Below are 72,089 nucleotides of genomic sequence, written 5' to 3'. Positions count from 1 at the left end.
TAGCATAGCTTGTTGAAACATGGAAGGAGCCACCTTGAGACCAAAGGGGAGAACTGTCCACTGGAAGTGTCCACCGGGAATGCAGAATCCGGTTTTGGACCTGTCATCTGGGTGAATTCCGAGCTGCCAAAATCCTGCTTTGAGATCAAACTTGCTGAATATCTTCGCCTTGGAAAGTTGGAGTAGAAGGGCAGGCCTTGTAGGTAATGGAAATTTGTCATCAGCCAGAAATGCATTGAGGGGCTGATAGTTAATTACAAGTCTGAGTTTGCCACGCTTCTGTTCAGCTCTTTTGTTCACATAGAAGGCTTCACAAGCCCAAGGGGAAGATGTCTTCTCGATGAGGCCTTGAGATTCTAGGAGGGCAACTTCGTGTCGGGCACTGGTGAGATGTTCAGGCTTCATACCAGAGTGGCTGGCTTTGGTAGGATTTGCATCCTCATTCTTTTTAAAAGGGAGTCGGATGAAGAACTTCCGATTCTGCCAGAGGGGATGATCACACTTGGTGAGGAAGTCGGCATGATTCTCAGCACCTCAACGAAGGAACAATTGTGCTTTAACATCTGCAATAGGAGTGATTAGTAGCAAATTAGGAACAGTTGTCCAAGGGATGAAATGTTTCTTGTAGCTAAGACCATGTATGCTCCATCGGAGGTGGGGTAGCTGACAAAGGATGTCAAAACCAATAAGGGCATCACGACCTGGAAGTGAAGATCCTAGAACTGTATGACACAAGGTAAGAGAGGGGAATATTTGGAAACAGATAGGGTGTTTGGAGATGAGGTTGACCGAAAAAGTTTGACCATCGGCTGCAGTGAAGAACTGCTTGTGTGGTTTCCAACAGTCAGAAGGAAGGACATGGGGAGCCAATATGGTTGTGGAACAACCTGTGTCAAAGTAGCCTATGATTCTGATAGGGCGGTCCCATGTGGTAGGAGATATGGAGAGACTAGCTTGAGGAAGTGGGGTCTTGGTGATAGCAAAAGCTGGTGACTTAGGAGGGTTAGGAGAGGACAAAGGAGAGCCCATTGGGTAGATGGGGGCAAATCCATCGGACTCAGATTCGGGTGAGGAGGTATCCAAGTCTTCGTCTTCCCAATTTTCAAGGACAAACAGTAAATCCGGGGAGAAATCATCATCGACAGAGTAAAGGGATTCAACATCCGCATCTGGATCATCAGTGATGGAAAAGGGGGACAAAGCCCTAGCTGGGTCGGGTCAGGCTGGGTTGACCCGGTTCGGGTCAACTCAGTTTGTCCCACTTTTATTTATTTTTATTTTTTTATATATTCTTTTTAGAGATTCCATTTTAAAGGTCCATATTCAACCATCAATATCTTTTGATCCGAATGGCCGATTTTGATGCGCCACATATCCCCGCAAAGGTCTCAACATGTACTTTCCATCCGTGTGGTAGATATGGTCAGATCTTGCCTAAAAATGGCATGGATATCGAGGGAAGCACGTAAATGGTGTTTCACACTGATCAATGTCCAAATGATACCGGAATTACATGAAATTTTATGTGTAAGCACAATATGACCAAATAAAGTTATCCAAATGGTTTCAGGTCACATCGGGTGGCTTGGGTACCAAGAACCATGCTAGGGGCAAAATGGTCATTTTCATAAAAGTTATCCGATTTGGCCGAAACTTTTCATGAAAGCTTAATATGACCAAATAAGGTCATCCAAAGTATTTTGGGCCAAATCGGGCAGTCCAGATACCGAGAACCAGGCCAGGGGTAAGACAGTCATTTTGACAAAAAGGCGTCAGATTGGAGTGAAATTTCACATGTGGGCTTAAAATGGTTAAACAAGGCTATCCTAGAGATTTGAGCTCTACTTGGGACAGTTTGGTTACAAAAAATGGGATAAGGGTAAATTGATAATTTTCTACCATTTGGTCACCACGCAAGCCAGTCGAGCTTTAATCATCATCACCGAGTCACACTTCCAAGGTGCCAAAATTCAGCGTCTACACCTATGCATCAGCACGGGGGTCCATGAGAGTACACACAAAGGCATTAGTTTGGATAAGATTTTTTTTATTTCAGTGGGGATTGGACGGTCTTCTCGCATGCTCCTGTGTCTACGCGTAGGAACCACGTGACCCATTACCGTTCTTTTTCCCTATTTATTATTAATGCATACAGGTGAAGTAGGACGATGGTGTCGTTGCCGGCTCTGATTCAGGATGACCTCGTATTGGATGTGTAGGGTAGACCGAGATTCAAATTGGTTTATCCCTGATTTCATTGTTTCTTTTGTTTGTTGGTAATCTGTTTTCCCTGCCGATGGCGCCAAAGGTGGGAAAAACATTTTGCGCTTTCTAGGGCATGGTTTAGGCCCTTTGATTTGTAGTTTGTAATTTTTTTCCCATAATATACATGATCTTTTAGCAAAAAAATATATATATTGCACACAAGATACGTATTTAGGGCAAGAGAATGCTAACCGGTCATGTAGCCTATGCATCAACACGGGGGCCATGAGAGTACACACAAAGGCAATAGTTTGGATAGGATTTTTTATTTCAATGGGGGTTGGACGGTCTTCTCGCATGCTTCTGTGTCTACGCGTAGGAACCACACGACCTGTCACCGTTCTTTTTCCCTATTTATAATTAATGCATGCAGGTGAAATAGGAGCTTTGCACAAGTTTCTTTCTTATACTGAATGCGTTTCTGCCGGTGGGGGCCCAAATTTGGTTGAAATCCATACAATGTATGAGAAAGTTTATTGACTTGTTCGTACGGTAAAAACCTTGTGGATAGGAAGAGATGCAAAACTAGCCAAACTGAAATCCATCCATAAAGCCCAAGCCTAAGATAAATTGAAGTTCCTAATTACCAAACATCCTAGATGCCCAAGCCCAAGCCCAAGCCCAAGCCCTAGAGAAATTGGGGTCTGGAATCGCATATTCCCATTCCAATCGCGTTATAAAAGGAAAACAGCTAAGGTCCCATAATTCTCAAATCAGTCCCGAATCTCGTTCGAAGCATGTTATAAAGGTGAAAAGCCGAAGTTCCTACATTAATCAACATCTGCTCTAGAGCTGTGGTGTGTTTCATGACCAAATTTTTCAAGAGGTCTCGAGTTTGAATCTCCTGTTGGAACCTTTACCCCTCCCTGGTTCGATCCCTTCTCTATAGAAAAAATATATTTAAAAATTCCCAATTCCAGAAAAAAAAAATTGAAATTCCCAAATTGCCCAAATTAGATCGGTATCGAACAAGGCCAGTCCCGAATCACCCTCCCGAATATTAACAGATCTGACCAGTCCCAAATCCTGTTCTAAGCGTGTTATAAAAGTAAAAGCCGAAGGTCCCAAACTCCTCGAACCAGTTCCGAATCCGGTTTCAACTTCCAAGCGTGTTGTAAAAGTAAAAAAATGGAATGTCCCAAACTGCTCAAACCAGTCTTGAATCTCCTTCCATTCGTATTATAAAAGTAAAAGCCAAAGGTCCCAAACTGCTTAAACCAGTCCGGAATCCCGTTCCAAGCTAGTACTTATAAAAAGAAGTATAAAATCGAAGGCCCCAAACTGCTCAAACCGTCCAATTCCTAGACGCCCAAAATCCAACTTTTAACCTCTGTTCTTCTTCTTCTCTTCTGATATCTCTCCAAGGGCGCGCTGTCCTTCGCATTGCCTACGTCTGCTTTCTCTCTGTGTTTGAATGGCTCGTTTCTTCAAGGTAATTCTTCTAAACTTATGTCAGGTCTTCATGGAATGAGGCTTTATTTGGGTTATAAATTTGTCTGAACCATCATCGCTTAGTCAATTAAATTTGTCTGAGCTTCACTTGCTCTCGTGTGTGCGTGTGTATGTGCGTATCCCCATGCGATTGGTGCATGTCGTTAGGATACTGAAAACTGACGACATGTCCAATCCTAGCTCTCCTTAACTAGTAACTCGGTTGTTTTATTTGAATTTTTTTTGTCCTGTTCCCTGCCTGGTCCGGTGGTCAGGATCCACTCATAAGGAGGCGGAATTGCAAAACGACGTTTTAATCTCCCTTGGACAGGGGGTTAGATTGTCATTTCCAGCCCCTATGAGTGGAACTGGACCACTGTACTGAACAGGGAACAAGAGACGATAATGATCTAGTGGAACCCAAATGGGAGTCATTCCTCCAACATGTTACTTGTATTGCATGGTAAAATTTAACAATTAAGTGGATATATAAGATTAAAAAATAAAATCATTGACTAATCAGGAAAAAAAACAGATGGTGGGGGAAAGGGGTAAGAATATGTACTTATAAAATGAAATCAGCATACTTATCTTTTTTCATCTTTCATGTGACTTGGGTCCGTGGTTTGAGATATAGGTCAAGTGTTCCTATCAGTTTAAACAGTTTCTATTCTGTTAAAAAAAATCGAAAATCTGTTTTCTCAATAAAACTTTAGGGATTTTCCCGGGTCTCAAATAATATTCGGGTTAATAAAAAATAGTTTCTATTCTGATCATTCCATTAATCATTTTCCATATATATTTATTTTTGTGTGTACGTGTGTGTGTGTGTTTTTGTTATTGAAATATTATGGAATTTTAAGTCAATTTGTAACCATGCATACATATTAATATATATCTCCTTGATAGATCCAATGTTCAAGCATTGTTTTGTGATTGGTTGTTTGTGTTTACTTTTGAATAGGAAATGAGTTGGTCGTTGAGTGACAATTTTTTTGTGAGCTCAAAATTAGAGGTTTTCTTTGTAGACCTCTTTTCCGAACCATTAGGATTGACAAAGAGCAAAGATGTTGTCTACGACGGGCCAAAGGGTGATGATTTCAAGAGGTTCTTGCGTTCTAAGAACCTTAGAGTAAACCGTCAGGGAAAGGCTATTGTACGTGTCCAAAAGCGCGACAATGATGGTGAATTCATTGAATGTCAATATGATACCTTTTTTCTAGAAACGGTGGTACCATTGTGCCCTTTTGGTTTCCAGAACATACCATTACCGAAGCCGCAAGTGGTGAATGAATTGCAAAGTCTCCTAGACAATACCAAGGCTGAATTGGCAAAAAATAATGATGAGCTTAATGAATTGCGAAGCCTCCTAAACAATACCAAGTCTGAATTAGCGAAGAAGAATAATGCGGTTAATGAATTAATGAAGTTTAAGATTGATCAGGACTGGAATCATGAACAGTTCCAATTGACTATGATTGCAATCACAAACTCAATGAAGAGAGTGTTTGTTGGCTTTGGTCTCGAACCACTGACAAGTGGAGATCCAGAAGCTGTGATGAGGTTTCTCAAGATGTTACATGTTTTGATTCTTCACCCAGAATTCGATGCCACTTTCTTAGAAAAGGCCAAATTTAACTCTCCTCGGGTCTTAAGTGTCAAGACCGATTTCTTAGGGTTTTTACGTCGGATGAATCGAACATTCGTCAACATGGACGGAAAATATCTCAAGTTTGACTTTACTGGTATCGAAGCAGTTTGAATCCTCAATCCAATATTGTTTACTATTGCGATAAGAATTGTTGGATAGCCAGTCCTTTTAAGTTGGTGCAATTTAATGATAATATATGTGCACCAGTGATCGTAAGTCGAAAATTTTGTGAACCTGGAGCTGTCAATTTTCGAAAACGTGGAAATGCTGGCACTTGGATTGTGAATGAAGCTCTGGATAAAGTGGATAACCGTCTCTGTGGTTTTACCTTCAACCACTTTTCTTTTATCGGACAAATAACGAAAACCTCCGGTACTTTCCGCAACAATGCTTTGGTCACCGTCTTCTTCGAACAATCTCAACATGAAAAGAATTGTTATGTTGATGCGCTAGCAACAACTTTCTTTGTTTTAGAAACAGAGAAACTCAAAACGTGGGATGCCAAACCTTTGGGGGTTCCTCCAAGACTTCTCGAATAGGCCGGGCCTATAGTTCAATTTGTATTTTATTTGATTTTAGTTTGTTTGGGATCCCGGAAGTGCACCCAATTAAACGAGTTCTCACTTGGTCAACTTGGTTTTCTGTTTCAGTTATTTTCTTTTCCTTGTAATGAATCTCAGCTTCAAGTTTGTATTCCTCGATGGATTTGATGGCGGATACCAGAAGCACTGATTGTTGTAATGAAATAAAAACATATCCTCTTAATTACTTGTTTTGATTTGCCTAATTAATAGTATCATATAAAACCAAACTTCTTCCTAATTTCTTTTGTCAAATGATGAAAAATTATGGAAAAAGTTTTCATACACGGTCGTATAAACCGTGTATTGCGTATGAGAGAGGGTGGGAGTTTCAAGGTATTAATTAATGGGTGAGGATTTATGACTTTTCCAACTCTTTGTGATAGACTTAAGTTGTGTATGAAAACTTTCCCCAAAAATTATATAGTGACGTCTAGGGGTGTAAATGAATAGACAAAATCTGTTTCTATATTTGTGTCCATATCTGTTTAGCACTATCCAAATTCGTTCGAAAGCTAAACGGATGCGGATACGGATAGGCTATAGCTATCCGATAAGTTATATTTACATGTAAATGGATAAAATATCCGTTCCATATCCATGTCCGTATCCGTTTAGCACTATTTGAATCCGTCCGATGGCTAATCGGATGCGAATGTGGATATAGCAATATCCAAGCCGAATCCGATCCGTTTACAGCCTTGGTAACTTCTTTTTTTTTGTTATAAAATTTAGGGCAAATTTCACGGATGCTCCCTATAACTATTCGAAAAGGCAAGTACATACTAAATTTTGCAAAAATGTCAACCTTCCCCTTGACGTTAAGCAAAGTTACCCCAAAAATTAAAATGTCAATTTTACCCTCTTAGTAATTTAAATCCTTCCTCCTCTTACTCCCCTGCTGCTGTTTCTTCCCCGCCACCACCACCACCACCACCTCCAGTCCTCCTCCTCTTGCTCCCCTGCTGCTGTTTCTTCCGCCGCCGCCGTCACCACCACCACCACCCCCTCCAGCCCTCGGCTTGTCGTCTCCTACATTCAGCGAGACTACCGAGAACCAGATTGGTGGCAGAACTCTAGCAGAAGTGAAATCCCACCGTAGCAAGTTCGATTGATCCAAAATTGCAGGCGAAGGGTTGCAGCTCAAAGCCCTAACGACTCCAACCCATGATAACCCCAACAAGTCAATACAAATCTGCAGTCTATGCGATGTAACCAGATCCCGCGACAAGAGAGAAGGCCGGACTGAGTGCCAGTCGCAACTCCTTAGACCTGCAAGTCTTCGAACTAAAATTTTGCAGCAAAAGGTCGCCCAAAGGTGAGGATTCAAGCTTTCAGATTTGAAACTGGTAGGAAGCGTATCAAGGGACATCACAACCACCACCTCCTCTGCTTCTCCCAATTTCCAACACCTCCTCTGCTTCTCCCAGATGAGTAAAAGATTGAAAATTTTAAGTTAATTATTTTTGGCTTACAAGTCGTACTATAAATGGAGCTGTTACAGCTATTGAAGGAATTGAAACAGTGAATAGTTTTGGGTAATGTGATGTACGACTCCATCATCCGCTGCAATCTCAATGCTTTTGGTTACCAACGAAGAAACTAATGTAATTGTTGCTAAGTAATTTAGATGTGCTCTGTAAAAACCTGAGTTTTCATTTTGTTATTGAGATGAAGTGTATGAATTTTCAGAGGAAAAATCCAAAAATTATTATGACAAGGAGATGATTCCCATAAAAAGCCACTATCAGAATCATCTCCATCGCTCCCAACTCCCTACCATCTCTGCATCTCCCTCTCCGCCCCGCTGGATTTCCCTCAATGTCCTCTCTCCTCCCACCCCCACCCTAACCCTAGCGCCCAACTCTGCATCTCCCTCCACCCCAGTCCAGGCCCCCACCTTCCTCGAAAATCGATCAATAATGGCATCTATTGCAGGTGGAGGAATTCTCTGTTCTTGCTTCTTCCACCTTCAACCAAGCAAAAACGATGAAGAAAATCTGGATTGTATTTGGGATATTGGGGATTTAACCTCAAGGGTATAATAGGAAGTTCACCCTATGATAAGGGTAATTTCGCCATTATAAAAGAGTTAACAGCCGCTTAATTGCACAGACCTAACGGAGTGGATTAAGTTGAAATAAAAATATAAAATAAGGGTAATCTGTGATATTTCTGTAAAATTTAAGGTGTATTTGCCTTTTCGAATAGTTATAAGAGGTGTCCGTGAAATTTGCCCTAAAATTTAAGTTTACCATTCATCTACTTTCAAACAATTATGTCTACTATCCCTAAAATTTCATCTATTTCATTAACCTCTCTTGTATTTTAAAATATTCTTACAAATATATCCCTATGGTAGATGAAAATAGTTAAGTGATGATGTCATCATTCAAATATAATCTAAATACCCATAATACCCTTAATGCAGATTCTTATCCATATTTACCCCCCCATCTGTTTGAAACACCATCATCACCGTCACAACCTCCACCACTTCTGTTTTGAGATTTCGAAGCTTAAGACAGTTGAGTGGATGTTATGGGTTTCATTTACAGATCCAAACAGTGAATCTTTCTCCTCTCTTTTTTTTCTCATTATCTTCAATATTCCACTAAGGAAAATTTGGTTTTGGAGCTCCAAATCTTTCAAAGCCTTTTATACGCTTGGATGGGCGAACCCCAACATATGAACATGAGAAGGGCTGCCATGGCTAATATCAGAATTTGCAGAAACTGAAGAAAAAAAAACCATCTCTCTACCTCTCCCTTTTTATGTTTCCTTTCTATGAATAGCTTCAGAGTTGATTGATTCTAAGGAGGAGAGCAAAAGGGTATTTATAGATGGACATTAGGGGTTCAAGAATGTGGGTTTGCATTTGGCGATTCTGACTTCTAATCACTCAATCCTAAATTATGGTTTGATCTTATGCAAACGAGAAACGGAGCAGCAGCCAGAGGAGGTTCCTTCGGTCTGAAGCAATGAGAGCCCTATACATTTCATGTTGTTTTTAACTTCTTATCAAATGGAAGAAAATTACTTGAGAAAATTTAAACACTTTAGGTCAGTTACCGTGGCTTATAAAAGGGGTACAACAAAACCCATTTAGAAAGTGTAGAGCACTTTCTCTCTCTCTCTTTTTCGGATTCCATCTTTCTTTGATCTGGTCCTCCTGCAAGAATCATGGATGCTAGTTCCTTCAACAAATCCATGGTTCTGTCCCTTCTTTTATGGTCAGCCACCCTTGCCTTGTGTTTAGTTTCTTGTTGGCCAAGCTTCATCGGATGGATCATCCAATGAACTCCGACTCACTTCGGATTTTAGTTGAAAAGAAGAAATAGAAAACGAAAATAGGAAGAAAGGGGGGAGTTTGGAGGGAGAGATTGGGAGCTGCTGTCCAAACGGAAGAAGGGAGCAGGGTAGGGGCGGAGTTGCAGGAGGAGGAAGAAGAAGAAGAGCAAAATTGTCATTTTCTCCAAAGCTAAATATGTTAGTACCTAAGGGTACATAAATAATTTTGAATTTCCAAGGGTATAGATGTAATTGTCCGAAAGCCTAAGGGTGATAAACATAAAATTTCCATTTTTTTTAAAGAAATATACGCGATTGACCATAATACCATCTAACAAATGCAAAATTGTTAGTTACAAGGGCTTTTCCCCACATAGTGAGAAAGTAATTATTGAATAAGCAAATGATAGTGTTTTTTTTCTTTTTTTGTGGTAGAAAAAGAAAAGGGAAGCAGTTTTCAGTCCAAGAGTGTGGCCTACGCCAACACTCCCATGTGTCTATCTCTCTTCTCCTTAAAATCTACGCCAACACTCTCATGTGTCTATCTCTCTCCTCCTTAAAATAAGGGATCAAAGCTGTCTTTTCATATGGAGATGAGAAAGATAGATTCATGAGAGTGCTAGTGTAGGCCACACTCCCAGACAGAGTCATTTTTCCCAAAAAAAATATGCGAAAAATTTTTCCACGACATTTGTATACTATCAACCTCTCACATGAATTTTTATTATTTTCTCTCCTACCCTAACCATGTCAACCCCATGTGGTTCATAAAATTTTCCATGTAAACACCTGGCAGATATGAGTTGCATGGTGCGACATTGAATAAAAGTTTCTTGCCATTAGAGAGATAGATTCATGGGAGCAGAGCTGTCTTTTCATATGGAGAGGAGAGAGATAAATTCATGGGAGTGCTGGTGTAGGCCACACTCTCGAACATAGTTCTTTTTCCCAAAAAAAATATGCTAAAATTTTTTCCACGACATTTGTATACTATCAACCTCTCACATGAATTTTTATTATTTTCTCTCCTACCCTAACCATGTCAACCCCATGTGGTTCATAAAATTTTCCATGTAAACACCTGGCAGATATGAGTTGCATGGTGCGACATTGAATAAAAGTTTCTTGCCATTAGAGAGATAGATTCATGGGAGCAGAGCTGTCTTTTCATATGGGGAGGAGAGAGATAAATTCATGGGAGTGCTGGTGTAGGCCACACTCCCGGACATTGTTCTTTTTCCCAAAAAAAATATGCGAAAATTTTTTCCACGACATTTGTATACTATCAACCTCTCACATGAATTTTTATTATTTTCTCTCCTACCCTAACCATGTCAACCCCATGTGGTTCATAAAATTTTCCATGTAAAACACCTGGTAGATTAGAGTTGCATGGTGCGACATTGAATAAAAGTTTCTTGCCATTAGAGAGATAGATTCATGGGAGCAGAGCTGTCTTTTCATATGGAGAGGAGAGAGATAGATTCATGGGAGTGTTGGTGTAGGCCACACTCCCGGACAAAGTTCTTTTTCCCAAAAAAAATATGCGAAAAAATTTTCCACGACATTTGTATACTATCAACCTCTCACATGAATTTTTATTATTTTCTCTCCTACCCTAACCATGTCAACCCCATGTGGTTCATAAAATTGAACTGGAGAGGGATGTTTACTGATGCAGGGGTCTTACTTGAACTGGCTTTGGATCTTTCCACTCCCCTATGGTTACAATTTCTAAATTTCATATTCCAAATGGCAAGAGGTTGTTTAGATTTGAGGCAAGGTGGAGAGACCTCCCTGGGTGCTTAGATACAGTTAACCGAAGCTGGCAAGCTCAAGTTAGAGGTTTGGTTGTATCTATTGCAATTGGCAAGGACCACGCCTCACAACTAAGATGTGACTTCAACTCTCTCGGGAATGTTTGGACGTTAAACACTTGTATTTTCTTCTTCTTCTTCTTTTTATATTTTTTAAATATAAATCTTACTGACCTTTAGAAAAAAACTAAGAACCACACCTCACAAATAATAGATCGTGAGTTTAACTTTGCTTAGGGCGGCCTATCTATCAAATATATATGTAGCTCAATTGGCAAGGAACACGCCTTACAACCAAGTGTTGGTGAGTTCAATTAACTCTCATCGGGGTTTACCTATCAAATATATATATGTAGCTCAGCAAACAACTCTCCTCGGCCATTGTTTTGGTGTGGAGTTTTAGCTATCATTTTTTTAATTTTATCTTCTTCTTTTTAATTTATTATTCTTTCCTTAATTTTTTTCTTTTTTTGGGGAGAGGGGGAGGGGGAATTTCTGAGCTTTATTGAATACATTAATCATTCACCTCCAAAAAAAAAAAAAAAAAAAAAAAATGATGCAACAGTCGTAAGTAGTTGCCGTAACTCCCTTCTATATTTCCGTTAAATGTATTATAATTGATGCAACAGTCATAAGTACTTGCCTCTGCCACAAATACAGCAATTTATACAAGATTTAGTTTCTCTAGTATTTTTAGTGACATATATATTAACCAAAGGTGCTACCCATGGCCTAGTGATAATGTTTCGTGTAGTTTAAAGTCATGCCTTTCTTGGGATTATGGGTTAGGGCATGGATTTAATAATCGATATTGGATCAGTCGAATCGGCTGATCCATGTAGATATCGATTCTTGGTCGATCCTGTATTAACGTATCAGTGTGGAAGGTATAAAAAAAAAGAGAAGTGAAAATCACTTAAAAAAAAAAAACACTGAGGGAAATCTGGATCGGGATCAGATATAATTTCAGCCAAAACCGATACCATATCTAACCATGAGTTAGGGAGGGAGTTAGTACAGAAAATTAGTAGAAGTAGAGATATTGTACAACATGATCAAGTGGGTGGTTATTAATATCGTACAAATATATATCTTGCATTATAAAGATGTAAAGTAGACTTTAAAATCTTAAATTATTCTTGAGTTTATCTTGAGATCTGCTACCTCCCAACAAATTAGACATCCGACTTTGTCCATAAAGCCAAATCTCTATTCTCTCTTTTCTTCTCTATTATTTTTCTATTTTTTTTTTCCATCAAAATCTGCGCACGTAACATAAACGTGGAATTAAGTGGTAAAAAAAAAATTATAAATGAAGGTCATGTACATACCGTCATTAAATACCAGCCCCCATGGCGGTTTTACATAACCAGCCCATGGTTTTTTGTGTAATGGGTGGTTTTGTTCCAATTTTGGCTATAAAAATGAGGATTGAGGTGGAAGCCTTCATCCATTATCAAGTTTGTAAGAGCTCTTATGTGTTATATTCCATCAGTACATAATTAAGAAATATGAGTAAATATTGGTCGAAGGATGATAATTTATTTGTAGATGGAAAGTTAGAGGTCCTCCGGTTCAACCTCGAAATAGCATTTTCTCCTGCCGAACCATTACCAATGGAACGGAGATCAGGCGACGTCTACGACGGGCCCACAGGTTCTGATTTCAAAAGTTTCTTGTCTACAAGGAGCTTTTGTGTTAATCGAAAGGAAGGTTATTATTGCCGTCCACACGATGATGAAGCTTTTCATCATTTCCTTCTCGACAAGGTGGTACCATTGGATCCTTTTGGTTTCCAAACGAACCTTCTGAATCGACATACAATCTAGAAGAGGTCAAATTCAAACCTTCTCGGATGTTATGTTAGGTGACTCGACCAACTTCTCTGAGTTTCTCCTCAGGATGAATCAAACTTACGTGAACGCGGTGGGTAAATATGTCAATTTTGAGTTTTCTGTTGCCAAATTTTCAAATCCGTATGGTTGGTCTGATCATGTTTACTACGTTGAAAAGGAAAATATATTTTTGAATCCTTTTAAGATGATGCAATATGATACGAATACAAATGAAGAAGGTATTGTACAACAAAAAGTTATAATACCTTATGCCAGTGGAGATTCGCCAAAAAAATTTGTTGGCACAGACTGGATTGTAAATGAAGGTCTGGGTAACGATTGTGCATTCACATTCAAAGATATTTGTTGTATTGGGAAAATAAGGGAAGTCTCTTCTGCTAATTTTCACAAGAATGCTTTGGTCAGTGTCTTCTTCGAACAAAGCCAACACGGGGAGAATTGTTATGTTGATGCTCTAGCAACAACTTTTTTTGTTTTAAATACAGATGATGAGGAAGTAATACAATGGAACCCTCAAGATAACGAGGCTCCACACTTTATTCCAGAGAGCTATTTAGGATAAAATGGTCTTTCTACTTAGAATCTCACATGCAATAGCAATCTCCACCGAGTATGATAACTCAGCTGGAGAATCCCTCTACATTTCCACACGCGATATGAAATCTCATTGAACATGGTAAGTTGATTGTATTTTTGTATTTCATGTATGTATCTTCTTTAATCACCTTCCTTGTTTGAGTCAATTAAGGATTCAATTTCATGTAATCTTATATATACTCTTCTATGAAGAGTGAAGAATCAATGAACATAATATTCAACTCCAATAAGGGCCTATAGTTTATTTCATGTTTTGTTTTTATTTATTTATTTTAGTTTGTTTAATTTTGTTATATAAGTAACGCAAACTTTGGGGTTAGTCGGAATTGACTGACCGTGTGACCGTGTGCCCTCTTTTTAGCTGAAAAAGAAACTTGCAAATGATAGTAACTTCTTTCCTTTTTTGCGTTTTTGCAAAAAAAACTAGTTGCAAGGGCATTTCATTCCCCACTTAGATGTGAAGACCTGCTTAATTTTCTCACAAAAAGTAAAGACTGCTTAATTTCCCAAATGGGAATTTAGAGAAAGATGTATACATGTAACAGTCTGATTTCAAGATAGCAGAGACTAAGCATGTGGTGTGTAAACTCAAGAAATCTTTTTATGGTTTGAAATAGACTTTCAGACAGTGGCATTTGAAGTTCAATCAAGTTGTAACTTCTCCTGACTTCTCTTGACACATTTGGATAAAATTGATTAAACTCATTATTTCTTAGGCGGCAAGCTCACCTAGAAAAACGTTTGACTTGCGAAGATAACTTTTCCGAATTGATTAACAAATTAATATCTCCATGATGAATTTTAGAATTCAGTTCTATTCCATGAGATTAACCATAATCATTTAATATCTATCAAAAAAATATCCATAAGCTTTTAGTTAAAATAATCAGTTTTAATTATACAAAAAAATAATTAATTTACGAACTAATTAAGTGACAAATTATTTACCAATATATATTATTGGGTTTGAATAATTTATCAAAACTAACTTTTTATCGTTAAGAGGATTCATTAATGTGAAGAAAAGAAAAATTAAAAACATAGAAACAAGGGCAAATTTTCCAGACACCTCCCGTTAGTATTTAATATGTCATGCATTTCTCAAACTTGGTCAAAATGGCAACCTTCCCCCTGACGTTAAGCAAGGTTACCACCCAAAGTTAAAATGTCCATTGTAACCCCATTAATTATTTAAAAAAACAAGATGAAATATCCATTTTAACCCCAAAGTTGAAGTGTCCATTTTAACCCTAAAATATCAACCTTCCCCCTTCTTCCCTCTTCTTCCCTATTCCAACAATCTACCCCCCCTCCCCCAAACCCTAACTCGATCAGCAATTTCAATCTTCCTGAACCTGATTCAGCCTGGTGTATTCATACACTTGGCGTTGCAGCTTTCTTGGAAAATCCACCGGAAAGGTTTGACACGAACAGAGAAGGATGAACTCTGGTTGAAGGTTTAACATTTGATTTGTCCCTCTTAAAAGTGTAATCTCTGATGCAGAAGACATGTTGGACAAAATTGCAATTGGTTGCATCATCGATCAGGAAGCACGCGATCAAAATTCAACTCTTTCCCTTCGGCTGAAGATATATTTAAAGCTCGAAAGCACACTGATGGCTTAATCAGTAAAATGTTTAGAGATAACGGGAAAACCCAGCATCAGTATTAGAAACCCTCTTCTTCTCTGTTCAATTCTTTGTCGACTTGAAACACACCAACACCATCACCCTCAACCAGAGTTCATCTTTCTCTGTTTGTGTCAAACCTTTCCGGTGGATTTTCCAAGAAAGTTGCAACGCCAAGACCAGCACCATCACCCTCTCCCTCTCGGATTTTTATGCTCTTAAGTTCGCATCGAACACCCCGGCAGGCAGTGAGAGAAGAGAGGGGCGGGGTGAGGGGCCGCAGGTAGGGATCCGACTCCTTTACTTCCACCTGCCCGGTACTTCCGTGCGCCCACACACACAAGGCGCGTAGAAAGTACCGCCTTACCCCCACTCGGGTAAGGCGCTCAGGCAGGGGTAAGGCAGTATATTCCACCTGCCTTGTATGTGGGGCGCATGAAAGTACTACCCGAGGCGGAAGCAGAGAAGTCTCATCCCCGCCGATAGTGAAAGGGGGATCGAGTTAGGGTTTGGGGGAGGGAGGTGACCATGAGGCAGATAAAATGTTAAGGGTATTATTGGGAGTTCACCCTATTGGAAGGGTAATTTTGCCATTAAAAAAAAATTAACAGAGACTCAACTATACAGACCTAAAGAAGTGGACTTAGTCAAAATAAAATCATAAAGTAAGGGGTGTCTGTGATATTTTGACCAAGTTTGCTAAGTCCGTGACATATTGAATACTTATAGGGGGTATCCGTGAAATTTACCCTAGAAACAAAGACCTTGGCATTCCCAGGCAAGGGACTAAGGAGAAGCAGCCCCACCTACACCTACGACAACGCCTTGAGCAGGAACTACCTTCTCCTACTAATAGAATCTGATCCTAGGTCTTGACATTGCGTCAATCCCAAGCTCCTCAACAATGTGGTTGGAAATTGAACCATATATCACCTGAATTCCCGGATTTTGTAGAATCTTTCCCTAAGTAGTCAGCAATGTTCGCTAACCTACTGTTATGCCCACTTTGAAAAACGTTTACCTCACCTTGATAACTCCTCAAATATGCTCATCAGCCTATCTAGATAGCACATGCATGTAGTAATAATCAAAATTAATAATTAATTTAAAGGAAAGAAAACACTATCTGGTCGCATGCAGCGTGCGACCCTTGCACTCAGATTCAAAGCCATCAAAATTGACCGACACACTCTCATGTGTTTTTGACTTTTCATTGGGGGCACGATGATCATTTCGCATTGCCCTGTGCCTAGGTGCAGGGGACGCACGCAACCAAGTATCATTCTTAATTTCTCCCTTAATTTACTTAGTATTTTAAAATAAAAAGTCAAACTCACAATTATCCGAGCAGCAAACCAAGACAACACCTCTGAATTGATTAACAAATTAATATTTCCATGATGAATCCAACAATTCATCTATATTCCTTGTTTAAATGGATGTCAACCATAATCATTAAGTTTCACAAAAAAAAAAAAATAAAAATAAAAAAAAAATCATAACCATTTAAATGAAAAAGGTTCAATTAAAAATAATCTATTTAAATTATTCATAAATCATATTAAAAAAATTTTGTGTAACAGTCACATTTGGGCTAAAATATTAAACTCATTATTTTCTAGGCGGCAAGCTCACCTAAAAAAACGTTTAACTTGCCGGGATAACTTTTCCGACCTGGTTAACAAATTAATATCTCCAAGATGAATATTAGAATTCGGTTCTATTCTATGAGGTCAACTATAATCATTTAATTTGTATAAAAAAAAAATATTCATAACCATTTAATTAAAATAATCCATTTAATTATACAAAAAAATAATTAATGTACCAACAAATTAAGTGACAAATTATTTACCAATATATGTTATTGGGTTTGAACAATTTATCAAAACCAGCTATCCCATTGTTTTGCTTTATATATATATATATATAACCAGGGCCTTCCCCACAGTTCATATCAAAGGAAAATTTTCATTCCAAGTCAATGTTTTAAATAATCCTATGCAACCATCACAAGTGGTTAGCACCATGTGCTGATTAATTATAAAAGAATAATTGATGTATCAACAACTTATGATAGTTGCATGTGGATAATTAAAATAATCTATTTTATTAAAAAGAAATTAAATATATTAGATTACATTTGCAAAGTAAAATTTATTGCGTAAAATTTTACATCGAAACAAATGGAACAGAAAAAGAGATGTCTGACAAACCAAGGCGGTGAGGTTTTAGCCAATTGGTCATCATGAGTTCGACTCAAATCCTCATTAGAACCCTATCAGTGCGAAATGGATTATGTATGAACTATGAACCAATAACAAATAATTGCTTGTCGAGCTACTAAAATTTGAAAACGGTATAAAATTATGTTCATACAAGTAGGAGAGATCTTCTTCCTCCTTTTAAAGGAATCAATTCCACTCTTCCCTAAACAATCTTTGCCTGCTTGAGCAAAGATTAATCCAATATATCGTTCAAGCTCAGTAGTCCTGATGAGTGGTTATGGCTCTCAAATATCAAGCATTATATTTACTATAATTGATGCCTATAACACATATATAGCATTTTATACCAGATCAATTACTTTCTCTAGTATTTTCAGTGACTTATATATCAGCTACATAACAGAAAAATTGATGCTCAAATTTTGTAGAGGAATTATCCATATCACCTTCAGTCAGTATATTTAACCAAAGGTGCCATCCTTGCCTAGTGATATTGTTTCATGTAGTTTAGAGTCATGCCTTTCTTGGGATTATGGGTTAGGGCATGGATTTAGTAATCAGATATTGAATCGTCAAAGATTGATATCGATTCCTGACCGACCTTATATTAGTGTATCAGTATGGAATAAGGGTAAAAAAAGTTTTAAAAAGAAAATCACTTTAATAAAACAGAGGTAAATCTGTCTGATTTTGATCGATATGAACAATCTGGATGGGGATCGGATAGGGTATCGCCCAAAACGGATACCATATCTAACCATGGGTTAAGGAGGGATGGTGTAGTTTGCCATGTAATATAAGAAGAAGAAAAAAATTGAGTTTGAGGTTCAATCAACTTTTTCATATTTTAGGCCTCTCTCCAAATGATTTGGACATTTTTTTTTTTTGGTAAACAAATGATTGGACTTTGAGATTCCTAAGCTAGGTCATATATATAATTGACTTTGGTTTAAACTACCTAAATGGAAGGAAATGGAAGATTATGAATTCTAAAATTTAATCTATGGTTAATATACCTGATCCAATATTTATTGAAATTAGAGTAATAAACAAGTAAAAGAGGAATTAAGTGGGAGGGAAATCAACTTAGTTGTAGGCCATAAATGAAATTTGACTATGTAAAAAACTTGGAATTAAGTGCTAAATAAAGAATTATAAATGAAGGTCATGTACCTACTACCGTCATTAATTAATGACAGATTACATTAATGAAAACGAGCCCCCCCATGGTGGTTTTATTCAATTTTTGGCTATAAATATGAGGAGGGTTGAGGAGGAAGCCTTCATCCCATTTTCAAGTTTGTAAATACTAGCTAGCTAGCTACTCTATAGCGACTAGTGAGTGATTAAGAAATATGAGTGAGTATTGGTCAAAGAATGACAATTTATTTGTGAATGGAGAGGCAGAGGTCCTCTGGTTCAACCTCGATTTAGCTTCTTCCCCTACCGAACAATTACCAATGGAACGGAGATCAGACGTCGTCTACGACGGGCCAGGAGATGCTGAGTTCCGAAGTTTCTTGACTACAATGAGCTTCCGTGTTAATCGCAGAGGTCAGGTTATTGTTTCCGTCCTACACAATGTTGACAATTTTCATCATTACCTTCTGGACAAGGTGATACAATTGGGCCCTTTTGGTTTCCCAAACGTAACCTTAGCAAAGTCCGAATGCAATCTAAAAGAGGCCTACTTTGACCCTACTCGGGTCATAAGTAGTAGCCAGACCGACTTCTTAGGTTTTTTGCGTCGGATGAATAAAACGTTCGTTAATATGGACGGAAAATATCTCAAGTTTAACTTTATTGCCATCGAAGCATTTTCGTATGCTTATTCCGAGAGGGTTTACTATTGTGATAAAGATGTTTGGACAACAAGTCCTTTTAAGTTGGTGCAATTTAATGAGAATGAAATTGCACCAGAAATCGAACATCGAAAATTTTATGAACCTGGGTTTGATAACCTTCAAAATGATGCAGTGGATGGCACTTATATTGTGAATGAAGCTTTGAGTAAAGTGGATATCTGTCTCCCCTGTGCTTTTGCCTTTGGTAAGTTTCGTTTTATCGGAACAATAACGAAAACCTCCAGTCCTTTCGGCAACAATGCTTTGGTCAGTGTGTTCTTCGAGCAATCCCAACATGGAAAGAATTGTTTTGTAGATGCACTAGCAACAACTTTCTGTGTTTTAAACACAGAGAAAGACCAAATGTGGGACGCCCAACCTTTGGGGATTCCTCCAAGTCTTCTTGATTGATGAATAGGCAGGCCTATGATATCATATCATAGTTCAATTTGTGTTTTATTTGATTTTAGTTTGTTTGGGGTCCCAGAAGTGCGCACCCAATTAAAGGAGGAGTTCTCACTTGGTCAACTAAGTTTTCGTTAATTTTTTGTTTTCTGTTTCAGTTATTTTCGTTTCCTTGTAATAGTTCTCAGCTTCAAGTTTGTATTCCTCGATGGATTTGATAATGGATACCAGAAGCACTGAAAGCTAAAAGTTCTTGCCATGAGAGTTGATTCTCACAAAAAATAACAAACATACAAAATATTTTTGGTTTCTTATTTTCATCCATAGGATCATTCTTTTCCATGAATACAATAAATTTCCATTGTATTTTTTAATTTTCTCATGAATCGTCACTCGTTAGGGTCTATACTATACTATTGAAAAATAAGAGAACAAAAGTCAATCTTGGCAAACATAATAAACTCAACTACACTAAACTTTAGTTGATTGAGCTTATTTAGCAATTCGACCTCCCACCTAAGACCTTTTAGGTTACATATCAGGGAAGGTGTCCTAGAATTAGGGCAGTATAAGAAGGAATTTGTGCCCCACCTACACCTATGGAGCAATATAAGAAGGAATTTGAGCTCCACCTACACCAATGAGTAGTTGAAAAATGGTATCATTTATATAAGATTCACATCGGACCTACATAATCAGAATAGTTAAGAGTGTCAATGTGGGCCCCAGCACATATATGAGAGAAGGCTATAAAAGAATCTGTACAAGGTGAGCATGACAATCTTCTACTCCTATAACTAAAACTTGGGAGAAGAAAAAAAATTTGAATGTGTAAGATGTTAAAGTGATTTGAGAATATATATATATATATATGTGTGTGTGTGTGTGTGGACATGCACAAGTAGCTTAAAACATTTTACTCACTGGCTTTACTAAGATATTAATGTGATTTGTCCAAACAGTTAATGAGAGGCAAAGAAGTTACTAATGACAAAATGATGACAATGGAAACAAGAATTAGGTTGCATTTTCTGCTTGTCACACTGTGCACTACTTTTACAAACAAAGAGTTTCACAACCACCAGTACAAAAGAGTCCAGGTTCTACCAACATTCATTACAATGTATAGGCTACCCTCTAACAAGAAAAAAAAAATTATAACAAGGACAAAGCTTTAGTTAGACATGTATAACTCAAGATGGTTAATTCAGATAAAGGCCAATTAAAACCCCAGCCACACTAGATTCAAGTAGTAATCACTGTACACCACAATCATGTAAGGCACCAAATGATCAGGGCAGAAGAAACTACACAGGCAACACTTTTAGAATCAATGGAGTTGAGCTTTGGGAACTAAACCCCTTCACAAGCACATAAACCCTACCTTCACCGCAGTACAACCAACTTGACTGTTCCAAATACCAATCCTTACAGCAATTTAAGAGAAATCAATGTTCTTCAGTCACAAGAATCAATGCTCTCACTGTTTGAACTGCTGGCATTGCGACTATGCAATGAAAGACCCCTCATGTGACCAGCTAATGGTGAACCATCCACCCTTTTCTCCTGAAAGAATCTCTCCCTCTCAACAGGTCTGGCCGGTGGAGGAGGAATGACAACAGCAGGTGGTGAGGTATTGGATTCTTGTGGTTCCAAGCTTAATGGTCGTATAAGTGGACGGTGAAACTTTTCTGCATCAATTGGTCCAAATAAACTCAGGGGTTGCTCCAAGTGATCTTCCTCTTCAGGCTTTGCACATGCTTTCCCTTTTCGGACTCTGAAATTGCATGGTAAAAGCGCATAGTCAATATCAGGACAAACATTATAGATGGAGGGGACTACTGATAATGTGACATCATAAATACTCCAGCTGAAAAAGAAACTTTGTTCTACTGGATCACTAACCAACTAGCCATTTAAGAATAACATCCATCAGTCTTACTTGGTATGAACATAAAAATAATTAATCAGTACTGCAGGAGGACTTCAAAAATCAGTGGATGTGACAAAATTTTCACTAGAGTAACTTAGTTCAACAAGTAAGAAACGAGGAAACAGGGTATGGAATACTTTGTCATTTAGGCTACTTACAATGATCAATCCCAAGTATGACAAAACATGCTAATGGATTCTGATACATTATTGCACAGGATGCACCATATATTTAGATGCAAGGTACAACTCTCATGATAATATGACTATAAACAACACATATATAGATATATAATTCAATCTGTTGACAAGATATTTACTGTGTTACACTTACTGCACCAATTACCTTACCTAGCATTCCAGTAAGTTACTGAAGACCACGGCCACTTTAAGGATTTTTAGAAACCTCGTCAAATATTCAACAATACCAAACAGGGAAGAAACTGCTGACATACATTTTTGTTGCCCTTAACAGCTCGAGCTTTGGGATAAGCAGTTGTAACATAGTATCAGAGCAGGGAATTCGAGTGTTCGATCCCTGGGAAGAGCAACGGGGTTCCCCAAAACATTACCCTCGTTGCCAGGTGACGGTGTTTCCGAGTGAGTGCTTGACATGTGTAGGACCATCTGCATATACAGGAGGGGGGAACCGGTGTTGATATACATTGTTGCTATCCTTACTGAGCTCGAGTTATTAGGACAAACAGTTGTAACAGAAACGTCTCTTAAGGTCAATTTGGTGGTCTAGACATGGTAATATTTCTAGCCCTTCACAACCCATTCTCCTTTCCTCCTAACATAACATTCTTTTGTTGCCAGGAAATAAAAGCAAAAAGGTCAGAGGTTCAAAGGACAGTGCAGTGCACTATAGAATCTATGGACAGTTCACCTAGTTGTGCCACATTTTTATGTGGAAGGATGATGTAAAAATTCTGATGGTTTATTGTCTAAAGAATGATCTAGATTGGCCACAAATTAAATTTTGACTTGGAAATGGTCAATATACACATGGAAATACACTTTTGGAGCAACCAATAATATAAATAAGTAATATATAACATGTATCATGCATAAACACTACAATGGAGGCAAATGTATAACCAGATGTTGTAAATTAGCTACTATTGATTTGTCCAATTTGAGAAAGAGAGACCAGTGGGAGTGCTCAGTACCACATCCATTACGTACAACATTATACAATACCAGCACAGGCAAGGTCAAGGATTAAATGGGTTTAATATAAATCCAAGCAAGAGCATACCTTCGGAAAAGCCGTTCTGCCTCCTCTTCCTCCTCCATTTCTTCGAGGACAAAATGAGTAGCAGTGGAGGTAGCCTGAACTGAAAGAACAGAATCATGTCTGGCAAGTAATTTCTGCAACTTCTCATTTAGTTCAATTGCTTGAGAAACCACCTTTTCATCCCTATGAAGTAATGAAAATGATGACATCAGTTCTACAGCCAGCAATTCAGTGAAAAGAAGAAATGAGTTGTCAGTTTTTTTTTTGGGTGGGGGGTGGTGGATTGGCCAAATGGAGAATCAAGGTGCTCTTCATAGTTCATGCATGCTTATGGCATTGAAGATTCACAAATCTCAACATAATGCACAAATAAATACTACATTAAATGGCTGGACATCTTTTTAATGGAGCAGGAGAAGGTTCGACGAAAAGGACCTGAAGTAAAATATCATGCCCGAGCAACCTTGGGTTGTAATGTTTCTGTCTGCTGCGCTTACAAGTAGCACAAGCAATTTCTGTGAACAATCTATTGGCATAAAACCGGGTTGGCCACCCACCTTATTAAAAAAAGAAATAAGAAACTAAAACTTTCTTATAAGCATGGACAAAATTATCATTCATGAGTACGTTATCCTGCCTGTGCGATGTACTTTGTTTCTTTATAGTCAAGTAGTGCTCCTCCCATTTGTCTCTTTAGTCAAAGAACCCTGGTCTCACTTGCTTGCATTCCCAGACCGTTCCCAGAAACATCCACGAAGTACAATATCCAGATTTCTGCCATATTTATAAGTCCATTTGAACTTAAATTTTACACATACCTGAGGCCAAAATTTGAGCACCAAATGTGCCGCTGTGGAAAACTGTACCGTGGAGATGTTTCTAGGAACTTCATATAATGCAACAGACGAGAGACCTCTGTAGAGTTTTCTGCTATTTATACCCCCGTCACACCATTCGAGAATTGAGAGAAATCAATATCCTTTTGGCTGCATATTTTGTAGTATTCCTTAAGTATATTTTTTTGCACTATTTATTTGTAACACTAATCGAATTTCATTTATAAAAGAGAAAGGTGGGGTTAAGGGACCCTAGGGGTGGGGTGAAAAAACTCATCGAACTTCTCCTTGATTCAAAAAGCCTTACTCCCTAGGACCAACTCTAAAATGCAGGATAGGTTCACCAACCTCTGGAACCTTGTTGAGAGTGGACCCAGGTATAACCCTAAGAGGTCTGGGGTTGCTAACCGCACAAAGGCAACTAAAACAGGTTTGGCTACAACTTCCTAAAATAGAAACCCCACCATAGACCAGTCACCTACCAGTAAAGTTGGCATCAGTTTCAACAGCACTTGGAATAGCAAGATCTTGGTGAGTTTGGACCTTTTTCTAAGGTAATTAAGCTTCAGACAGCACCAAAATTTCATTAAACAGACTAGTCTTGATCTTCCGAAAAAATATGTCAGGTCAATTGAAAACATTTCAATGGAAATGTCTTACCAGGAAAAAACAAAAAAAAGGGTACCTACCAAAGGAAAAGATATACAAGAGTTTTAAAAAAAATAAAAAACAAAAGAAATACACACACCCAACAGAAATCATTCTCCTGAAACACAATACAAAATTATAGAAAGAAAATTCAGTTAAGTTTCCTGGTTATTATCTAAGGAGGAAAAAGAGTGGTTATGTCATAGTCCGCCACCATAGAATACACCCATGAAAAACATCACCCCAATCATATGTAGATTTCTTTTTCTTAATGTCCGTTTGGACAAATACAATTGCTAAAAAACAAAGTAATTTTTATAACTACATATAACTACAAGTCAATTTTAGGTTCAAACAAATAGTGTGCAAGACTGCATTTGCTTTTGGCAGAAACCACGTAAAAAAACGTTCAGGTAGGATAAAAATATAAGGTTTTACTTGAAATTTTTTTGCTTTACATGGTTTTTACCCGGAAGCCTTAAGAAAATTGGTGGAAATAACATTTATAGTGACTTTAAAAACAACAAAATAGATCATGTTGTTCCACAAATGCATGACTTCTCTTGAGTTAACTATGGACTTCCAGAAGAAGAAGAAAAAAAGTTCTGAACTCCTGCATCACTCTGTGAAAGAATATCTTGTAGTTTAGTACTCGAATGCATTACCCTCAAGGATTGTGTCTTAAATCCACCCTAAACCACATATAAGTGTGTTTGGTATATTTTACAATTGGCTAGTCTTGTGTGTCTTATTGAAGTTTGGAATTGGATCAATGGAAAGAATCATATCTGAATATTTACAGATACATCCAATAGGATAGAAAGGGGGAAAGCCCAACTAACCACAACCTAAAGTTAAGTTCAAAAGGAGAATTGCATCCAACAAAAACAATAGCAACTTCCTACCAGCAAATACTGCAATTCAAGAACAGAGAAACAACCACACAGCTATATGCTTAAATAATAAGGAAAATTTACCGAGATGTGATCACAAGATGCATTACTCGTTGCTTTTGAAATGAACATTGCTCAACAAGATCCAGAGTGAACTCATCCTTTGCTCCCTACATAATATGATGGCATAGTCCAGAGTTCAAGTGAGCAAATCTATCCACTAAAAATTAAACAACAGAGGCATCCCTTTGAGAACATCAACCTGAAGTAAGTAAAGAATGTTTCCTGCAAACTCAAATGCTACTATACTAAAATTTCTCGATTTTTATTCATCAATGTGAGTTGTAAAAGAGAAAACAGTTTTCAAGCTTCAATAAAATACAAATTAGTCCTCCCCACCCCAAAACAAACGAAAAAGAAAGATGGAAGAAAGCAAGGGTAAAACAAATTTATTTATCTGGGACTTAATAATTGCTCTCACATAGAGAAATGTGATAATAGGACTCAAAAGGGAAAGAGTGAAACACTACAGATAAAAGTATAATGACCCAACAATGCAACAACGGCTATATAAGCACCCCTTTGAGAAAACAAGGGCTCCAATAAAAGGCAAATGGTTGACAACTAGACACCTATAAACAGACATGGGAAGCTATAAGTCAATTAGAAACATGAAAATTAGGGACTAGAACTATCAAAATCATCCCAAGTAAAAAGTTCTTGCTTAGTCAACTGTTCATTTAGGTGATGTGGATTTGCATTAGGTAAAAGGTGCTATCAAGGCTTTAAATCATTAAGTTGTTCAAAACTAAAATACAGTAAGATTCATCACTAAATCCTGTAAACAGCATACCCCTACGACCACCATTTAAAAGCATCGAGACATTTGACAAACATTTTCTAAGTTCAACATTGCTTCTGTTCAAATATCATAAAGTCCCAACAAGTAGTGTAGGCTATTCCCAGTTATAGGGCATTTCTGATGTGTGGTGGAGGCTTTTTGTTTTGCCAAGGTCAGAGTGTCTGTCCTATCCCCGGAGTGATGGGGTGGGGCAGGGGTTGGGAAGGATGTCCAACAGAATGGACAAAATGGATCTGCGATCATCATAACCAAACAGAATATCCACTACCACATCAACCAGTGCATTGTGAAATTGATTCAGTTGAAAGCTGAAAATTAGGTTAAGAAGTTTTTCAAAACCATACCTCAGGATGTTGAATGTCAATAGCATCCAATACTTCTCTCAAAACCTCCAGGGCAGCACTGGCCTTCTGAATAATACTGCAAGAGAAAAGACATAAATGGAGAAAAAGTTTTACCTAATATTGTGTATCCTTGAAACATCTACCAATAAATTTGCATCATGAGGGAGTCTCGGTATAAATGAGGGAGTTTATAGTAACTCCAGCAGGTGAATAAACGAGTAGTCACTTCAAGATGGTTGAATCATGTGCAAGACCAATAACTGATACTTGTTAGAGAATGTACTTAGGTGTAAGGAGGAAAAGAATGGACTCAAGGCAAAGAGATATGACTTGATTCCATATGCACGGGGATCGTAGAATGAAAAGGAAGAAACAGATTCATAAAATGTGATCCAAATCACAGTAAGACTGCCTTCAAAGATGTCAACAAGGGGGAAAAAAAATATGCCAAGAGATAATTTATAAATAGCTAATTACTAATGGGCTTCTCAGTCCTCTGTTTCAGTTTTTCACAGAGTTGTCCAAACAATAATTTGGACTACCATGTGGAGGAAACCATGCAAACACATTTTAATTTTTCACAGAGTTGTCCAACCAATAATTCGGACTACCATGGGAGGAAACCATACAAACAGCTGACTGGAAAAAAGAACTCTCTCTCTCTCTCTCTCTCTCTCTCTCTCTTTAAATGCAAACAGCCTTACATTACATATTTATCCAATAAACACGAAATTTTGGGCAGAGATTGTTAACTCCTAGATTTACTAAATGCAAGCAGCAACCAGATCAAACCATCTGTTATCAAAAGAAATAAAACTGCTGAAACTAATGCTGGCAGAAGAACTTAAACCAGCCTAGTTGCAGGTTTGATTCTCACAATAGGGTTATAATTTTGACACCAAATTGCACAGGATACTTTGTCTTAGGATTTGTGAACAACCCACCAAATATCAGGCAGAGAGGAACTGAATTGATGGGACTCAATTCAAATCAAGTAGGCTGCAAGTACCACCCAGGAAGAACAGGGAAAGAAGAAAGAGAAAAGAAGAAAAAAAGCAGAACAGAATATAAGAATAATAGGAGTAATAAAGAGAAGCCGCAGGAAGGGAGATGGTCTGTACCTGAGGTCGAACGAAACTGGAGAGGAGAACAGGAGGAGGAAGAAGAAAACACTCAACCAAACTAGTCCCACACAACTCCATAGCCATGAAGCTATAACCCAACTCAAATTTCATTCCAATATTTCATTGACTAATTCATTGAATTACAATTATTTATATATAAAAAGAAATTGCACTTAAACAAGGAAACATTGAAGTAGACTAAAGCAAAAAAACTGGAAAACTCGAATCTCCACAAATCTAGCTCCCCTAATATAATATAATACAAATTACAAAACAACCCTCCCAAACCCTATTGGACCAGGATCACGGTTCGGACTGAGTTTGTCTTGGTTTGGGTTTCCGAATTGGGTTTATTGGTCCAGCCACACACATGCAACTGCAACAAAACATGTCAAATTTCAGACTCAAAGTCAAACATATACCACCCACCCCATGTATTGGCATGCATCCCTGTGTATGTCCATGCACAGGTACCACACTGACCAATCGTGCACTCTCCCATATCCTGGGTTTTTTGGAGCCCTATTATTGCCACTTGGTGAACTCCACTAGGGCTGAAACTTGATGTTAGCAGGGGACCCAGGGATCTAACTGCCCATAAAATTTGAGCCCCTCCAATCTGTGCATAGTGGCATAGCTGGGTCCCATGTAAAAAGGTCCATCTACATGGCTGTGAAGGGGCCCTTCGCACCATTTATATTACTAGAACAGTACTTCGCAAAATGTCACAATGATTTCCTTCCCAAAGAAAAAGTCAAACCCAAAGTTGTTAAAAAGTAATGCATGGTAAAGTCATCTAGACATTAACCATGTTGGCCTCACTTAGGAACCTCCAAATAGGCCCCCGGCTATAAAATTGAATCATAAATGTCTGGTTTAACTAAAAAATTCTGCTGAGAAAAAGGAAAATGGGAAACCTGATATTAGTCAATGAAGTTTGTGTCCATTAATTCTCATGTTGTGTGAACTATAAATTATAAAGTAGAAAACAGATGGAAGACCTTTCTCAACCACAGTTAAAGAGAAAAAAGGCGTGAATGGTGCACACAAGGCATAGGAAGTGTACAGGCCGCTAGAAAGACTAAAAATGCATCAAAACAGCAAAGTAATGCCCATCAAATCATACCTAGATTCAGGCATAATCTGAGGATTTTCAGGCTGAATAACCCTTTCAGATTTTGGAGGGGCAGATTTTTCTCCAGCCTCAGGTAAATTCCTTTTGGGTTCCTTCGGCATGGAATGACCTGAAGCAATGGCAGGAGGCCTTTGAGGAAACTTTACACCAGCATTCTGGAAGAAGCAAAGCAATCATTAATTAATATGAGATTTATAATAAATGTACTCAACTTCTTGCCCCAATCTGTAATTATTAATGGAAGAATTTAAAATTCTGTTGAACTTCATATGTTGCAAGAATGGGGCAGTAAAAGAACATATTAAAAGCACATAAAAAAAACGAACATGTTGATTTCCCAGCCCAACCGGCGGAGTTGCACCCCCTAACGTGGAGCATTAACAGTAAGGATCATTTACTCCATGAAGCCACCTTCAACCATCTGGAGGTCTAGCTTCTTACTCCATGTCAAAGATCAGGTTGATTAATTAGATTTTGATGTTTCACTTCAGTTATTTTTTTAAGTTTAAGGGCATTTGGTAATTCTGCACCACGGTCCAAGAACATTCATTTTTCTGTTGGTTTTCTTTGCTAAAAGTTTGGTTGGATTTTTGCTCATGTTTTGGACCAGCCTACTCTTTATTTAGGTGTTTGCATACACAGCTTAGAGCCAAGTTTCTTTTTCTCTAAGCCAAAGTTTCACTATCTGTAACCTAAATTTTAGAGTGGACAAATCCATGTCCATATAAAGACATCATAAGCCATGTTACTGGAAGATTTCTTTTGAATTACAAAGTTCAATTATCTGCTGCACTTCAGTTTCTGTTGATGCCTGATGGATGTTTGTACCATGGATCCTTGATGTTCTTCCACTTGAGTCTTTTCCCCTCAAAATTCAACCCTCACCTTTCCCTGATATATCAAAGATCCATGTTTGAAATTTCGATCAAAATGACCGAAATTTTTCGGTTTCAACAAATGCTGAAACGAAACCAGGTGTGATAACTAGGTCTTACTATGTTGCAGTCGAAATTTTGACCATGTTTCTGGTTTCATTATCATTTTGCTAGTTTTGGTAGTTTCGACTCCAAAGAGGGAAAATTCCTAAAAAACCTCACTTTTTGTAATTTTAGACCGAATCACTCTAATATCTTTGTAATGAACCATATATAACATTTGATAATTAAGAAATGGGAAAAAGAACACTGCCCGGCAGCATGTACTTGCGTCCTCTCACATGGGGCAGTGAAATGACCACCCCACCCCTCCCCTTAGATGGGCGTTCAATACTCCCATTGCCCCTCCTGGCTGGCACTAGGGCCACACAGCCTGGCAACAAACCCCTTCCCTTATGAAACGGTTTATAACTTTATATTTATTCATTCCTAATGCATATGTTAGTTATTTTAATTAGGGTTTTAAGTATCGGTATGTATAGTACCATATCGACGGATATGTATCGATATTGGTGGTACTGATACAATACTTATTTTTCCAAAAAAAATTGTATCAATTAATACGGGACCAATACGGTTTGATACGATCCAATACCAGGCTAATACGGTTCGATACAACACCAATACGCTCCAATACAAGTAAACTACACTTGATATGCCTCCTTTTAAAACTGCAAAACGGAAACCGTGAGTGAGACACAAAAATGACAAGGGCCTTGGAAACTTGTTTTTCTCTTCGATATGAGTTGGAGGAAATCATCTAACGTATAAAACGACCCTAATCTTCACCATTTCAATAAGTTTTGGGGACTTACAATTACAATGCTCAGATTACAAAGCGAAAAAAGTGATAAAGTTGCAGATCTTTTTTTTTTTTTTTTGGGTACTCAAATATCTTTTTTTTTTTTTTGGTGCTCAAATATCTTCTTCTTTTTTTTTGTGGTTAGATGAAGTAAAAACGACTAAAATCCTTGCATCAAGCTAATATATATCTACATATTGCATAATAAGATTTTTTATGCTTCAAAACTGTATTCTATATGTACCATAAGCAAGGATTCAAGTAGAATTCGGGTATTTGAAGGGTGATCATAGTTATTAAGGCGGCAAGTCGACCATGGTGTTGGAGAGGGTCTAAAATCAAGGCCACACCAACAAGGCGGCCAGGCACCCACCTAGGCGCCCAAGGCGACGCCTTGATAACTATGAAAATGATTGTAAGAGACGTTATCATATTGTATTGTATTAGAGAGACACAAGATACATGAAAGATACACATGGAAATGGTCAAGAAACGCATAGAAATGTAAAGGATATATGTAAAATACAGTTTTAAAGCATAAAACACTATAAATAAGCAACATGTAAAATATATCTTGTACAAAAAGGAGAACAAAGTACTACGAAACCGTATCGGATCATATCGACTGATAAAGTGCAATACATTTTTTTTAATTAATAAGTATCGTATCGATTCCTTAAAGATACGATAGGTATCATTAAGTACCAATGGATATTTAGAAACCTTCATCATAAGCACATCCATCAATTTCTTAACCATTTCTATATGCATTTTTCGCATATCTTGTGTCCCTCCAATACTATACAATATGTCTCTTAAAATCACCCCTCCAATACAATACCCGACACCGATACTTAAATCCTCGGTTTTAATTGAATTATGTGTGTTCTAGTACCAAATTGTGTAGAATAGGTTATATTAAAGAAGTATATAACAGCGCACAACATACACTACCAACCTAGGATCCAAAGCCAAACTACTCTTTTGGGTGTGCTATTTTTACAATCTAAGGGTTCCATTATGTTTCGAAGGCCGAAAATAGGGTTTACCAAACAGTTTTGGGACCTTATATGGGCCTGGAAAACAGCAGCCGAAACTTACCAGGCTTCGGTCACAATTTCATAGTTTCGCAAAATATTTCGTTTTCGAGCCAAGTTTCAAACCTTGCCAAAGATACACATACTAGTGTTTTACAAATCTACCCATTAATGGGTTTACCCTAATCAAAATATCCATTTTCCACAACAGGAATCCCCTCAACTGAACTGTTACCGCAGTTTGGCTTGGGAAAAAAAACACTCATTCAATGACTACTACGTAAGATCCCATTTCTATTTATAGACTCGGGGGAATTTTGAACTCCTCATAATAGGATTGTTCTTATCCTATTACAACCAAAAACAAATTAGAAACTGAAAAGAAAAATAAAAGAGAAGAATATTTACATTTGGCTAGCCTCAACTCTAAATTGAAGTCCTAATGAATGTAGAACACTACAATCAAAAGAGAAGGTAGGTAAATAACTACTTAACAGGATTTCTAACTCAACTACAACAACAACAACAACAAACTCAGCCTTATCCCAACTAAATGGGGTCGGCTACATGGATCCTTGCAAAACAAAGTCGGGATAACTAACTGAAAGTAAGACGAATGAAGAAATGCAAAAAGAAGAAATGAGAGATGAGAAGTGAGAAATGAGAAGTGAAAGTAAGAGGAAAGAGACACAGCCCAGGAAGTCAGGAAAATCTCAGCTAAATGGGATCGGCAATATGGATACTTGCCCTCCTATAGGCTCTATCCAAGGTCATACTTGGTACAAAGTCTAACTCAGCTACGACTGGCCCAAAAATAAAATTAGGGAAGAAAGCGGTCTTACAAGTGCAAACTAGCCCTAAAGGCTACACTAATTTGGCCACAGCTGTCAGGGGCATTCTAAGCCCTCCTTTAGGCCTTCTGAGTCCCATGGCCTAGTTTAGAATGGTTAGAGTTCAATGTAAGACATGCCTCACAGCCAGATAGAGTTGAACTTGCAGTCACCATCCCTTATAAGAAGCAGTGTCATATACAGCAAAAAGAAAAGGGTGGAGGGGGTTGAAACTGGCCCATAATTTTTGTCCTCAAATCAATAATCCCTCGCCCCCCAAATAAAAAACAAACAAACAAACAAAACAACCCAAAAAAAGAAAAACAAAGAACAAGATGAAAACAAATAGAAAGCCAAGTACCACAACATTTACTCGTTGCCAAATCAGTTTGAATTATACTGGACACTTCCTTTTGGGGAACTATTTTCCCCGTCAAAGAAAATTCTCAAATATAAATAACCATTCTGCATGATATCAATTACTATTCATGGTTTCAACTAGATCACAATTGTATAAGCTGTGACCTTAGAACAGCAATCATCAATCAAGGAATTTTTATCTTGGTAAAGAAGGCCCTAAGAAAACATGTTCTATATATTGGTACCCACCACCAAATCATAATATGCAGTATAATATTGAGGAAACTTTCCAGAAGCACCACCAAAAGATATCTGCATGGCATCTAAAAGAAGAAATATCTTCTCACGTACAGGAAGATCTGACTGAAAAGCAGAAAAAGAAAATAATTAAGATCATAAGATCCCCATATGACATGACAACATGGAAATAACATCAGTCAACAGCAGGATAAAGTGTTTCTGTGCAATATGTATACCTTTTTCTTCACTATCTTTACCAATATTGGAAGAAGTTCATTATCTATAACCTGCCTGTGAATATGTTCTCCACAATTATTCATTAACATCTGCAATAACTGCAAAAACATGTGACAATTGAATGATTCAATCACGAGCGAACACACCATAGATTATACATATCCATGATTTCAAGTTTAGGATATGAATGAGACTTGGTTTTCAGCATCAATGGTTTGCATTATTTTGATGCCAGGCCAGCATAGAAACCGCGTGCAAATGATTTCAAGAAGTTTCCAAGCATGGATGCCCTTAACTTATTCTTAATACATGTTAAATGCCATGAAATGGCACCTGGATGACAGGGCAGACGAAGTACTGAGGAGCAAAGGAAATCACAGAGATAAGCCAATCCTTGCCTTGATAGCCTAATCCAGATCAGGATCAGTAAACGTCAATCAGATCGGGATTAGTACATTAACTATATAGATCTGTGGAATCCAGACTGATCCAGATCTGGATTGGTCTGGCCCAATCTGTCAATCCTTGCTTTTAGTATAGGGAAGAAGGGATTTTCCTCTAGCCGTGTTTGGTCCATATTTTCACATATTAAATGAAATAATACTATTTTTCTCAAATGTTTTTAGGAAAAAAAAAAACTTTTTTCACAATGCTTTATAAAAAATGAGCTTTTCTTTCTATTTTTGTATTTCTAATCAGGATCCTATCAACAAACTCTAGAACCAACTAAATATTCCTCATCACCTCTCCACCCATTTGGATGGAGGGATTAACAAGCCTCATATCTCCTCCCTCCCTCAGAAGAGATAATATATGGGGGCCTTCATCAGCAAATAGATATAGCATGGGTTTGGGGGTTTGGTAATGAAGGAATGAGACAAGCCTAAAATTGTACCTGAAGGGAAAATATGGAGACAGATTCTCAGTAAGGGCCTAGCCAAGAAATGTGAACCCACCTTGGAAAGGGAGGAGAAGGTAAGACTAGAAGCATCTAGATTTCTACTGCAAGTATAACAACTACTTGGTGGAGGGGGACCTGGATGTGCCTTCATTTCATGGCACAATGATTCTTGTAAGGCCACACACAGAATGATGCAAACATGCAAATACAAACAGAGGACCATGCTCTGATAGCTGAAGGATTATGATGTCTAAGTCTTTAAGGACTTGTTTCAAGCAAGGAACTAAAACTCGGGTTTCGACCAGGTTTCAGCCAGCCAAATTTCCGAGTTGGCTCGAGATCTCGGTCGAGTAGGTGTAATTTATTTTTTTTCAACTCGAGGCTGGTTTCGATGGGTTTTAGACCTATTTTGGGGCTAAAACTTGGTACTCAGCCTATTTTAGGCAATTTAAACACACTGACACTATCAGATTTTGCAAAAAAAAAGCCCAAATAGGAGTTTCAACTTTCAACTAGTGGGAAACTAGGACAGACACTTATTTATGCCTACAAAAACATTTACTTAAATGATATGAGGCATAAATAAGTGTATGTCCTGTGTCTGTATACCCAAATGGCAGTCTCAGTAGAACTCACGAGATCTGTCGATTTCTGGAAGTATTTAAAGGAAAAAAGGGTTGAAATCTGGGTCGAGTCGAGATCTCGACTAGACCGAGATATTGTAATTTTTTAACTCGGCTGGAATCTCGTCTCACCCTTTAAAAAACCAAGATCTCGCTCGAGATCTCGTGAGTTTTAGTTTCATGGTTTCAAGTGATACAAGATCCAAGAAAGATTCTTTCCCTCTTTTTTTTTAACCAAATACAGTTAAAAGCCAGTGATTAATGCGGAACTTGACCAAGACCACTCAAAAACTCACCAAGACAGCAAAAAGCTGAATAGTAGGGTTTTTATTCCCCAATCGTTTCTTAATAGCTTTAATGACATCTTTGGCTTTCCTGCACATCCACAAGGAACAAACCAGTCAGCAAATAATGTGGTTAAACAATTAATTTATTGATTAAAAAAATTCAATAAGAAACAAAGAGTATAAAGAGCGTCTGTTACTTTAATTGGTTAATCAACTACTAGACATCAGGCTTGAATTGGAGTAAGTACATTATTATTCCAAAGTAGAATTTAGGAATGGATCTATGTTAGATGGGTATGGGTGTGGGTGTCAAAATCGGACACAATCAAGGTGTCAGACTCAGAATAGTTCCAAATTCAGGATTTAGGTTTGGGGGCTATATAGCATATTTAAGTCAAAATAATTTGAAGTAAATTCAATATGATACATACTGATATAAGCAATTCTATTATTACCTCAAAAAAAAAAGAATAGATCAAATTATTCACACTTACACCTATTGTAATTAATCTGCCTTAATTTTCTTCAAAACTTCCTTTTTCTTTTAAAAAAGCTAAATTAGATACTATGCTTTGGGATGGTTCAAATTGTTGTTATATCATATAAAACATCCTGCAATTGTTACTAAAGAGAATCACTACTAATGTGTACATGTAACTGAGTTATCAACTTATCATACTGCTTATGAAGAAAAAAGATTCTAGTATTTCATTTCAAGATTTAATATAGATGTGGTAAAAATTATTCTGTGTGCTTAATATTAGAGATAGTGGCGGTGATGGTGATGGTACTAGGTGTCTCTGTGCTGGATCAGTGTAGGTATCTGCATCCACAGATGTTGGACATGGGTGCAACACACTTAGATGTCTGGGTTACAAAGAATTGGATACACATAAGTTATATATGTGTTCAATAGGGGGAACAAATTCATCAAAGGCCTTATATCCCAGCCAATGGGAAGTGATTTGGGCAAGTGGAAGAAGGATTTTGTCAATTGGTTTTTCTTTAGACCATGTCTATAGATATTCCGTAAGGGAAAATAAGTACTGCATAGCTGACTTTGAAAACTTGAGTGGAAACTAAATTAATTATTAGATTTCTTTCCCTCAATTGATCCCCCTGTTTTTCCTCTTGACATCATCGCACATTGCTGCCACGAGTTTTGCCACCAAAGATAAATTCTCTTCTTGCAGTGGTTGACTCCTTCCTATCCAAACTAAGTAGCTACCATTCCTACCAAGAGCGACGGATACACCCCATTGGATGATTAGTTCCATTATTTATGCTTGGATCAACTAGACTGAAATGTCCTCGTAATGAATTTAAACACATAGCATACTTATCCAACACCAACATTAAGGAAATCCAATACATTATTAGACAGCAAAGGAAATTTAATAACAATAGAAGCACTAAGAATATACCCTTGATCACTTGCGATCAGTTCACAGATTTCAATGTTCTTCATCCAATCCATTTCTGTCAGTTTATCACTTGTCGCTGAATTAACAAGCTCAGCCGCCATATCTGCTTTGTTATAAAATCGAACTTCAAGCAAGAATAAAATGTGCAAGTCTGTGAAAGTGAATCTCGTGATTATATCTGCAAAGATGTGACAAGTATCACAGCAGTCAGCAAGTCCATCACCATGACAAGAAAAAGAATGACTAGTGAGACACGGTACAACCAATAAATCTAGAGTTCCATAAACAGAAATGCATAAACAACAAGTAGAGAAAATGTGCCAGAAGTAAAAACTGTAGTATCAAAAAAACAGAGTAATGCCAAGCAATCTCTAGGATCAGTTGACCTCAAAGAGGTCGATTGGTGTCGATTGGTTCGGTTTTGGGATAGCAGTAGACTTGTCCTAAGCTCAAACAAGGCCTGGGCTGAGATACCCTGGCCCTGAGTGCGTGCAAGTTAGGGCTGGGAATTTCTGGCCCTGAGCCAAAGTCGGGTCGGGTCGGGTCGAGCCAGGGTTGAGGCCTTGGGCTTCTTCCTGACCTGGCACAGCCCCTGCATCTCCCTTCCCGGCCACATGGTCAGGGCCAATTAGGGTCAACCTGGCCCGGCCCTGAGGGCAGGTAAGGGTTGGATTTTTCAGGCCCTGAGTCACGGCCGGGCCTGTGCCCAGCTAAGGGGACTCAGAGTTGGGTTAGGGTTTAAAAAAGCCCAGCCCAACCCAACCCTGTTGCAGCCCTTGACATCATGTTTTCCTTAGCTCTTAAGGATCCAATTAAGAACATCTATGTCTATATGCTCCAAGAGACCACCTAACCATTTCTCATAATTAAAACACGAAGCCAAGGGTGAAGGTGCATAAACTGAATTAAAGGAGCAGAATTTAGTAGCAGTATCAACTTCAAAATCAGCCTTCCATGAATCAACAGCAGAGCAGCAAATAATTTATATTTCAGATTCTGGAACCAAAATAATGATTTTCAATGAATAATATTTCCAACCAGAATGGGTCAGAAGTCTGTTGTAAAATTAAAATTACGTCCCAGTCAACAAATGGCTTTAAACTTCAATAAAATTCAAAAAATGACGTAATATCATTCCAATACCAAGGATAATTTGTAGGAGACAAAGAATGCCAGTGTATTTAGGGCAATGCCTTAAGGGTAATTGGAAAGAAAATGAAAATGGGAATACATTGATTAAATACGAAATTCAACATTTATAGAGAAGATGAGGAAAGATAAGAACAAAATTGGAGGATTAACCTACAATTATGATTTTAATTTGATTCTGTTTTTATACTTGAGGAAGTATCCTGAAACCCCATACAAAAAGTTAAAATCTGCAAAATATCCTAGTCCCAGTGGAAAGGGGTGGAGGAGTTTAGATCAAACATAAAAAATTAAAAAAAATTAAAAAATTAAAAAAAAAAAAAAAAAAACAAAGCTTAAACCACAAGTTAACTGGAATTAAGTCATATGGTTTTTTGCACAAGGATTATCAAATAGCAAGAAGATCACCAATGGCATGAAAACTAACAACTTAATACTCACTCCAGATAAGAAAATTTAATAACTACAGCTCCAGAAAAAAGGGGTGTTCGCCTTGAACTCCATGTACAACTTAATTTCTCCACTCCCATATCCCTAGTTGCATATCCAACAAACAAGTTCAAAATCAGTTAAATTGGTCTCCTGATTGTATTAGTGATAGTGTCGCTCCATAGAACATGTCATACAATCAGTTAAATTGGTTAGATCCATGAAATAGATCTAAGATGTACAACAAAGACTGTGGACCCTATGCAGACTGTTAAATTTGCATGTATTAGGATTGCCGTCACATTAGTTTAGAGCCAATGGTCATGGCATTAAAACAATGACTTGTGCCCTACTCCATCATATGCCATTTCACAACATAAATTCCAGACGTAAGTGTAGGTATATTTGAAAAAAAGATTGGAATATAATGCTTAAATAATTATTAAACAAGAATGAAAATCAACCCTTAGAAAGAAACTTGCAGAAAGAATAAACGGGAATGTAAGTAGCGATTGACTCTAACTGAATCTAGATCTAAACCCCCCACCCTCACTCTCCCTCCGCCTCTACCGCATGAACCTTTTGATTCAGTGGTTCTAATTTGTCTCAACTCTCAACATTCGCACCTCCTACAAAACAACCTTAAGATAAAATTGGCTGAGATATAGCAGTGACAGTTATGTTCAATTCCTTTCAACCAAAAGAAACAAATTTCAGAAATGAAAGATCAGAAGAAAACGACGACACCAAAGCGAATCAAAAAAGCAAACAAGTAATAAATTCCAGAAGCAAGACCACAGAATTTATAAAGATGGATTTTCCCGAATCAAATTCCATCGAGAATAAACTCAAAAATCGCCTTTTTCCTCTCCACTGCAAGCAAACAATGAACAAATGCAATTTGGCATACGAACCTACGAAGATCAACCGGACAAGCCAGAAAACCCAGTAATTGAAACGAAAAGGGGTAATTAAAACCCAAGAAGCTTCAGCATTTCCAGGCAAAGCAAAGCTGGGAACTTTCGGCTCTTCGATTGGGACAGAAGCTATGGTAGGGTTTGCTTTGCTCTCTCGCTCTGAGGGTGTGGACACTGGACAGTGATTCTTCTTTCTTTATGCAGCAAAAGTAGCGATGGAGCTGAGGAGGAGGAAGAGCTTTTGCAATTTGGGTGATGGGTTGGACCTTGCGTTTTTATTTTTGGTAGTAGATGATAGTGATAGTACCAACAGGAATGTGACACCGCCATTGCCTCCCCGAGACTAAAAAGCTTAAAAAGAAGTTAATAAAGAACTGAAAATCAAATAATAAAAATATAAAAGAAAGAAGCGCAAGAGAGATAAAGATGGAGAGAGACGAGAGACAGCTTATGACAGGGCGTCTACTGGTAGCAGAGATTCTTTGCTTTGCTGGCTAAGCGTCATTGGATTCGCTTCCATATTATCTGATTTGTTCTCTGCTTTCCTTTCTGGTTTTCTCTTTTCTGATTCTTTCTAATTTTTTTCTTTCTTTTTTTTTTGTTTTGATAAATAGTTTTTTCAAATTGTTTCTTAGGCAGTTTTGGTATGCATTCCTAGTAGATTTCGCATTTTTCGATAATTAAAAAATTGTTTTTATTTTTCAAGAATACAAAATTGTAGAATGTATGCCAAACATTGTCTAAATTTAAAACTCCATATTAGATAAGAAAATTTTCTGTTTTGATATCCATTCTCTCCCACAAGAAGGATCTATTTTTCTTCTTAAACCACAGCTGAACAAGACATAGACTTCATTGCATCACAGATTCGGCCAGTTCTACTGTAGAAGCTCTTCGTCCATCTTCGACGAAGTCGCATTCTACTTATGTGGACTGTGATTCTTCTTTCTTTGTGCTTTAATTCGAATTTGAGGGGGTCGACGAGGAGGAAGAGCTTTTGAGTGATAGTTGAGTTTCTATTTTGGTTGTTGATGATAGTATCAACAAAAATGTGCACTGCCATGGCTTTCCTGAGATTGAGAAAAGCTTAAGAAGTGAAAATAAAAGATGGGAAGCAATAGCGCCATAGCGTACATTAGTGCTCCTAAGTCTGTCTCTCCTACCACATTAATGTACACTGTGCTCCTAAATAAAAGATGGGAAGCAATAGCGCCATAGCGTACATTAAGAGTCCATTTTTTTTTTTAATAAAACGCATTTAATGTACGATTGCGGGGTCGGGGAGGATCATAATGTACGCAGCCTTACCCCTGCGTACAAAGAAAGATGGTGAGGTAGCTTAGACAGGTCTATGTAGCTTAGATTCTATTCTTTGCTGGCTAAGCGTCTTGGTGTCTTTGTCCCCTCTCAACCACGGTTTTCCGTTTCTATTTTTTTTCTAAAAAAAATTGAAAAAAACATGGGGAGAGATGCAAATCATGTTAACATGGGGACAAACTTGTCATGTAAGGGGAGATTGTTGACCCACACACACACCATGTTAATTAGGGATCATTATCCTCTTCGGTTCTCTGTCCGGTACAGTTGTACGGTTCCTCTCATAGGGGGCCAGAAATGACGACCTAACCCCCTACCCGAACACACTATACGAGTGAGGTTAAATTGCCATTTCCACCTCCCTACGAGAGGAACTGGACAACCGTACCGAACAAGGAACCGGACAAGATAAAAATTCTGTTAATTAGTCGGGTTTAACTAGCCCCGAACTATACAAATTCACCTAAAAGCCACGGGGTGCCAACCTAAGACGAATTTTTATCCTATCCTGTTACTGTATGGTGCAGTGCTGCATCGTGCGGTGGCTGTAGAGGTCATGTGCACCATGTGGGACCTACTGTGCCACATGACCTCTGTAGCACCGCATGATGCAGCATTGCACCGTGTAGTAACAAGAGAGGATAACGATTCACCTAAGACTATATTTTGAAGGAACAAGAATAATAGTAAACCATACAGAAGTTTTGTTTTTTTCACAAGATTATCTTGTCAAAAAGTTTTTTATTGTTTGGTCATTGGTGTACGTGCACAAGATGTGGCTGATGCATTAGTTTAAATTTGACGTTCTTCTTGATTTTATAAAGGTTGTATTACGGTTGTACTGTCTTCGTCGGAACTCAAAGCCTAGGGGTATCAAAATTGAGATCAAACCTCATATATCGGTTTGAATTGAATCGAATCTATGTCTTATTGGACATGTTTCGGATTGGGAGGTATTATAACCCCGAAATCAAATCGAACCACACTAGAAAATTGAAAGTAAACTGAAATTGGCTCAAAACCCAGATTGAAACCGATCTACCGTGATAAGAAACCAATAACAACCTGAAACCCATTTAAAAATCAATTTTTTCTATAGTTTTGTATACTTATGTATGTTAAACACCGAATCAAAGCGGGCCAAAACTGAAGCCGACCCCGATAACAAACCATGTAAATAATTTTTGACATTCTTCAACCAAGCTGCAAAGTTCAAGAGAGAGTTCATATTTAGAGCAATCTCCTCACTCCACCCTTGAGATATCATCTCGTGAAAGTTTCTCTTAGAGACCCAAGTATTAAAGAACTTGAATGGTTTGGGGCCAATGTTCTTTGCATCTATGATTGTCAAACAAATAGGGTTGTGTTTCGAAACTCCTGGAGGGAGATATTCAAACTCAGAATTCTTTAATTGATGATTCGAAACTCCTGGTATGTAGCATTTATTATATTTAGATGGATTGTTTTTGTTAACGTTTGTGAACCTCAGGGGGACACGCAGAATTTTTCAAAACTGGAGAATATAAGTATTCTTTCGTGATACCTCAGGGGTGGTATATGTAAATTACCCTTTTTTTTTTTTTGGTTAATACTTACTAGGCTTGGCCCTGGAGGGTAACAAACTATGATTCTGAGAAGATCTATTTAACCTTTACAAGCCCACTGCCTTGAGAAGTACAAGAAGAGTAATGCCAACATAGCTGATTTGCAAATGGTGGACCATGGGATCCCATATATTCCTTTTCGAAGGACTCCTCTGAGGAAGGGCAAGAAAGTTAGCACCATCCATGCAGAACAAATGATCTCCCCTAGCCTCAACCGAGATCCATCAAGGAAGGCCATGGAAAGTGCAGTCAAGTTCACAAACAAAAGGACTGTTGGTGGCACAAAGATTGGTGACTCATCGAAGGTAAAATGACCATTATTGGCATCTGCAACAGAACCTTGGCTGGAGGTGACTTGGTGATCTTTTGGTGTAACTTTGAAAACATTCTCTGAAAGCCCTAAGAACTTGGGAAAGAAACTTAGGAATCCAAACAAGCATGCAGTGGAGGTGGTTATCCATGTCATTCTCTGGTTGTTCCACCATTCTCGGACTGAGAGGCGACATTGGATGTACTCCGATAGAGTGTAGAGGTTATAAATGATGAAAAGTGCTCCCGAAATGAATATAGCTGGTTCAGAGACCTGTATAGAGATCGCGTCAAATAATTTGTAACTTTATATTTTTACCCTTTTCGTATAACACCTTTTTTTCAGTGAAAGTAAAAAATTGTAATTATATATGTTATTGCAAAACAATGACAACTTTTGATAATGACATGATAAGTCACTTTCCAAGAATAAAAGTAGTCTCGCCTTCCCTTAGGCTTATTGTTGTTGATTGCAAGTGGTTGACTCCTTTTTACAGCAAAAATGGTATCCATGTCACAAGAAGGCCCTCCTCTTGCTATGTAGTAAATTTGAATGGACTTGAGGTAGTAGACTTCACAATCAAATTTCATCCGAAACAAGCATGTGTGAATTTAAATTTTTACAAATAGGGTGACGTTTTTGTAATCTAGTAGGTTTAATTTATAGAGTTTCTCTAGTACAGATCCATTATTTCCCTCATGCCAAAGTGGATAGAGTTTAAATTGGACCCGAAGAGTTTGTTCTCAAATGTCAAGTTTCATTCAAAACAGAGTTGGTCAAGTGGTAAAATAAATAATTTTAAAAATTTAGTGAAAAAAGAGAAAATTTTTTAAAAACAAATGGACAGATAAAAATACAAGAGAATATGCTAATACAAAAGAGGGTGTGTGATTGAATTTGAGTCTAAAATTTGATATATGATCAATTTAGATCATTTCCTAGGTATCCACACTTTTAAAATTGCCACCTCACCATTCCACGTGGCAAAAATTTGGTGCTAGATTAAAGGTATACTCTTGTCTTGGTAGACTAGAAAAAACGTTTACCTTCACTATATTACAAGAATGCCAGTTTCCCTAATGTGATTTATAGGCAGTTTTTTTGTGATTTTCTATCACTCTTAGGTTGTTTGATATGCATTCTCATAGTTCTAAGTCAATAACGCATTTTGAAGTAAGTAAATAAAGAAGAAAAGGATTTTAGAACACATTTTAGAACCAGAATCTATTTCGAGAATGCATACCAAACATAGCTTTAATTAAACTTGTTCGACAATGGCAAGTGGAACACAAGGAATTGGATTGGAAAATTACCATAGGCAGGAAATGGGTGTTGGTGAAGATACTGTAAGCCGGCAATAGAGCATAGCAGAACTGAGGTAGAGAACATGGTCCCCATAGCAATATGTAAAGATAGGCCAAGCTTTGTCTGAATTGGAGCTTTTCAGTGAGAGTGGCAAGAATGGGACTTCTGCTGCTGAAGAGGATCTCTAGAAAACCAGTGATCCATCTTATCATTTGGGTCATAATTTCGGGTCCACCCGTCGGTGCACACCCAAGAAATGCGGGTGAGTCCAAATCTGAGTATATGGATCTCCAACCCCTTGCATGAATTCTGATTCCCGTTAGCAAGTCTTCCGTACTTGATCCATAGACCAAACCCACCTGCCAAAACAAAAAATACCCTTAGGGAGTGGGGGGGGGGGGGGGATAAAACGGTCGGTTTGGTCTGGTTTTTTTTGGTATATTTACCGAGTAGACCTTAACTGGATCAATGAGATGTTCGATATACAAAAACCGAACTGAAATTGGTCTGAATTCTATCGGCTTTACCATTTTTTTCTTTGATCGGTCTAGTCAGTTTTGATCTTATAGTAGTTTTTAAAAACCAAAATCAATACCGAACCAATCAAGAGTTCAGGTCATCAGTTTCGGTTGGTTTTATTCGGTTTGATCGGGTGGTCTGGTTTTTGACACCTCTATTGTTAGGACATGAGAATGATATGGGTGGATCAGACTCGGATCTGGATTCTGAACCACATAAGGAAATTTTTTAAAGTTCTATTTTATCACTTGGTAGATTCCATTTAAGCTGAAATTTGATGTGTTACCAGAAACTTGTAATCTATTTGCCCACATATGCATCATGCTATGCGGAAAAATAGGTGGCCCATGAAGAGAAGGCTCTTCTCTACGCGTCCAGATCCTCTTCAATGACATTTAATGAATAGAGTTGATCTCACACCAACCAAGGGGTGTGGGAACCACCTCTTAGATGTGGGACCACACCCCATGGATGGTATGAGATCTAAACGTAAAATTTGGAATCCCTACCTTTGTACCCCAATCAGTATTATACTCATAAGCTGAACCTGCAACAAGTATTGCTGCCTCGATACAGCTAGAAAGATTGTGGGGATGATTTATGCTGTAGTTTGTCCCATATAATGTTTGAGCTGCTGATTCTGCAAATTCTATTGAATCACCAAATTTTGTTCGTAGTACTTCGAGTGATTTTCCTTGCAAAAAGGAAATGTCAAAACAAAGATTTAGGAAAATTTCTATAAGTAAATAATGAAGAAGTTTTCTGAGAAGATGTGCTCGGAAGTAATCAAAGGTCATAAATCTCTCCCTATCGGACGAAGTGTCTGCAATATCGACGTGCAAAAGTCTCATCCAATTGCCATAATGGCAGATACTAGCTAGTCAGTAGGCCAGAGATTCCCAACCCATAAATAAGGGAAAAAAGAACACTGCTCGGTAGCGTCCCTGTGCCCTCTCATCACAGGAGGAAGTGAAATGACCACCCCACCCCTCCCCTCCCCTTGGATGCCCATGCATTCACTCTCATTGACCCCTGCACTGACGTAAGGGCATCACAACCTTACAGCAAACCCTTCCTCATAAACAATTAAGGGAAGGTGTTTCCTGCCTGATAGTGGAGGCTACACAGGTAGATGAGAGTCTATGAGTGCCCACCTATTGGTTCAATCAATAGGAGGAGAGAGGAGAAAGAGAGAGGGGATGCCAACGGAGGCTACACCCTCGGGCAGGAAACATTCTCCCAATAATTAATTAGAAATATATGCTAAAAGAGTTTTGTTAACCTCACAAAATATGCCAAGGACAAAGTGCTCACAAGCCAATGCAAAATACATCATTTAGAATTCTTTGGCAGTGAAAAACTATGAAAAAGGGAAAGGAGAATAAATATTTAATTTTCCAATTTTTGATTGGCTCGTGAGGCTCACATAATCTTTGCAGATAGCAAAGATTATGTATGGTTGTGTACATACACAGTCATGCCTTTTAACCATTGGATCGAATGGGGGTGGGGGCAAGAAGTATAACTACACAAACCCCTCTCTCCCTCCATCAAACTGTTAAAGGCACAATGTGATGTATATATACGGTCGTGCATAAAACCTTTTGCCAATTATTAAATGAAAGAAAATTTTCTGTCCGGGAGTGTGGCTCCCGCTCCTGCATCCTTATGTTAGTCTCTCTTTTTCTCTCTTGTAACATGACCTCCCTATCCCCATACATTGAACTAGAAGGGTGGGGCGTTGATTGGGTCTCACGCAGGTGTATCTCCTAGACATGGAATACTTTCCCAAATAGAAAATAAAAACTTTCTCACGCAGGTGTACCTCCTAGACATGGAATACTTTCCCAAATAGAAAATAAAAACTTTCTACCCATAAGAAGAGCAAAGCAAGAAATGCTTACCATTAGCGACACCGATATTTCTTCCCTTATTTTCTGTTGCATCCGTAGCACATAGCCCATATATAACTTTTCTTCTGTGAAAGCATCCAGTTCCAGCATATAGAGGTCCTTGCAGTCCCAAAAATCCACGAAGTAAGTACTGAAAAGAACAAACATATGTGAAGGTAATGAGAGAGAGATTTGTACTATATGATTGTGAAAAGGTAATCCAGATCCTCTACGGCGCGTTGTCCGTAGCGGTTTGAGCCGTGCAGACACATGGGTGACCGCCTTACCCTTGCCCAAGTGTCTTGCTCGAGCGGGAGTAAGGCGATCATTGTGCACGCCCATGTACCTGCACCGCTCAGGCCGCTACAGGCAACACGCCGTAGAGGATCTGAATTAGTGAAAAGGAAATCTGTCACTCCACTCACTTCAATTCGGACTACAGCTTGAGTTCCAAAAGGGTCATCCTTTAGCCCTCCATAGAACATCTGTAGATACTGAACGAAACCACTTTCAGTTTCTTTCTCAAAGCCAAGCAGGAGACACATTGCATGAAGCACAACTTGTGGATTGTTCGCAAACATGTCACAGTCCACATTGAGCATGAAAGGAGAGTTTGTCATCACACCTGATACTCTACTCTGATCATAAAAATCAACACAATTTGTTTTTGTTTGTTAGTCTTTGAAAGACACATACTTAATGGTGTGTTTAGAGTTAAAACTTCTAACCAAGACATTAATTGCTCCTGCTTTGAAATGATGTGGGTGCTTGGGCTGCTTCTCTCTTGACAAGTATACCAGATGTGGTATCTCATCTGAAATATTTTCCCTGTTCTCCCATATAACCTGCAAACCATTACTAATTAACAGATTGTCAATCAAATTTTGTTAGAACAAACACACCAAACAAAATATAAATAGAAACAAATACAGAACAAGATGACACAGAGATTTAACGTGGTTCACACAACAATACCATGAGTCACAATGAAAATCTCTCAAGAATACCCAAAAAATGGCACTATTGCTCTCTCCCTGAAATGCTAATACGAAAAATCCCAAATCTCACTCTCTTTACAACAAAGTGGGTAAAGAATATAAATACTCCTCCATCGGATCGTGTCGTGTCGATCCATCGGATCAAGCCCTCCGCTACCATCACAGATCTCAAAAAAAATTTCATTCAGGTCTGCCACCAAATATGCCGGAGCTAGTCATTCTTCGAAAAGGATACAAAATTTCTAGACATACATGACAAATTTAAAAAGAAAATGGCTTGTGTTTGTTCGTAATTACCTTAACTATGGTAGGATGGTTTCTATGATCAATTCCTGAGAAAGCTGCAAATTCTCCTGACAGTTCACATGGGACACCTTTCTGAATTGCCATTTCAATTCTGTGGCAAAGTTGTTCGTATCCATTCTACCAAAAATAATTAAAGACAAAAAGTTGAAGACATGTGTAAGTTTTGATTTTGATGCCAATCCCCAAATTAAAACATCAATTTATATATCGATTAGAGTCACCTTAATCTTTCTCCATTCCTGTCGGAATTCCGGTGAGAAATCGGTGGCGGCGGTGGCTGCCTTGGAGGAGAAATACATAAAAGGAGCTCTGACTTGAAGATCATGCTTCTTACAAAAAGGAACCCAGAGCTTTGCAAACTTAGATGCTTCCATGAGAGAATAGAAGGTAAGAGGAGAAGCGCCATCATCAGACACATAGCAAGCGAGCTTGTGAGTTGGGTAATCAAGAGCCAACAAGGAGAGAACAGTGTTCACTGTGATGATTGGAGATTCAAGAACAGAGTCTGTTGTCGTCACAAACAAGTCCACCGGTGGAAGCTCAATGCCACGATTTAAGAGGCGTTGGGGATATGTTTTGTACTCCAAAGGGTTCCATTTAAGATTCATGATAAGGATCCAATAGAAGGTGAACCATGACTCGCAGAGGAATGCGAGTTTCCAACCCACGCTATGGTTGTTGTTAAGGAGACGATAACAGAGGAGAGCAAGTAGTAGGAAGAAGATGGTGAGTTCTACTACTCTCTTTAGGGTGTTTTTACGAGGGATTCTCTCATGGAGGGGGAAAGGAATGGGATTTGCCATGATAGAATGTGAGCAGAGATAAGAACCAGCAACCGCGTCAATACCTGGATAACAACCTTAGTTGTCGTGTGTAATCCTCTCAATTGTATATTCTTATCACATGTAACCTCACAGCCATATCACCAATTGTTGGTATATTCTTATCACATGTAACCTCACAGCCATATCACCAATTGTATATTCTTATCACATGTAACCTCACAGCCATATCACGTGTAAACTATGGACTGTATAATCACTCTATAAATATAATACAAAACCCACACCTAAGGGTGTCAAAACCAAACTGAAATCGTTTATCGAAATCGAATTGAACCGTTTAAACTGAAATCAGTAAATTGTTTAGTTAAATGATCCGGTTATAGTTTTAGAAATGATACCGTTTATTTAGTCGGACGATTAATCCAACGGTTTCAAACCGTGTAATCCAATTAAAACCGATTATAACCAAACCGTCTAACCGTTTAAAAACCTCAGTTTCAGGGGAGCTATTGATTCGTACTGTTATGTGCTTCTGGGTCTCTGTATTTTGAAGCCCTAACCATGGATTCCGTTGTTCCTATTTCATTCTTAATTTTTACATACATTTTCCTAATGTATAAATATTACAGTTCCAGGAAAGTTGTGGATTTTAAAGAAGCCATCACGAAATAGGGAAATTAAAAGAGATGCACTAGGTGGAATTTCTAATTGGAAAGATTAATAGAAAATCCATTTTCTATTAAAAAATGCAGCAGGTAACCAGTGTAAAAACCATGTAAAACCGTTTAAAAACCATTTAACCGAAACCATTTAAAAACCGTTTAACCGAAACCGTTTACCAAATGGTCCAGGTTTTGATTATGAGACCATTTAGTTAAACGGTCTGGTTATGGTTTCTACCCTCAAGCAGCCAAAATCGAACTGAACCAAACCGTTTAACCGAAATCAGACCGTTTAATACCCTTACCCACACCAATAGAACGTGGGAAACATTCAAACTTCTATTTTATCATGGTATCAAAGCCTGAAACCTCCATCGAGGATTTTTTATCCTCTAAAGGGATCGACCCTTCAATAGTACGATGAGTTCATGTTTGTTCTTTGGCCTCTTAATGGCCCTTTGAAACCAACAAACTTATGCAAACGACCATGGTTTTAGTGCACGGTATCGGAACAGTTATCGGTGACCAACAAAACCAATACGATATTGATACAGTATTGGCCTGGATCAGCTGTACTGGACAAAAATACCCCTGAATTTTAGGGGTGTAAATGAATAGCCAAAATCCGTGTCCGTATCCGTTTGGCACTATCCGAATCCGTCCAAAAGCTAAACGGATGCGGATATGGATAGGCTATAGCTATCCGAAAAGTTATATTTACATGTAAACGGATAAAATATCCGATCCGTATCCGTTTAGCACTATCTGAATCCGTCCAATAGCTAATCGGATGCGGATGCAGATATAGCACTATCCGAGCCGAATTCGATCCGTTTACAACCCTACTGAATTTCCTTAAAAAATGAGTTTTCTGACCATTTTACCCCTTGTTCGTACCGTGCTACCAATACGGTATCGGCATGGTATCGGTATCGACAACTAGCAATACTGATACGTATCACCCAATACGGGCGATAGGATACCGATACTTAGAACCGTGCAAACGACGGAATAGAAGACATTTTACCCCAACAATAAGTTACGAATACTATACATATTTCGTTTATTTAATTCCATTTTGTTTTTTCTATATAAAAAATAAATAAATAAATACTCATTAGTAACAAGAATTTTTTTTTCCACCAAAAACAAAACTAACAAGAATTTTCTTTCAAACCAATCGACAGTAACACCTGCAAAATTCTCGTAAGATCCGGTTCAATGTACTTAACACTTATGTATTGGAATTTCATTTCTAAGAACACACAATGTGACGAATATAATGTAATGCCCAGTTCTGTCCTACTCGTGAACATGTTTAGCTTAATGGAAGACCAATAAGAACGAGAGACCTATTTAAGACATTAATATAGAAAAAATATTCTTTGTGGTGGGGTTGTGGTGGGGGATTGGGTGGAGACGCCACGCCCATACACACTGAGAGTGAAATGACCACCAACTCCCATAAAATACAAAAATCCCAACCTCACAAATGCCACAGTGCTCTCGCGCACACGTGGCCCTTTGCTCCCCCTCATTAATTTTTTGCAGTTGGTTGGCTATTATATTGAGAAAGAGAGATATATTTAAAGATAGGGGACCATTAAAATGTCTGGTTAGCTTGATAAGTTAGGCCATCTTTGGTATAGTTTTTATTTTTTATTTTTGCCTTAAAAAATATTTTTGGTTGTGTTTGGTCTCGTTTATGGAGCCTGTTTCTATTTAAAAAAGAGTGAAAAAAATCAAAAACCAAAAAAAGATGGAAAGCCGTTTATGGTTTTTGGCCAAAAATCACTTTTGACCATTTATGCGGTGACTTTAATGAGCACGTGTTGATAGGTCTCAAAATTGAAGGATAAGAGCATCATTTTCAGGTTTAATTAGAAATATCGACCCTCCTCCAACTCCTTCTTCTTCCTCCTCCTGCTGTTGCCGAGTCTTGAGGACGACGACAGGGTAAAGGGTTGCAGAGACTCCAAAGAAGAGCGCGGTCCAACATTTTGCCAATCGATATCCTCTGGGAGATGTATTCATGGTGCCAAATCTTCTTCAACAGCAGTGCTTAAACTCATCTTTGCTATTTTGGAAGGTTAGATTAGATTAGATTAGATGGAGAAGAAATTTGGAATGAGAAAAAATGAGATCCATTCTCTTTTTCTCCTCTTTTTCACCTCTGAAATGCTTCCATTCCACAATTGTACGAAGCAGCGAAAGGATCTTGTCTCTCGAAAGAAGAAAAGAGAGACAAAAACAAGGGATCTAAAAAAGGTGAGAACCTAATAACCCTAGACCGACCGAAACCTTAACCTTGAGCTGTAGAGAAAAAAAAAAAAAAATGAGAAGAAGAGGATCATATGATATAGATTACCGAATTAATCACAATTATCAGAGTTATGATTTACAGTTTTCAAAAATTAGAGTTAGCATGTAGGGATCGAACATTTATCGGAAGCAAGATTTGATAATAGAGTGATGATGCTTCTTACCCGGAAAACGATGAAATCACTCGTCAACAAAGGCATCATTTTCAGACGCCGATCTGAATAGTTCTCCGGTGATGACAACTAATCTTGCTGTTGCCAGCAAACACAGAGATTCACTCATTAGGTGAAAATGATCGAGTTAGATGATATGTACAGGAAGGAGAGAGAGAGAGAGAGAGAGATTTGGGTTTTGAAAAAGTTGAGGAGTTTATGGGCACCGGATTTGGGTTCTGGGTTCATGCTTTGGGAAGAAGATGGGTAAAGGTGGTATCTCTCCACCCATCCTATTCAAAAAACTATTATGCACATAGGTATGCCAAACATATTTCTTTGTCTACAATCTATTCTGTGTAATGGTTACCAAACAATTTTTATGTTTTGACCAAAAATGGTTTTCACAAATGATTTTTGTTAAATAGGTAGAAATCAAAAATACAAATGATACCAAAGAGAGCCTTAGTCTTTCGAGAAGATAAGGCATCTAAGGTTGTTAATAGATTTGGTTTTAGTTTGGTTCAAAGTACATCATGTATAAATCGAATTAAATAATTTTCATATCTTTAAAATTGAGAACGAACTGAATTTGTTCTATTTTATTTGCTTCTTATTTGTTTTAATTTGGTTCATTCATGGTCTTGATAATTTGGTTTAAATTCGATTTAAATGAAAATAATATCCTGAAACAAATAAATCAGAAAAAAATTACAACCCCATGGAGATACAATCCCTTGATGTTAAATCTATTACATTTCAACCCATTTTACACAACTCATTAATAGGGGTGCCAAATAGTCGGTTTGGTCGGACCGAATCGGTTTCGGTTTGGGAATCAGTGAGACCAAAACCAAACCATTAAGAAATTGCTGTTTTTGGTTGTTTTGGTTTTTGAGTATTGTGTTAATACCGGTTTAGATTGGTTTGTTTCCGAGATTAAACCATAATGAAATCTTACATTCATAACCCATAATGAGGAAAGATTCGATAAAAAAACTTTAAATCATCTTCTCATGCCAAACAAGTAAACTACTAACAATAGAGAAATTGATTTGATGTGTTTTTGTTGTAATCGGAACAAGAGGAATGAATTGTAAAATGAAGATAACTAATATTGAAATCAATGGATAAATAAAGTTTGTAGCCTAATCATTTTTTATCATTATAAGGGGAACCCTACCATCAAATCATTCATTTAAATATTTAACTAATTTTGAACAGTGAACAAAGAGATCAATTTCTTATGAATAAGTGGTTATTCAGACTTCTCACTAATGATCTAAACGATTCATGGAAACTAAATTCTGTGTAAGGTACTGATATGCAAAGGCTTGCAGCAAACTTGCTTCCCAAGATAAAACTGTTAGGATTTTCCCAAAATGCGACGAGTGTGGGCTTAATTAATTATCGGGTCGATCATTGATGGGGTTCAAGAAATACAAGGGCTGACGTGGCATGCTACTTTTTATTGAGATGGACTGGACCGGCCTGGCCCATTGTGAATGTGGGTTAGGGTTTGGGGAGTATTATAAATACTACTGATGAGGGGCCCTTGTAGTCACTATTCTCTTTTCTCTTTTCTCCACAAGAAAGGGAGTTGTGGGAGAGTCTAGGAGACGGCAGAAGATCCCCATCGCGGATTGCATTCATTATCTGACGGATTGTTGCAGCTATTGGAGGCGATCTTATCTGTTCTTCATCAACACATGTGGGTGCCAAGTACACTTTGCTTTTCCTGCGTTATTTTATTCAATCGTATTCTAGATCTCTGTATGGGGATGGATTTGGGTTTGACAAAACCCTTGCGTGTTCTAACAAGTGGTATCAGAGCCGACCATACAGAACTAGGATCGATTGATTAAGAACTTGGATCGAGTTTTGACGACAAAAATAGGGATTTTTGGCTGGATTTTTGACAAAACCATACGTTTTCGCCGCTGTCGAATTTTTCCACCGACGAAAGTCGAATTATTTTGTATCGGTGCGAAGGGCTTAGAGAGATGATCACGACGACGTGTGGATCGTCACCGTCGGCGGCCTAAAGTGTCGGCCGAAGGCTCAAGTGAGATCCACGCGCCGGCGGCCATTACAAAAAAAAAAATTTATTCGTAGCGATGCTGACGTCAGCCCTGATGCTTGTGAGTCACGTTTGGCCCGGTCAAAGCTGACCCAACTCGGGTCAAACCTGACCCAGACCCGATCAAAGATTCTAGACTCGGTCAAGGTTGACCCAACCCGAGGCTCGACCCATTTTTTATCCGGATTTCTGACCCGATAACCCGGTTGGGTGGACCAATAAGCTGGTTCAGGTGAACCGGGTCCGGTTCGATTCGCTCGATTCGATTCGGACCGGTTCGATTCGTTTTAAAACAAAACAAAAAGAAGAAAAATGACCATAAAACTTCGAATGGACCATGTGGGTTCGTTTGGATGAATTTTGAGACGCAATTTTTTTTGGTGTGTCTGTTTTTTCGTGCTCTTCGTTTTAATATGCAATTCGGCATACCTTGAATAAACAGATATTATGGTTTTATAATTTTCAATTATTTTGAGAACATAATCGACTGTTTTAGAACGTTTTTATTTTTCCAGAAGCTGTTTTCCTGTTTTGGAATGCCGTTTTGATAGGATTCTGTTATGGGATGCCCCATTTTACTTGAATTTTTCAAGGCCGACGTTTTGAGTATCCAGTTCGAATATTTGATTGCATTTGTGGGACCTGTTAATGATGATTATGTCATTTTCGAGTGACGTATGGGAGAATGGAGCATCCGATTGGGCTCTGATTGGTCTTGTTTCGTTCATAATTTCAAGACCCACCCACTGGTACCTAGTTTTGGACGTTTAATACTTCCAGGGACCTATTTTGGATGATTATGCTACTTTGAGCATATTTGGACTATTTTGGGTTGATCATTGCCACTTGGACGATGAATATGCATGTCACAACACATTATGGACGATCAATGTGTTTACTTCCACATATATTGCTACATATCTGGTTGAAGAATTATGAGAGGGTAAAATGATGATCTACCAAAGTGGCCCATTGAATCATTTTATGATTCTGTCAAAGCAGCGGAATAGGTGACATTAGCCCAAAGTCAATGTTACCAAAGTTTGACGAGGTGATATGCACATGGATTGGAAGGATAGTGGTCTAAGGGTTCCAGTTACCCAAAGATGCTGGAATTTCTGAAAACTACTGATCTCTTCACGGAAAGGCAGTTTGTCCGTCCAAAGATAGTATACTCGAAGAATTTGGGATGCGTGGTATAGGGGTTTTCATACCACCCAAAGGTGGAGGAAATTTTTCAAAAGTCATCGACATCTTGCAGTAATTGCAGTGCGATAAATTGTTATTGAGGTACATAACTTAGGGGTTTCTCTATCACCCAAAGGTGGAGGGAGATTTTTGAAAGTTGTTGCTATCTCGCGGTATTTACGGTACGATAAAGGCGTGTACCTTTGACCCAAAAAGGCAAAAATGCAATGTTGGTGTAAAGAAGTATTGTTGATTGATATTTATCATCTTGATTGCATATAACTATGTGTCTGATGTGTTGATGATAAATGTTTGGAACCACTGATTTTATGATAATATGTAGCATGTTGATTTGTGCGATATAGAAACTTTTAATGTTATGATGTTTTGTTTCTATATGTTGATAGAAATATTATGCTATTGACGAACAAATGATAACTTATTATGGTAGATGAAATAATAAATGAATAATTATGGTAATTGATGGTTAACCAATGAGCATAATGAACCATGAACGAATAATCCAGCAATAAGAATTGTAAAGATGAAAGATTGTTTTAAAATCCGTTTGTAACCTATGGGGTATAACCGGCCTAGAGCCATTTGACGAAAGCTGCTTCGGTGGCATGGATTGAAAATGTATTATTAATATGAAAGGATAAAGCCAAACACTGAAATAAAACAAGGAATAATAAGATAAATGAATGAGCGAATAAAACACGAAGAATATGTTAAAGAAATTGATGCACTTAACAAACTACGACTATACCCTTGAAGAATTGATATCTAATTATGCACAAGAAAGAAAGAATCTTGAGAATGGTAACTTGACTGAGAACAAAAGAAGTAATCGGTTCGAGTAGTTTGATGATTTTGATTGCTTTATGCGGAATTTGTGGTTTGAATATTTATTTCAAACTTGATCGATTTATTTTGCTCGATTCTCTTGATCAGTGGGAGTACTTCTTTGCATGATCTGGTTGTGGATTGAGAGTCCTTCTTATTTCATTGATATGCTTGTTGAGTGGGAGGACTTTTCGATTATGATGCTTCTGCTCGATGTGATGAATAGCATTTGCATGCATGCATATGATTGATGTGTTGAGGGCCATTTGGTCTAAGGATGTTCGATTGGTGACGATCCATGGATGTTCGATTGGTGAAAAACCAAGTCGTTCGATTACCAACGAATCATGACGATGTTCAAAGGTAATCCATGAGTCGTACGATGCTCATGATACGTTTGAGGACCCACAAGGAATGATGACGATGTTTATGTGATCATAGACGTGTACGACATTTCTTGTACAAAATCATCTCAAGGCGGTTCATGTTAGTAAGCAAATCTTTGTTTGTGGCTGACAGAAAGTGATATGCAGTATGTTGAGGTGTATTTTCTACAGTTGCTCGACATTGATATATTTGCTAACTGGATCAAGGTTTAGTAGCATTATTATTGTATTAAGATTCCCTGGCCACATCTAATAATGATGACCTTATAATTAATCTAGTCCAAGTGGGAGATTATTAGGATTTTTCCAAAATGCGACGAGTGTGGGCTTAATTAATTATCGGATTAATCATTGATGGGGATCAAAAAATTATAGGGCTGACGTGGCATGCTACTGTTTTATTGAGATGGACCGGACCGCCCTGGGCCATTGTGGAAGTAGGTTAGGGTTTGGGGAGTATTATAAATACTACTGATGAGGGGTCCTTGCAGTCACTATTCTCTTTTCTCTTTTCTCCACAAGAAAGGGAGCTGTGGGAGAGTCTAGGAGACGGCAGAAGATCCCCATCGCAGATTGCATTCATTATCTGACGGATTGTTGCAGCTATTAGAGGCGATTTTATTTGTTCTTCATCAACACACGTGAGTGCCAGGTACACTTTGCTTTCCCTGCGTTATTTTATTCAATCGTATTCTAGATCTTTGTATGGGGACGGATTCGGGTTTGACAAAACCCTTGCGTGTTCTAACAAAAACAGGCTAGACTGATTACTGGTTGCAGAGACAGTAATCACATGAAACTATCAGAGAAAATTGTTATATGAGAGAGATTGAACTCATGGGTTATATATGGGCTTGGACCTGGCTATTCGTATGGGAACAACCATTGAGCTCATATGGCTGTTCAGATGGGTCACCCCCTCCCTATTAGACTAGCCACCCATTCAAAGCACCACATTGCGCTACACATACGTGCTCGGACGGTCACCGTCCTCGCTCGCAAGTGCACTATACAATCTTTTCTAAACATAACATATGATAATGGATCACAAACATAAATAAGCCAAAAGATTTCCTTCTCCATAACCGATGTGGAACTAAAGTCCCACACCATTATTTAGAAAATTCCAACAGATCAGAAAAGAAGAAGGGGGGGGGGGGGGAAGGCAACAGTTAGGTTTATGAAGAATAAATATACTTAGAGTCTGCCACAATCATACTTAGCATGACTAATTGATTTTCCAAAAAGGATCAAGAGAAGGAGAAGTAATCCAATCTTCACCATAGAAGATGAAGTCATTTGGAGCAACCCTGTAAGGTAACTCTGGGTGGAGATCTTCAGCAATCTCATCCTCCTTTCCTTCACATATCTATCAAAAGCTGCTTCTACATTTTTATTTTCTTGCATCACTTGTTTTCTTCTACTTTCTTCAGGACCTGCAAGCTTATAAATCTCTTGGTCCAAGCATCTTGCAAGCACAATTGAATCCTCTAAACCTAAAGAAGCACTTTGTCCCAAGAGTGGAATCATTACATGCATGGCATCTCCTGCAACAGTTACCTTTCCTTTTCTAAAATTTCCAATAAGTAGGTCCCATGGTGTGTGAAATCTCATCCTGTGGAGAGTCAAGGAACCAAGTTCACTGTTGTTTATCATCTCTATCACTTCTTCTGGAAAATCCTTAATATATTTCAAAGTTGAATCTCTAATGAGCCTGGTGTCTTTTGAATCCCTTGAATCTGTACAAAACTGTCAATTATTAGGACTTAAAATGAAACTCATCTTAAATCATTGCAATTTTGGTTTGAATGGTTTAAGCTTATGTGGTTAATATTGAACATGCAGTATACATATATACATTCTCATAATTAGGATTAATTACCTTAAGGGTATCTAATGTTTAGAGAAATTACGTCCCGGGTATCTCACTTTTGATATATTAGGTTTGAGGTATCTCATGTTGCATAAATGAGCAAGAGTTCTTTGTGGGGGAGCATGGCCCCTGTGTGTGCATGGGGCCAATGTAAGAGTGCATGGTGGCATCAAGGGCGTTTATTACTGCCTTTCATGGGGGTGGGGCAGTCATTCTACCTCCTCCCCCAATCTGTATCAGGGTGGAGGGCGCATACTCCCCCATAGAGAACTTTCTCCCTTCATAAATATTATATTGGAGGAATGTTTTTTTTTTCTTTCAAATTTTCAATTTTACCCATCGATATTATGTTTGGCGATTCCCTTTTTTTCGGAAAATCTGCCCAACACCTGAATCATTATCCCCTCCAATTCCTCACATGGGGGCGGAATTGATCACCCTACCTTTTGCCCGAAAACGCTGCCCAAGGTGGGGTCCACTCCCCCTATTAGAGGAAGGAGGATTTGGAGGTGCCTGCAAATTGGAGGTGATAATTATTCCCAATACCCACCTTTAATGGGAAAGAAAGAAAAAAAGGGGAAAGAATTAATCGAATCAGACCTTAAACCATCTCCTCGATCATTGGAGATTTGGAGGGGAAAAGTTTCTAAAGGTATGGACAAAGTTGAAAATATGAAAAAAAAAGTAAGCAAAGTATAATATATCAAACATGGAACACCTTAAATGCAATTTCTTTAAACATTGAGTACGTAGCCCAAGTTTAATTTACTAATGACCCTGTGGTCTCCAATAATGGGAAAATATGCAAACAAGAACTCAAAGAAAGAGAGATAAAGATATTTTTGCTTACCTTGAGGAGTCCATTTCCGGGTTAATAACCAATAGACAAGCTTATCATCAATCGGAGTTCTTGATAGTGTCGCTTGGTCTCCACTTAATCTAAGGATCTCATTTCCCAAATCATGGCCATTTGGATAATTTGTGAAACCTCTCACTCCACAATAAGGTAAAAGCTTTGTGGCTTTTAACCTTAGCCATTTGGCCACCACAGACTCTACTCCATCACATCCAATTACAACCTGTGATAAAATCAATTAATTTTATTACAGAATAAAGCAATTGTCACCCATGGAGGACACTTTCTCATCATATGGTTGGATTTTTTTTTTTACTCAAATCAATTATGCTTGGAAATCCTTTATTGCAAAACTAATATTTCTATAATAGATTAATTTCTGTAATAAATATTTTCAATTGAAACAAATAGAACTTAAGAATAGGTGTTTAGGATAGTAAAAATTACCTTTGCCTTGATAACATTCCCGTCGCGAAGTTGAAGAACAGGATCGGAAGTTATCGGGTCCAATTCGACATCTACTATATCGATTCCGAATCGGATTGTATTGGGTGGTAAATTGTTGGCCAAGGTTCTAATGATATCTCCTTTGTTCAATACTCTAAATTCCTCTCCACTACAAGAAATTAATACACTTCTTATAATTGAAATGAAAAAAAGTAAGAAATTCATGTAGTGTTTGGTATGCATTCTAAGTCGATTTTGCATTCTTGGATGATAAAAATAGTTGTTTTTATTGCCCGAGAATGCAAAATCAACCTAGAATGTATTCCAAGAAAGCATACCAAACACTGCCTTTGTATAGGATAGAAAATGTGATACGATGAATAAAATTCCTCTCCAATGCATGACTCTATATGCTACACATTATAATAGTATATCATATATACTTGGGTTGGGCTTGGCTTGGCTTGGGTATATGACTTCAAAGAAATTAGCTAAAAGTCTAAAGCAGGAATATAGCCAAGTTCTGGTTTGGGCATTTATTGAAATTAAGGCCCAATTACAAAAAGTGGATTAGGCTAAAAATTACCCGAGCCTGGCAGATGTACACACTTCTACATGGGCTGGATCTTGCAAAATTTTACAAGTTTATTTGGCAAGAAATTAAGGATAAGGGTTTCATGGTCTGTGTAGTCCATGTGATTAGAATTTAATTGAGTGATTTTATCCACAAAAAAAAAAAAAAAAACTTACTTGAGTGATGTTTCCCGTCGGGAACCTCTGTCGAGCGAGATATCTCGTACCCTGGATATAAAGCATACATATTAGTGGGAAGGAAAAATAATTGGTTACAACGTTTACTGGGTTTTTTCATTTTTTTTTAGGTCATATGGTAGTGACACTTAGTCAAAAAAGATTCACATATTTTTCACATCGTCATCTAATTATTGGTTGATTTTGGTTGGATTTTATATTACTATGCAACTATTTGGAGTAAAGCTTCAAAAGTTGTTTTAAAAAATTGCTTTTGTTTGAAAAATAGTTAGAGACCATTGAAAAAACAACAAAAATTTTCTCATAAATCTTAAGAAATATGATTGAGATATGCCACTAAATCTGATATGTGATTTTCAATTGATTAATTTTCCATTTATCAAATGGTCTGAAGGGGCAAAGAATATATTAGGAAGCTCATATTGCAATATCATATCCGTGGGGCTAGAAGAGATCCAAATGTGGTCCACATTGATCCGTACAAGGACCTGAACAAGATTTGTACTAAGGGTGCAAATGAACCATGCTAGATTGGAGTATCCATAAATTAGAGCCAAATTGGGATCAAGCCTAACTTGGCCCGGCTCATTTTAGGTCAAACTTCAAAATTAAGCCTGAATCCATACCTAAGGTTACTGTACATCTGAGTAACCCAAATGGATCTTAGGAAGGACATTATATGGATCAAAAGAGATATCCATGCCTCGGTACATTGACTATTTCTTTGGGTTGATTTGGATCCATATTAAGAATATGAATCTTACCCAGTTTAATGATTTATACGTATTAAGATATTGGAATTTCTTTTATGGGCGTACGTTCTCTATCTGGGAGCGCATCTAGACACAGGATGCGCCCAGACACATGGGGCGGGACAAGGGTGAGATTTTGGGTATTTAAGGGGGCAGGATGGTCATTTCACCCACCACCATGTGTCTGGCTCACCTTGCACCCCCGGTGTAGAGAACTTTATCCCTTCTTTTATATATTATCAGAATGGATCCAACATTACAAAAGAATATTAGACAATGGAAACAATTTTCCTTCACCTAAGGTTCTCCCTTGATTGTGGGGTTCGGATGGTGTGTAGAGGGGATCGAAGACCAATGGGAGTATTATCAACTTCGTATAGGGGATATAGCACTTATGATCTTAGATAGATGTATTTTACTTTCACTCACGGTGAAGGAAAGCTTTAAACGGCTTACCCACATAGAAAAAGAGCTGTTTCTCTTAAATCCTTGCCTACACCAAGCTGATCAAGTGCTCGCCAACCATTCGTGTAGACACTTATAGTGTCTGCTCCTGAGGTTCTTAAAGAGTCTGCTCTTTCAACAACTAGACTTTCATATCCTTTCCTGCAAAAATTTTTGCATTGAAAATTTTGTTAGTCAAAGTAAATAGTACATTGTATTGATGTCTATATCGATTCTTGACCGGTACAAATATATGATACAGATCAGACCATGGTTCGTAATCTTGGGATTGCTCTCTGGATCAGTATAGTAATCGATCTCGGAATTGCTCTGATTAAAGTTGAATATAATAGATTTGCCCCTGCTTTTTAATAAAACCAATTTTTTTTAACGTTTTTACTCCATGGGTCATACCAATGAATTGGTATCAGATCGATCAAAGATCGGGATCAATCTCAACCAATACCAATCTGATCCTGGCAAATCCCCTGATTCAAGACCGATTTTTTGACCCATGGATCGATATAAATTAAAAAATGGACTACATTTTGACTGATAAAATTAAGTGTATCCTTATCAGTGTAGTATGATCAGTTTTGGTATCCAACAATGTCAATACAGATCAACCGATACATCAATACAACACAGATACGTAGAATCATGGTTCCAACCATTAATCAGTGGGACCCATTCATATTTGTATCTGGAAATTGGGAACATTTGCATAAATATGGACTAGCATTTCTTCCTCCCTTGGTTGATTGGAGGCTTGCCAGTTGAAGTGCATGCCCCCAAGAGATCATGGGTTGGACTCTACTGGTCAAACTTGTGCCATTAAAAAAGCACCCTTTCCCCCTCCCCTCTACCTTGAAAGTTGTAGGTTTTGTTGGCTTATCTTAGCTTTCCCTTTAATTGGTAGTTGTAGTTGTCCTAGGAGTGTCAACCAGTTGGGCTCGGTCGGTCTTGATCGGGCTTAACCAACCTCAAGCCCTGTACTGTGACCAGCCGTTTAGCTAATCGGGTTGGGCCTAGTCGTGCTCGTCCAATCTCAAGCTTTAATCGGACACTGGAATTGAGCCTTAACCGGGTTGTGGGCCTATTTAACTCTAGACGTTCTAGATATAAACGGCCTCTAAACGATGTAGCCCTAAAAAACAATAACAATTTCCACCGAAAATTTTAAAAACATTAACTAGATCACAAGGATTCGTCCAAATACTTGGAAGGAAGATATATGATACATCATCTCAACAAAAATCATGTAAAAAGTAGTTCATAATCTCTCTCTTCAGAAGATTAATCAAGAGAGATGGATACTTTCTACCTAAAAACCAAAATTTACCAATTCTTATCAACCGGAATAAAATTGAATCAAATCACAGAAGGCAACCCTACAAGTATGCAATATATCTGGAATTCACAAGGATGAAGGATCTAGACATCACACCATTGGATTCTGGTTCAGCAGGAGATTTACAACTTATTTTACACAAAAAATGTGCGAGAAATTCTTGTTAAGTTGGAAAAATCAAATAAATTTAACCCTTTCCATTAGTGAGGGCTCAGCTAGAAAAATTATCAAAAGGTACAAAACAACAATGCCAAGACATTTTACATTCCACAAACATGAACAAACAGGCTATGCTTAACGAACATGTTTAAATTTTAAAAAAAATGAGAATTTCAACTTTCAAGCATATATTAAAGGATCAGACTAGGTCGAACCTATAAACGATCGATCTGATCGGGTGCCAAATAGCTAGAACTCCACATTGGAACGATCAGTTATTAAACCTGTTAGGCCAGATCGGGCCGGGTCGGGCCGGGCTTTAGCAAAAAAGAGACTAAGCATTTTTCCCTTCGGGAGTAATAAATGCAAGATTTCAAAAGATTTTTTTTTATTGGAAATTTTTGGATTGATGAGTGAGCATTAAAATAATTTATTTTGTTTTGGAATTTTCTAATTCACAATCTGTAAAGGTACCAAATCATTTGTCTCCATCTTTTAATTAATTTTAATCTCTCACACACACATTGGGTCGATGATGTGGAAAGTACTAATCTTCCAGGAATTTTTATCACCTCCAATTCGCTGCCCCCTCCAATTCCCTTCAATTCCCTCTAATCCCTCACGTAGGAGCAGAAATGACAACCCTACCCCACCTTGGGCAGTGTGTTCGGACAGTGGATAAGGTGGTCATTTCCGCTCCTATGTGAGGGATTGGAGGGAATTGGAATGGGCAGAAATTGGAGGTGATAACGATTCAAAGGTCTAGCCTTCTTGTCGTTCCTGAGGACCTATTTGTCCTTTGCTTAAAGTATAAAGATGGGTTCTCATCTTGGATCTTTATCTCCTCCAGTACCTTGTCTGGCCCAGTTCCTAGTTCCTCTAACAAGGAGGGGTTAGAACAACTATCCTAACACTTCACGAACACTCTCCTCAAAGAGGGTCTACCACTACCACCCCCTAGTAGAGGAACTGAGGAACTGGGCCGGGCATGGAACTAGAGGAGATAATTTTCCCACTCATATCCATGTCGCTATTGCATGGGAGTCAGCATGTTTGCAATCTAGATTGTGTAGGGTGCATTATTACTAGTCAGGTTGTGTTTGGAATGCATTCTTGCAAGTTGATGTTACATTCTAGATAAAAACAGGAATGCATTCCCAAAATAAATATCAAACACAATCATAGAGTTCATTTGCTTTGGGCCTTGCATTTTTTTTTTATGATAGTATGTTACTTAGTCGACCAATTAATGAAGTCTTACTTTTTTTTTCTTTTTTTTTGGGGTTCAAGATACCATCTTTATCCCCTCAATTTGTCTGTTCCTCAATTTCCTCAATTTCATCTAATAAGGGGCAGAAATGACCACCCTATCCCCTGTCCAAACACACTGTCCGGATGGAGTCCACCTCCCCAATTCAGATCGGCTATGGCCTGCCTACCCGTAGCAGCCAGAGCAGCGCTCTGATGAAGCGCGGTGTAATGATCGCCTTACCCCTGTTAGACTCCTTGCCCAAGCGGAGGTAAGGCGATCATTGCACCGCGCCTCATTAGTGCGCTGCTATGACAGCTACGGGCAGCAGGCCGTAGATGATCAGGATCCCCACCTCCCTCTATTAGAGGAATTGAGGAAATTGCCAGATAGACAAATTGAGGTGATAATTTTCCTATAGGGCCCTACGAGGAGGAAAGAAGGCCCACAAGTTCACAAAGGGCATCAGGGCCATACTTCTTGTAAACTGAGAAATAGTGGTGCATATGGATAATTAGATTAAGTCTTATTTTATATAGGTAGACCCAAGAAGAACAATTGAATTCATGAATTCTTTATTGTGAGGTGTTGGTTCTAAGCTTCTCTCCAGCGCACATCGTGCGGCTGGGGGGTTTTGATTCACATTATCACATGCATCTCAGTACAGTGGCGTGTGGATTGAGGCCTCCCAAGTCGGATGATGTGCACTGGACATCATTCCGCAAGAGATGAGCTCAAAACCAAACTAAGCAGTCCCTTGGAATGATTTGAGAGAGAGAGAGAAAGAAAATTTCAGATTTAGTACCTTCTTCAAGAACTAAGTTTGGCCGCCTTCTATTCAAGCAGATAACGTACTCATATATCCAAGAGAGATTTACGGAGAAAGGGAGAGATAATAAAGAGTCTCGTACCTTCAAAGTGATGATCGTTTTATGAACTGAAGGTGGTATCTTAGGACACAACACACACAGATCGAGGTAGACAGAGAATAAAGAGTCTGATTCATCGCCCCAAACACCCACACACACACAAACAGAGAAAAACAAGCAGAAGAAGTACCTGTGAAGAGCGAGGGCGGTGGCAAGACCGCAGATTCCACCTCCTACAATGACGATGCCTGAAATGACCATCTCTCTCTCTCTATTACCAGAACTATGCAAATAAAAGAGAGTCGCACAGTCCTTTTATATGAAGTATTTCTTTAACTTAAAAGAAAAAAATGTAGTATTTTGTTTGAGGGTTGATGTTCTCTTAGCCGCAGCGCAGCCTGTGCTCACACACATGGGCCTGCCATTCAGGTGGCAGGATGGTCATTTTGCCCACCCCCATGTGTGTAGGCACAGCCTACACCCCTGGCACAGAGACCATTTGGTCTTTGTTTGATGTATAATGGCAAAAGGTTTGGTGCACGATCCTGCCTGTTGGATGGGAATGAGGGATCTTGTATACTTATCCAATGGTTGAAAACATGATCTTGTACCATGCAAGGTGCTGTATGAAACCTCTCCCCATGTATAATTAATACTTTTTAAATAGTAATCCTTTGATCTTGATATGGTATTCATGATCAAGAACGTCAGAAATTTTGTAAAATGAAATACGGGAAAGGTTCCTGAAAGGCAGTGTGGCCCTATGCCAAGATGAGGCCAATGGAAGCACGGAAGGAAGCATGGAATCGGTTCCTCTGCACGTACCAACAGATGAATGTACATGTGAGAGCCAATCACATTTTAATTTTGTTTCCATCAAAACCCCTCCTCCCCTTGTAAATGGCAGAAATAGGACAGATGGTTGGCTCTCGCATGTACGTTCACCTATTGGTACGTGTAGATGATCCATTCTTAGGAAGCATCAATAGGAGGGATTTCCACCTTTCATGAGGGGTGGAGCAGTCATTTTGCCCCTTCTGTGTTTGGGCACAGGAGCCACACTGTTGGGAAAAAAAAAAACAACCATAAGGAAGAACCCAAACAAACAATCACACACAATGTAAGGAATTTACTTTGTTTCGACAAGATTGCCTACATTCATCAGAGAGAACTAAAGATTTTCTGTTATTTCTTAGAAACTCTCTACACCACTCTCTACCTCATAAACTGCTCCCTTTTGCTTGCAACTAGGGTTATCCACAAAAGACAATATGTAAGGAATCTCAAAACCCTAATCCCCACATAATTAAAATTCTATCCTTGTGTATGTAATGGACCTAAAATTCGTTGAATTACAAAGACGGACCCAATAGTAATTATGTAAACCCACGGAATATAAGAGATACCCAACCCCAACAATCTCCACCAGGCTTAGATTCTACAAGTCACCCTAAAGAAGACTATTATTGATGTCGACTTTGCAAACTCTGCTATTGGTGTCTTTGTTTGTCTGCTATACCTAAATCGACATGGCCCACACCCCCACCTAGGGGTGTCTCGTATAACTCATAGTCACTACATGATGTGACATGGTTCTACCCCTCTTACCGTTGCATCTTGTTTAGAGAGGCGAAATAGCCATTGAAGCGTTCATTGGAGAAATGTGAACTCTTCATCGCCTACCAATTTATTTGATCTATGCTTGCCATCAACCTGAACGAATCATATTACCGTTAATTTATATATGAATCCATAAGATTTATACCAACGGAGCGAAATCAATCCTTTCAACCCAAATTCAATTTTTTTCGTATAAAACCAACCTTGTATATATCATGGATCCAGATCTCCTATGGCCCAGCTGCCTATAGCAGCCTATGCAATGTGACAAGACCACGCGTTTAATGATCGCCTTACCCCCACTCAGATAAGGTGCTGGATAGGGGGTAAGGCAGTCATTGCATGCATAATCCAGTCTACACTGCATAGGCTGCTACGGGCAACTGGGCCGCAGACGATCTGCATTGATATATCGTACCGATTCGAAATTTTTTTTTTCCTCAATCAACCGTTTCCTTCTTTCCTAGATTTTTAAACTTTTCTTTCAAATCTCTCTTTTACTTTATACGGACTTCTCCTGACATCTTTTTTGTTTTTTTTCAATTAGATTGTAAAAAGTATAAAAGCCAAACCTTGGCAGCTTGATTTCCTTCCATGTGGGTAGCTGATCCGGATTGAAAATAATAATTCCCACTCCCTTGTGCTTGCAACTAAACAACCCCAACCAATCTCCTCCTCTCAAACATGATTTGACGTATCGATATTGAATCACCCAATGTGATTGATACTGCACAGCTTTATCTTCAACCAAACCCCAACCAACCACTTTTATTGTTATCCATCTTTGAAGTAACTTCTTCTCATTTTCCGTATCCATCTCCTTGTGGGTTTTTTGGTAACTTCTTCTCATTTTCCATATCCATCTCCTTGTGTTTTTTTAGTAACTTCTTCTCATCTTCCGTGTACTTGTAAGTGGGTGGGCACGCCCTTCAGTTTTTTTGGAGATGTACTTGAACATGATGGTAGCAATTGGTTTTAATGCATATTTTATTTTTGAAAAAAAAAAACCCTCCTCGATCCTTTAGAAAATTCAAGGGTAAACTTATCCAATGGCTGATCCGTGTGTATATCGTATTCGTATCATATTGATTTTGAAAGTAATCGATACCTGATCTGATATAGTATATTAAATTCATGCTCTCAACTCTCTTGTCTGTGAGATACTTGAGGCGATTTTGATTTTCTTTATACAATACTCAATGTGGAATTCTCCCTATGAAGTGTCTTCAAAATCCCCTTATTTTGTACTGTACAAATCAAACCTCACAATCGTACAATTCTTTTCCTTTCTTTCTCTTTCCTTGCACACCGCCCTTTCTTCAGATCTCAGTGCACATCTTGAAACAATCTATCAAACCTCATTATGATACAAGTTGTTGGGAACGAATACACAATCACGAGAAAGAACCTAAACAAACAATCACACACAATGCAATGAATTTACCTAAGAAAACTAAAGATTTTTCACTATTTCCTAAAAACTCTTTACACCATTCTCTACCTCACAAAGTGCTCAATTTTGCTTGTATTTAAGATTTTCCACACAAAGACAATATATAGGAAATACCAAAACCCTAATCCCCACATGACTACAATTTTACCCTCACATGTGTAATGGACCCAAAACCTATCCAATTACAAATACAGACCCAATAGTAATTATGTGAACCTCCATAATACAAGACATACCCAACCCCAAAACATGCTACCTTTCAAACTTCGTTTTCCCATCAAATATTTTGGAAAAAAGGTTCTATGAGCAAACAGGGCAAGGTATGCTAGCACCTGTATATCTCTCTCTCCTTCTCACATAAAATGATCTTGCTGCCCTACAATGTATGAAATCGTTTTATCTCACGTTATTAGTTCATTCCTCTATGCCCTAAATGTTCTCTGTGTCGGGGGCGCAAGCTGCACCCAGACACATAAGGGATGGACAAAATGACCACCCTGCCCCCTGTATGGGAGAGGATTGAGCACGCAGCCCACTCCAGATAACGAGCAGCCTTGCCCTATGGAGGGGTGGGATGGGAGGTGCCGGGTGGTCCTTTCCCATGCTGAAGGGAGAAATAGACACTAAGATGGGCATGCATCCCGGTTGATTGCCCACCCTTTTCCATGTATAAATGATCTCTAACTACGCACTGAAAAGGAAGGGGATCGGAGCAAGAAATGGGCAGAGCTTAGTCTAATAGTCAATAGACCGGATTTTAATCCAGATTCTATTTGTATCTCGTCCATTAAAGGCGGATTTGGATGAACTATTTAAAATCCGGTCGGCTTCGATCATATTTGATTAATAATTGAAGTATATGGATTTTGCTACATCCACCCTGATTAAGACCTATCCGGCTTTAAGTTTTGGTTTGCCTGGTATGCATAAATAATTTATGGCCCATAATTTATTTGGGTAGAGGTTTCCCACGATGATAGTATGGAGAATCTCTCAAGCCACATCAATAGACGCGTGGGAGAGAGTTTCGTATATAGGAGACCCATTTGGTGTGGGAAGAATGAGAGTGTTATTAAGGGGTTCACTAGTGACAGTGTAAGAGACCTTGAGAAGGAATCCCCACACTGATATCATGTGGGAAGAGAGAGAGTGTCAATGAGAGTTCTTCTATCAAGCGGCATAAAAGAACGCACCAATGAGGTGCAATTAAACGGTATTGTACATAATATGGTTGTAATTTTATGGGTCTACCTGAGTACCAAATGCTATTTCCACCCTCTTCTTGTATTATGGTTTGCGATGGTAGTTTTAATATAAACTCTAGAGAGGTGGGATGAGCATCTCTTATTGTTCATGATGGCCTATTTGTTAGAGCTACCTTAAACTTTGGCTATAGAAGGAGCACACAAGAATCCAAAGCGAGGGAAGTGTTCGAGATTGCTGATGTATCATCTAAGGTTTTGATTTAGTCAACGAATTTTTTTTATACATTAAAAAATGGTATTAAACATAGGAGGGCGGTGCGGTGCGGTCATTTCATTCAAAGAGGAAAGAGATAGACACACAACTGTGCAAGCGTACTTCGCCTCAACAACTCAGAGAACATTTTCTCATATATTAAAAATGATACATTAATCATGTACAATAGTTATTGGCTAATTGAGTTGAGGATGGTTGATAGTATATGGAAGTTGAAAGTTTTTCTTTAGGTGAAGAAGTTTAAATTTACAACTTGTTTCTATTTATATTGTTGAGTTAATGATATATATCATTATATATAATAAAAAATTAACTAGTACAAGAAGTTGTCATTAAATGGATATATCTGATTAATAATACTATATCCGAGTATATAAAAATGAAATCAGAAGTGCATATCTAACAATATTTAAATTGATTTGTTTTTAGGCACGAGATCATTATCTGGTTGTGTAGCCTCTGCACTAGTGCGAGGTCAATAAGAGTATACAAAGGGGCATCAACATATATGTGATTTTGGATTTCACATAGGATAGGACGGTAATTTTGTACTCCCTTATGCCAAGGTGTCGGGGCGATGTGACCAGGTAGCATTCTTTTCCCCTTTTTTTTTTTTAAGTGAAAGGATCTCTCGATCACACCAAGGGAGGCTCCATTAGCACCCTCTCTCTATCACTTTATCTCACATGAAATTACCTAACTACGCGTCTATATACAAAATCATGTCCTCACACTTCATTGGTGGTCTCCCTTTTGCGGCTTGATGAAGACCTCTTTATCGGATCTTTATCTCCTCCATTTCTCTATCTGACTCAGTTCTCCAGTTCTTCTAACAAAGGGAATGAAATGACCATCCTACCCCTGCCCAAACATTCTACCCGGATGGAGTTCACCACCCCCTATTAGAGGACCTTGGGAATTGGGCCCTGCAGGAAACTGGAGGAGATAATTTCCCCCCCTCTACCTATTCTTAAATGACTGAATACATATTTACCCCAAAAAATAAAAAAGACTGAATACATAGTCATATATTTCTACACCGAATTCGACACCCCCAAACAAAAAAACAAATCTCTACACCGAATCCGGTATTGATTACAGCCCAACTTGGGGAATGGGGAGGCACAAAGGAATATAATGCAATTTGCTCTGTTGCACCGAACTTTATTCCCTAAGGGATAAAAGAGTTTTCGTTTTGCTAAAAAGGAATCATAAAGGAATGACATGCGATAATGTGATTTGTACGTGGAATGATCTACAATACCCACTTGCAATTTCACTGTCACGACTACTCCCTCCTTCAATGGAAATGTGACTTCCACTGGAACCAGATCGTCTCTAGCTTGCATCCGATGGCTGGGCAGTGCCCTGGGATGCTGTTATGTACAATAGTCCCACATCGGTCCCATAAGAGTTTGGACTTTGGATGTGAGCATATATAATATTTGATTCTCTCCCCTTGTAGACCGATTTATTAGGATGAGTTTTTCCAATCATATCAGATGCATATCAAGTGTATCCCACCATTGTATTGCACGCACTGACACTTTAGAGATGATCCGGGTCCAACTTTCAGTATAAGATAGGGATTCTCTCTATTAATCAAGTTCACCATCAACATTTTTTTTTTTTAACAGAATACTATCATGATTTATTATTCAAAATGCCCTTGGAACGGACTACTCTCGTTCTCAACCAAAATGCAAAATGAGCTACGTTGTGCATTCCTAAATGGCATACCAAACAACTTGTCTTTTTCTTTTTGTCTCAGAACTGGTTTTCGAATTAGAATTCATTCCAAGAAAGCATATCAAACACAACCTAAGAGAGAGTTTAAATCTTTTACATTCTATAGGGAGAGGATTCTCTGAACAAGTAAGGTATTTTACATTCTTTTCTATTTATTGTTTAATTATTTTTTTTTAAAAATTATTATTATTATATATGTGAGGATGCATGGAATGCGCCATAGGTTCAGAAGACCTGTTTCCCATTTATTTATTGCTTAAGAAAACCAACGCAGACCTTGTTCTCCAACATGTTTCATAAGCAAATTAAGAGATTTGTTCTAACAATCAAATTGACACCAGCAAAAATTTAAAGGATAAATATCAATTCTGCAGTATCCCTCGCCGCTTGGATATTTTGTTGTACATCGAAATTTGCAAGAATCCAGGTTTTTGCAGTACCCAAAGTTCTGAAGGCATATTTTTGCTTCAGCTTCACTCACCATCTTCCCAACTGCATATTCACCATAATATGTTCATGAGAGAGAGAGAGCCCAGCCCACAAGCATTGCCTTTCATATGTGGGTCATGTTAAAGATTATCTTTTTGACATTTCTTTTAAAGGATAAATAAAACAAGGGAGAATGTTCTCTATGCCGCAGCGTAAGCTGCGCCCAGGCACATGGGCAGCCTATGAGGGGGCAAGATAGTCATTGCACCCGGCCATTCCCATGTGCCTGGGCACAGCCTGCACTGCGGCACAGAGAACAGTGCCCCATAAAACAAAGGTCATATTGTCATACAAGATGCATGGGTATGTAAGTTAATATAGGAGAACTTTGCATTTTTTTTCTTAGGTGCAAGATCTACACCAGGCCAGACAGAGACCTATAACCATAAGAGACCAAACAAGGATCCACAAGGGGTTGGGACCCAATTAGGGATGTAAACGGATCGAATTTGGTCGGATAGTGGCATTATCATATTCGTATCCGATTATATTCGAACGGATTCGGATAATATCCTATCGGTTTTCGGATGGATTCGGATAATTTTCGGATAGTGATTTTTTGAATATGGATTCTCCTAAATGGATATGAATACGGATCGAATACGATTTTTTGACTATCCGTTGACATATTTATCATTTTTATGATGAAGGCTAGGATTGAGATTTGAGAGTTCAGTAACTACCTTTTCTTCTACTCTTCATAGTCTTTTATTCTCTTATGTTTTTTACTTTTGATTTTTTAATAGATATGTAATTCCATGTATCACATTGTATAAAAATAATATATAAACCAATAGCAAATCTAGAAAAAGAATCACATTATCTTAACTTATAAATTTATAAAAATAAGATAACAAAATCCAATAAGACAACTTAAAAGGATAGACAAACACAAAGTTATATTTCAGATATTTTATTACCGTCGGACTGCTAAACGAATCGGATAATAGTCGATCGGATAGGGGGATTATCATATTCGTATCTGATTAGTTTCGGACGGATTCGAATTCTCCTAAAAAGATACGAACGCGGATCGAATACGGATTTACGAATATCCATTTACATCCCTAGACCCA

At 38.2% G+C, this 72,089-nt stretch overlaps 3 protein-coding genes and 1 long non-coding RNA gene across 5 annotated transcripts; all 4 read right to left on the bottom strand.

Moving 5' to 3' along the window:
• Positions 1 to 20,757: 20,757 nt before the first annotated feature.
• Positions 20,758 to 36,518, bottom strand: LOC122661893 (TOM1-like protein 5). The gene is made up of 9 exons (XM_043857407.1): positions 36,286 to 36,518; positions 34,871 to 34,949; positions 33,050 to 33,148; positions 32,823 to 32,936; positions 28,601 to 28,764; positions 26,351 to 26,426; positions 25,229 to 25,314; positions 22,789 to 22,950; positions 20,758 to 21,372 (listed from the first exon to the last, which is right to left on the bottom strand). Exons 1-9 carry the CDS (start codon positions 36,384 to 36,386, stop codon positions 21,054 to 21,056), a joined length of 1,200 nt encoding a protein of 399 aa, XP_043713342.1. The 5' UTR covers positions 36,387 to 36,518; the 3' UTR covers positions 20,758 to 21,053.
• A 2,233-nt stretch (positions 36,519 to 38,751) lies between these two features.
• On the bottom strand, positions 38,752 to 56,120 carry LOC122661896. Its single transcript, XR_006332933.1, has 3 exons — positions 56,111 to 56,120; positions 48,697 to 48,699; positions 38,752 to 38,875 (listed from the first exon to the last, which is right to left on the bottom strand). It is a non-coding gene; the product is annotated as an uncharacterized LOC122661896 (long non-coding RNA).
• Positions 41,716 to 47,835, bottom strand: LOC122661894 (cellulose synthase-like protein H1). Its single transcript, XM_043857408.1, has 8 exons — positions 47,253 to 47,835; positions 47,023 to 47,148; positions 46,456 to 46,572; positions 46,153 to 46,365; positions 45,740 to 45,878; positions 44,345 to 44,529; positions 43,325 to 43,675; positions 41,716 to 42,284 (listed from the first exon to the last, which is right to left on the bottom strand). Exons 1-8 carry the CDS (start codon positions 47,832 to 47,834, stop codon positions 41,742 to 41,744), a joined length of 2,256 nt encoding a protein of 751 aa, XP_043713343.1. The 5' UTR covers position 47,835; the 3' UTR covers positions 41,716 to 41,741.
• Positions 56,121 to 56,616: 496 nt separating the features above from the next.
• Positions 56,617 to 64,496, bottom strand: LOC122661002 (monooxygenase 1-like). 2 transcript variants are annotated; one of them, XM_043856288.1, is made up of 6 exons: positions 64,414 to 64,496; positions 60,608 to 60,757; positions 59,379 to 59,429; positions 58,629 to 58,797; positions 58,176 to 58,404; positions 56,617 to 57,191 (listed from the first exon to the last, which is right to left on the bottom strand). In XM_043856288.1, exons 1-6 carry the CDS (start codon positions 64,482 to 64,484, stop codon positions 56,650 to 56,652), a joined length of 1,212 nt encoding a protein of 403 aa, XP_043712223.1. In that variant the 5' UTR covers positions 64,485 to 64,496; the 3' UTR covers positions 56,617 to 56,649. The 2 variants fall into 2 exon arrangements, with proteins under 2 accessions (XP_043712223.1, XP_043712224.1); XM_043856289.1 differs by lacking the exon at positions 59,379 to 59,429.
• Positions 64,497 to 72,089: the final 7,593 nt, after the last annotated feature.

The sequence above is a fragment of the Telopea speciosissima genome, chromosome 5 (assembly GCF_018873765.1).
Source record: "Telopea speciosissima isolate NSW1024214 ecotype Mountain lineage chromosome 5, Tspe_v1, whole genome shotgun sequence".
Taxonomy (NCBI): domain Eukaryota; kingdom Viridiplantae; phylum Streptophyta; class Magnoliopsida; order Proteales; family Proteaceae; genus Telopea; species Telopea speciosissima.
This window is presented reverse-complemented; position numbering and strand designations above follow the sequence as displayed.

Excerpts from the sequence above, each read along its gene's own strand:
- LOC122661002 (XM_043856288.1), bottom strand. The coding sequence starts at position 64,484 with ATGGTCATTTCAGGCATCGTCATTGTAGGAGGTGGAATCTGCGGTCTT. Across the intron at positions 59,430-60,607 it reads ACAGCTCTTTTTCTATGTGG|GGTACGAGATATCTCGCTCG; the intron begins GTAAGCCGTTTA and ends CTTTATATCCAG. Across the intron at positions 58,798-59,378 it reads CGACGGGAAACATCACTCAA|TGGAGAGGAATTTAGAGTAT; the intron begins GTAAGTTTTTTT and ends AATTTCTTGTAG.
- LOC122661893 (XM_043857407.1), bottom strand. The coding sequence starts at position 36,386 with ATGGCGGCTGAGCTTGTTAATTCAGCGACAAGTGATAAACTGACAGAA. Across the intron at positions 26,427-28,600 it reads CAGATTATGCCTGAATCTAG|TATTATTCAGAAGGCCAGTG; the intron begins GTATGATTTGAT and ends TTTCTCTTGCAG. Across the intron at positions 21,373-22,788 it reads GCAGAACGGCTTTTCCGAAG|AGTCCGAAAAGGGAAAGCAT; the intron begins GTATGCTCTTGC and ends ATGCAATTTCAG.
- LOC122661894 (XM_043857408.1), bottom strand. The coding sequence starts at position 47,834 with ATGGCAAATCCCATTCCTTTCCCCCTCCATGAGAGAATCCCTCGTAAA. Across the intron at positions 45,879-46,152 it reads AAGCTGTAGTCCGAATTGAA|TACTTACTTCGTGGATTTTT; the intron begins GTGAGTGGAGTG and ends TGTTCTTTTCAG. Across the intron at positions 43,676-44,344 it reads ATACTGATTGGGGTACAAAG|GTGGGTTTGGTCTATGGATC; the intron begins GTAGGGATTCCA and ends TTGTTTTGGCAG.